At 43.2% G+C, this 70,840-nt stretch overlaps 7 protein-coding genes and 1 pseudogene across 8 annotated transcripts; 7 read left to right on the top strand and 1 right to left on the bottom strand.

The window, feature by feature from the left end:
* LOC136353641 (proline-rich protein 4-like) overlaps positions 1–637 on the top strand; it is a 949-nt pseudogene extending 312 nt beyond the window's left edge.
* A 7,146-nt stretch (positions 638–7,783) lies between these two features.
* LOC4348114 (proline-rich protein 4) lies at positions 7,784–8,953 on the top strand. Its single transcript, XM_015758040.3, has 2 exons — positions 7,784–8,003; positions 8,106–8,953. The coding sequence occupies exons 1-2, from the start codon at positions 7,853–7,855 to the stop codon at positions 8,612–8,614; spliced, it is 660 nt and encodes a 219-aa protein (XP_015613526.1). The 5' UTR covers positions 7,784–7,852; the 3' UTR covers positions 8,615–8,953.
* A 7,674-nt stretch (positions 8,954–16,627) lies between these two features.
* Positions 16,628–25,394, top strand: LOC4348113 (F-box/LRR-repeat protein 4). Its single transcript, XM_015757250.3, has 8 exons — positions 16,628–16,995; positions 17,254–17,511; positions 17,878–18,287; positions 20,782–20,967; positions 22,373–22,562; positions 24,165–24,241; positions 24,530–24,680; positions 24,863–25,394. The coding sequence occupies exons 1-8, from the start codon at positions 16,693–16,695 to the stop codon at positions 25,160–25,162; spliced, it is 1,875 nt and encodes a 624-aa protein (XP_015612736.1). The 5' UTR covers positions 16,628–16,692; the 3' UTR covers positions 25,163–25,394.
* Positions 25,395–27,060: 1,666 nt separating this feature from the next.
* On the top strand, positions 27,061–28,872 carry LOC4348112 (proline-rich protein 4). The gene is made up of 2 exons (XM_015758431.3): positions 27,061–27,288; positions 27,985–28,872. Exons 1-2 carry the CDS (start codon positions 27,129–27,131, stop codon positions 28,728–28,730), a joined length of 906 nt encoding a protein of 301 aa, XP_015613917.1. The 5' UTR covers positions 27,061–27,128; the 3' UTR covers positions 28,731–28,872.
* Positions 28,873–35,993: 7,121 nt separating this feature from the next.
* On the top strand, positions 35,994–37,955 carry LOC4348111 (protein NRT1/ PTR FAMILY 5.10). The gene is made up of 2 exons (XM_015757845.3): positions 35,994–36,209; positions 36,304–37,955. The coding sequence occupies exons 1-2, from the start codon at positions 36,098–36,100 to the stop codon at positions 37,851–37,853; spliced, it is 1,662 nt and encodes a 553-aa protein (XP_015613331.1). The 5' UTR covers positions 35,994–36,097; the 3' UTR covers positions 37,854–37,955.
* A 13,739-nt stretch (positions 37,956–51,694) lies between these two features.
* LOC4348110 (proline-rich protein 2) lies at positions 51,695–53,068 on the top strand. Its single transcript, XM_015759110.3, has 2 exons — positions 51,695–51,925; positions 52,216–53,068. Exons 1-2 carry the CDS (start codon positions 51,751–51,753, stop codon positions 52,854–52,856), a joined length of 816 nt encoding a protein of 271 aa, XP_015614596.1. The 5' UTR covers positions 51,695–51,750; the 3' UTR covers positions 52,857–53,068.
* A 7,886-nt stretch (positions 53,069–60,954) lies between these two features.
* LOC4348108 (uncharacterized) lies at positions 60,955–65,179 on the top strand. Its single transcript, XM_015759109.3, has 2 exons — positions 60,955–63,167; positions 64,854–65,179. The coding sequence occupies exon 1, from the start codon at positions 61,158–61,160 to the stop codon at positions 63,138–63,140; it is 1,983 nt and encodes a 660-aa protein (XP_015614595.1). The 5' UTR covers positions 60,955–61,157; the 3' UTR covers positions 63,141–63,167; positions 64,854–65,179.
* On the bottom strand, positions 64,270–65,239 carry LOC4348109 (probable non-specific lipid-transfer protein AKCS9). 2 transcript variants are annotated; one of them, XR_010736969.1, is made up of 2 exons: positions 64,809–65,239; positions 64,270–64,483 (listed from the first exon to the last, which is right to left on the bottom strand). XR_010736969.1 is itself a non-coding variant. In XM_015759111.3 (2 exons), exons 1-2 carry the CDS (start codon positions 65,237–65,239, stop codon positions 64,470–64,472), a joined length of 330 nt encoding a protein of 109 aa, XP_015614597.1. In that variant the 3' UTR covers positions 64,270–64,469. The 2 variants fall into 2 exon arrangements, 1 of the variants encoding a protein (XP_015614597.1); XM_015759111.3 differs by having other exon boundaries at positions 64,924–65,239.
* Between the last annotated feature and the right edge of the window lie 5,601 nt (positions 65,240–70,840).

The raw sequence follows: 70,840 nt of genomic DNA, 5'->3' as shown, positions 1-70,840 counted from the left end.
TTGTTTGGTGATGTTCAGGTCTCCAGGTGGCGATCAAGTGCAGGAACGGCGACGGCGAGTACGAGAGCTAGGCCGTCGGCGACCTCGACGGCGACGGCGCCTTCAGCGTGCCCCTCGCCGCCGACGACCTCCACGGCGCCGCCGACTGCTTCGCGCAGCTGCACAGCGCGACGAGCAGCACGCCGTGCCCCGGGCAGGAGCCGTCCAAGATCGTGCCGCTGTCGTCAACAACGGACAACGGCGTCGATAAGGCTAACACCTTCGTGGCCGTCGCCGGCAAGAGGATGTACTCCTCCACGTCGCCAGCGGAGTGCACGTCGGCGTTCCTGTACGACTACTTCCACAAGCACCCCTTCTTCGACTATTTCCACAAGAAACCCCAAGGCCCCGAACCCAAGCCGGATCCCAAGCCAACGCCATTGCCGGCGAACGGTGGTGGTGGCGGTGCGGGAAACGGTGGTGGCGGCGCCCAGGGGAACAGTGGCGGAGCTGCGCCGTCTCCCAGCTCTCCGCCGGTCTACCACTGAATCGATCGATCATCCATTCCATCAATCCACACTTGGTTGCGTGATTAATTAATTTGCAGGTCAGCTTGTTCGTGAAGAATAAATAAAAGTTGTGAGATGTGAGAGGAGTGTGACTGTGTGTGAGATCGATCGGTCGATATATGTGTTGGAGACTTGGAGTCAGTGCATAAGCATTGCCTTTCAGGTGAAAAATAATTTCAGAGTGCTCATGTGTGTGTCGTGTCTGTATTTATTCGCACATGTAATGCGGTATGTGCTCTACATAATGTAATTTATATATTTATAAGATTTTTCATGTTGACGACTTGACAGAATCGCAACGCCACATCTTGAGCACGTTATGTGCAACTCGCGGTTGGACCAGGAGACGCGTCGCCGTAGCTAGGGAGTGGGTAGATACAGCCCAACGAACACCCACGAGGGACCTTGTCAGGGTGAACGTGCGCCAGTTTAGATGAGAGATGACAAGCAATTGAGAATTTGAGTATAATAGAATTTGGGATAGGTAGCAAAAAGGAGGGAGATATAGAATATAGAGGGTTTGGATAAATAAATTGATTTTGACGATTGACTGCTTGTTGTTTCAATCGTCCTTGGCCCCCTTATATTTATAGGAGGGGTGGACTTGCTTCCTGGGGTTTTTCCATATTCAATTAGGCATAGAAATCAACTAGGACTTGAAATTTTTGGTCTAAAACAAGAAAACACGAGAAATACCAAAATTGGACTCGGACTCTGTGGTTAAGGTCTAACCGCCTGGATGCCTATGGTCTGATCATAGTGCATTATCTGGTCTGACCGGTCACATAATGACGGTCAGACCAGTCTTCGCGGGAAAGCTCTGTTATTTTTTTTAATTTGGCTCAAACTTGCTATAACTCGACCCTACTACCAAATTTGGTTATCAACATATCCCCGCCCCCCCCCCCCAATCTTTTTGGCAAACTTGTGCTCCGAAAAATACTACGCATGAGATCATCTAAGGGTGATATCCACCAATACCGGCCATGAATGCCTCTAAGGCTTAAATGTTTAATGGTGATGTAAGAAAGATACGAGAGGCCCCCTCTTGTTCAGATTGTATTTTGTTTTTCTTTGGCCTCCACTCTTGCCTCACCACTTTCTTGTGTGGATTCTTTTGTGACTGATTCTTTTCCCTCAACTGGCTATGAGATGAGTGTGGTTGATTATTTAAAATGGGTCTTTGTGGCAACCAGCAATGCCCACAATGGATAATAATATGGTATATAAATAGGCATCATCCACGTACCATTCAAACTCCATGATGCATACCAAGCGTAATACCATGAAGAAGGAGAAGTAAGTTGTTGGTGGTCCGTACTCGCTTGGTAGATGAACTTGTTATCCTTGGTCGCTTGCCATATTTTGGTATCTCCATATTGTCATCTTGCCCCCTAAGTATTGAAGTCTTCAATGTGGTCTTCTCCTTGCCATCGGGAATCTCCTTCTCTTGCAATTCAACGGTGTGTATAGGAAAAGGTAGCTCATCCACCTGCATCTTTGTAAAAGTCAATCGGCATTCGTCATTTGCCGATTGAATTTGTCGATGGAATATATTGCAATCATTTGTGGCATAAGAATAGGAGTTGTGCCACTTATAATATGCTCACCACTTTACTCTTGAAGTGAAGGTATGACGTGGTCTTGTTACAATTTAATTTTCTTCTTTTCAACTCCCTCTATCCCAAAATATAAAAACCTAAGACTAGATGGGATGTTTCCTAGTACAACGTATTTGGACAAACTTCGTATCAAGATACATTGTACTAAGAAATATCCATCTAGTCCTATGTTCTTATACTCTGGGACAAAGGTAGTAATAAGTAGTCAAAAATCCTATTGCATTTGGCCACATCAAACGTGAGCTTTATTTCCTCTTGTCGATTCTTATGACTAACCAGCTTAAGAGCTGAGCAAACGAATGGTTTAGAGTTGGAGTTCCAAGCCCATTCGTCTGTGTATATATCAACTGTCTCATCATTCAAAGATTCTTGTTGATCAACTATATTAACATGGGGATAATCAAACTTTAACTTTCTGTGAGATTTTGGCCTCTCTAACTCGGCTTTCTTGAGCCAAAGCCTTTTGAAGTAATTGGCTTACATCTAAGAAAGTATGACCATCTAGCTTTTCTTTTAAACTAGGAAGGTAGCCCGCACGTTGCGCGGGCATTTCTATCTTTCCGAATATTAAAATTATGTATGGTGGCTCTTTGTATGTATTTTGGATACGAATACTACTTGCTCTGCTCTTGAATAGTATGATAATACTTCAAAATCAGTAACCCGCTATATCTCTTTTTTTAAAAAAAAAAACATTTAGCTTGCAAATTGGACAATATTCACTTAACTGTTTGAACCATTCACTCTATCTCCCCCTTTCCAACGATTAAAATTTAATAACAAAATTAAAGATAGAAATTTGTTACCTGCTTGAGTTCTTGCTAAGTATTATTATTTCTAAGATGGGTTAATTGAATGTTCTAACATGTAGCCTTCTAGATATATCATGTTATCAAATTATGCATGCTTCAAGCTAATGCGACTTAAATAATATTACATAGATACTTGAGTTAAGAGAAGATTTACTCATAAAAAATATTTGTACTGGGGTTCCCTTGTTGCCTTCTCTTGATGGTCGCTCGATCAACAAAACACAATACCTCCTATGGGCTCTTTTTGTGATGCATTGGATGGCTGGCAACCTAGTAAAACTCAACGCTAGTCATCCTGACAACAACCCTCTAAACCATGCAATACAACCTCACCTGACATCTCAAATAATTTTATGTTAGACAACATGTTTGGATGAATGTTTTTTTATTAAATAATGTATGTATACACATACCCATTGAAATAACCCAATGGCTAAAATTAATGGGAGCATTAAATTAACGAGGATTAAGTTTTAGATGCTTTATCTGTTACAGAAGAAATTTAAAGTTTCCTCTTATTTGTTAAAGGCTTTAATAGATGCTCTAGGAGGGTTCTTTAGGGCGTTTAATAAACCGATGAAATAATACTTTATAATTTTATATATCATAGGGATTAGCCATTGATAATTTTTATTTACTTTTAGGGTATTATTAGGATATATGCTCTTGAGTTTTTCTGTCTTTTAAATTTCTATGATTCTTATTACCGTAGACATTTTTTTAGATAGATTAAAGTAAATCACACGTGTCTTTGGCTATGTATGTTTATAAAATGAAACAAAATGATATAATCTATATTATAAAATGGAGCAATTGCACATTTGACCCTATTTGAATGTCTAACTACCGATTTGACCCTGTTTTGGTCACTTTGCTCATTTGACCCTTCTTTTCAAAACCGAAGCTACACTCTGACCCTCTTCTCTTAAGAGCATTAATCGGTGTTAACAAAAGCCCCAAATACCACTTCCACCCATACTTATTTGACCTTATTTTTCCAAAGTTAGGCCCAATTTTGTGCGGAAGAAAATGCAAGTAGCAAGCTAATGGCGAAGATGTGCGTGGGCGCCAGTGGTCCTCCTTGTCACCGTGCCGCCGCCCCTCCACCATCACCGCCTATCCTCCTCGTCATCGAGCCGACACCATCCCTCTTCCTCCTCTCCTCCTACCATATCCGTGGTTGCCGCCACCCCTCCGCAGCCGCCGCCTCCATTCGCCACCGCCGGCAATCCTCCTCGTCGCTGAGCCGACGCCACCCTCCTACCCTTCATGGAGCTGCTGCTTCCCCTCTGCCGAGTTGTCACCGCCTCTTCCACCACCGCCAGCGGTCCTCCTTGTCGGCGACTCAATGTTGCCTCTTTGCCATCGCTCCTACCCTCCGCGAAGCAGCCGAGGGCCCTCCACAGCTGTTGCCATGTGGCCGCCACCGCTCCTCCTGCCCATCGCGCTTTGGACAGAGAGAGGAGAGAGAGCGGGATAAAGAATGAGCAAATGAGTGGTTGAGGATAAGGTTGATGTATTCAGTGTCATTTTAGTCATTTGGGCTTGTAAATACATGTTTTTCTTTTTTTTCTAAATGAAAAACTCACGATGTAGTGAAAGTAGGGTCAGACGACAACTTCGATTTTGAAAAACATGGACAAATGAGCAAACTTTTTTTAAAAAAGGATCAAATTGATAGTTAAGCTTTACAAAGGGGTTAAATGAGCAAATGTCCCTTATAAAATGTCCTTTATCTGTATTATGCGTCTAATGGTACACATGTTCATCATATCTTAGATATTCGATATGATGCACAAATACCTTGTTAGCAATTGTAGCTCGATGAACTTTTGGTATATAATTTTTAAATTTTAAAGATAGAACGTTTAAAGAGTGTTGAAAGAATATTTTGTATTTATTTTGTAGAAAATATATTTTAATTGTGTATGTTTGCGCAAAAATATAGAGTGATATTTTAAATAGTATAATATAAAATCCTATTTTTAATACCATCGTTTTCTTTCAATGGCACCATGTACGTATTTTTTTCTATTTTACCGCTTTTATCGTAATTAAGTTCGTACACGAGTTTCTTTTTTCCATGTGATACTTCATTGTTTATTAAGTGTATACCACAGTTATACAAAGTTATATGTATCTATGTACGTTCTTTTTTTTTTTGGCCCACAGCATAGGAAGGTATTTTTATTAAATAGTAGATCTAATCTAATGGTCCAAAATACCAGGTCCACCAATTTAACTGAAAATCGACTGTGAGATTAGATAATGCCATGTAGTTGTCTAGGAGTGTTTGTATGAGTGACACGTGGCGTCTTAGGAGTATTTGTAGGAAGTTTCATGGACTTTTAGTATAGATATTCAAGTAAACCAGAATAAGCCAAATCTACTAAGTCCTTATCAGAAAGTGTTAAACTATAACATCTGTTTCTTGTATATCTAAATCTTCTAATGTATTCAAAAGCAGGCTCATTATACTTTTGTTTAACCAATGTTAAGTATGACAAATTTAATTCGGTCTCACCACTAAAGAAGTAATCACGAAATTTTTATTCTAACTTAGACCAATCATGAATAGAGTGGTGCAAGTGAAATAAACCAAGTAAATGCATCACCAAATAAAGACAATGCGAAAAGGCTAAGTTTCAAAATACTAGCACTAGCTTCTTCGCATTGAATAATAAATTGGTCAATATCCTCTATAGTAGACTGGCCATCTTCTCCAATGAACTTACACATTGAGGCAATCTAAACCCTTGATGATATGGAACATTATCATAGTGGTCAGAATAGAGTTTTTGATATATATGCTTTTTAACCCTAAGTATCTATGCCGAAAGCGTTTTTGAAAGATTTGGCAATCTCATCGCTAAGACTCTTGGGTTATGCTCGTGTGCCATTGACTACAGGATCCGACAAGACTCTTACCTGCTCGTATCCCATATTAACTCCTCGAATTCAACTTAACAAGAAATTGATTGTCCGCATAAATATATAGCCCCTAGGAGAGAAGAGCATCGAATCATAAGCCATAGCCACAAGTCACATCGAATATCAATCAAGAGGAAGTCAATAGCTAGCCAATGATTCTAAGTCGTCGGATTTATTCTCGGTGAATGCTAGTTGGTAAGCTATATTAGCTAGCTCGCTCTCCTATTGTAATCAGTTTGATACATCCTAGAGATGTTCATATAAATTGGATTATGGCTAGTACCCACACCGGGGCCTGAATCAATATAAAAATCCTTGTCTCTCGTCTACTTTACCAAAATCTCGCGTATACTTTGATACCAACGTCTTCTATACTTTAAAACAAACACTGTTATCGGATATATACTATCAACAAGTATATTCTCTACCATTTTACGGACAACATGCATGTAGTCACCACTAAATACAGACACCACACTTATACACTCATGACTGCGTTCCAAACATATGTTAATAGCGCAGATATGTTGATCGAACTATCACAAAACTACAGATTAATTTAGCATCAAATTTATCAGAAACCTAAAGAATTAAGGTCAAGTATGACATAACTATATATTTAATATTGGAGTTATCACGAAACTACAAAATTTGGAGGTCAAATTTTTAGCACTACCATTATGTTTGAGCTATAAAAGTTGCATTTTTGTGATTAAATTGGCACTAAACCTGTAGTTTTATGATAAACTTAACATTAAATTTGTAGTTTTATGATATAACACCTTAAATCAATAGTTTTGCAATAGTTTGAATAAAGTATATGTAGTTTTGTGAAATTTACGCATTTACTTAAAAATAGTATCAATCATGCAATTTGGTTGGAGCTGTCCTAAATTATAGAACTATTCTCCATTTTTATAAAACAGACTAGTAGTACTGTGCGCTAGCTGTAGGAGTACCAGTCGATTAAAGCTTAACTTTGCTTGTTAAACACCACCAATCGGTGGCAAGAGCATCAACAGTTAACACTGCATGCAGTGTGCACGTTCACAGTGCCTCCATGATTTGCTACTCTTAATCTATCGGTGTCTGATCTAATCAAATAAAATGCACGTACGGCGTTAATGATTTTAAACCTGCAAAATCGGCGCAAATTGCTAATCATAATGTAATATACTCCCTCCATCTACTTTTGATAGTTATATTTCTAAATCTAAAAAATTTATTTTCGATAGGCATATTTCAATCCAATAACTTATCCTCTTAATAACTTTCTCGGATTTAATGTGTGACTCACCATTCTTCCATATAAGATTGGCTGCATAGGCATCGAGAAATGTAAATATTAATAAATCGTTTGTTTACGAGGAATGACTAGTACTCCCTCCATTCCAAATTGATCTACATATTTCATAGGTACACCAAGACCAAGAAAAACTAATAACTCTCTTATACTATCTTTACTCTAGCAACAAACTCAATGCAGGCACCATCCCCACTATTTCCTAGCCAATAGCAAATCAAGATATTGCATGTGGGTTATAAATACTTGTGTGCATAGATGCATGCATCAATGTCCATTTACTCCAATGTACAAGCAACGAATAAACCTAATGAATGAACACAAATATGTAGATCATTTAGAAATAACCTCAAAAATACTATATGTAGATCAATTTGGAATGGAGGGAGTAGCATGTTTGAATGGATGATAAGTAGAATTACTTATCCTTGATCTGTGTGCCAAGATGAAAATATAACTATCAAAAGTAGATGGATGGAGTAATTAGCTGACCTCAGATCACTCCCAGCTAGTAGCCTTTATCGATCTATATAAACCACATTCCTGGCCTGCTTTTTCTTCACTCATCCACACACAGCTCTCTAGCCTCTTGCCACATAGTCCAAATAACAACAGAGTTTGAGGATTGATTCAGCAATGGCAGATGTAGCACGAGCGCTACTCTTCGCCGCCCTCGTGATGGCTGTCACCGCCGCTGCGGACGGCGAGGCGGCGGCGATCGTCGTCGGCCAGGCCAAGTGCGGCGAGTGCACCAGGAAGAACATGAAGGCGCAGGATGCTTTCAAGGGTATATATATCATGATATATATGTTCGTCGCTAATTAATTGCGTGGTCAGTTCGATCGAACGATATATCACCGTCGTTGATTAATTTTTTGGTGATGTTCAGGTCTCCAGGTGGCGATCAAGTGCAAGAACAGCGACGGTGTGTACGAGAGCAAGGCCATCGGCGACCTCGACGGCGACGGCGCCTTCAGCGTGCCCCTCGCCGCTGACGACCTCCACGGCGCCGCCGACTGCTTCGCGCAGCTGCACAGCGCGGCGAGCAGCACGCCGTGCCCCGGGCAGGAGCCGTCCAAGATCGTGCCGCTGTCGTCAACAACGGACAACGGCGTCGATAAGGCTAACACCTTCGTGGCCGTCGCCGGCAAGAGGATGTACTCCTCCACGTCGCCAGCGGAGTGCACGTCGGCGTTCCTGTACGACTACTTCCACAAGCACCCCTTCTTCGACTATTTCCACAAGAAACCCCAAGGACCTGAACCCAAGCCGGACCCCAAGCCGACGCCATTGCCGGCGAACGGTGGTGGTGGCGGTGCAGGAAACGGTGATGGCGGCGCCGAGGGGAACAGTGGCGGAGCTGCGCCGTCTCCCAGCTCTCCGCCTGTCTACCACTGAAAAATTCATCCATTCCATCAACCCACACATGGTCTGTTTGATTGCATGCATGGTTAATTTTATCGTTCGGTTCTTGCGTGATTAATTAATTTCCAGGTCAGCTTGTTCGTGCAGAATTAATAAAAGTTGTGATGTGAGGAGTGTGAGTGTGTGAGAACGATCGATTTATGTGTTGGAGACTTCAGTGCACAAGCGTGTTGGTTTTCAGGAGAAATAATACGTGTTCCAGAGCGCTCTATATATGTGTGTCGTGTCTCTATTTATTTGCATATATATGTAATTCGGTAATGTAATTTATATATTTATAAGAAATGGAAAATTGTTCCTATTGCCACAGAATTTTCTCTCAAAATTTACTTATACATGTAGTTAATTAAAAAATAGTTGGACGGAGATGTTGACCTCTTGCTGCTGCTGCTGCTGCGTGGACGCGGACGTGGATCACACGGGCGGTGGCGGCGGGCCCTGGAGGAGGTGGAGCAGCAGGCGGCCGCGGTGATGGAGAAGCAGGAGTCGGAGGCGGGCGAGGAGAGGCATGGTTGGTGCGGATTTGTGGTTGGTAGCCGAGACCGTGGGAGGCCTCCTTCGCCACTCGCCAGCCTCCCTCCCCGCCCAGTTCGCTGAACTCCCCAACTCGTCCCTCTCTACGCGCTCGTTTGCGGAGAGAGGAGAGATATAGGTAGTATAGATGGTCATATGGCCTAGGGCCCGCGACCCGGTCCAAGGCATACCAATTTGGCCTGGCCCAAACACGGCACAGTCCGATTGGGTGACAGCCACCCTGTGCTTGGGTCGCTCCCTCGGCATGGTGGGCCGATCCAGCCCTCACGGCACGATCGAAAAAAAATAGTAGAAGAACGTAAAATAGACTTAATTAACCATATAAGGCAAGGCCGAAGACAAGAGGAATACAAAATAGACTTATTTTCCAGCCATATGGACACAGCCCACAGAGGTTTAGGAAGAACAAATAGACTTATTCTATGAAGAAACACGATAGGCTGTCGTGCCTTCGGGCTAGCTCAACACGACCCGAGTCTTACTGGGCCTGGGTTGTGTGTGCAGCCCATGGGCTGGCATGGCATGCCCCGGCGTATAAGTCGGGCCGTGTCGGCCTGACTGACTTCGGCCCAGGCCCGGCCGTGGCGGGCGGCCCATTTAGCCATCTATAATAGGTAGCGAGGGTGAGGTGGAGAAAGTGGGACCCACATGTAGGTCCCACTATTTTTTATTTTCTTGTTTGACTAACATGTGGGTCCCACATATTTTGTTTTAATATTTTAGTTTTCAGTTTTGCTCTTTTTATTTTTATTTTGAATCACACTGACACGTAACTCGTAAACGTCAACATCAATGCCATGTAAGACAAAAACCTAGTTAAAGAAGCTACGTAGGTGTCATGTTAGCTAACGTGAAAACTAGGAATAATACTGTCGAGGAATCTCGTTTGCATTGGTTTTATGTATATTGGGGGATACACTGAATCTGTTTTGTGGTTTAGAGACGAATTTCTGACTCGACGACAAGGTAAGGGACCAAAAGTGAACTTGTTCCTCAGCAGTTTAGCACACGCATCGACACAGCACAGGCACAGGCATGCATCATGCCATTTGCAGGCCCGTGCCGTGTTGGGTCGTCACTGACGGGTGGGTCCGAGAGCGGTGGGCCACACGTCAGCCACCACACGGTTCCTTTGATTTTACGTCAGAGTATCTCAATCCTCCATTTGGACAGCTATAAGTAAAAACAGAAATTTATATTTATTTATTTTCACTTTTAGCAGCAAAAGTTGGGGATTTTGGACTATTTGCCATCCTCTTGAATGACGTATTCCCAAATGCCATCTTCCCAAATAACTTTGATGTTTTACCATCCGAGTCCACTGATTTGTCTCTATTTTACCACTTTTTACTACCAACTCAGCAAATTGAGTAGAAAATGACTTGACTGCCCCTCATATCTATCATTTTCCTTCTTGTTTCTTCTTCCTTCCATACACAACGCACGCATGTTCAGCTGACTAGCTTTCTCGTGGCATTCTATGCATTGCCAATTCCCTCATTCCAAGGCATTCGACCTCGTCGCTCATTACCTCTGAGGAATGGAGCCGCCACAGCCATCAAAAGGACAATGACGCCGACGTCAGCGTAGGAAAGCAGCCTCGTCGACGTCCTGTTCATGTGCTACCTTGGGGTGATCATGCTCACCGGCTTCAATTAACGTCATGTTCAATTAATGCACCACCAACCATCTAGCTTGTCAAGTCGCTTCATAGTCGGCTCTGCTTCTTTGGCTCGACTTGTGGTGGACGGGGATGAGCATCCGGTCAGCAAAAAATGGCCGCTGTGTTTCAAAATTTTCTCTGGCTGTCTGTCCATGCGCGCTGGTGCCACTCCACCGGCGAGAGTGATCATCGCCACAAGGCGTGTGGCGTCAGGCTCAAATTGTGTAATGTGTGTGCTGTTGAGCCTCTTGTAGGGGAGCAGCAGAATGAGCAATGCCACCACCGTAGAAGACGCGCAAGACTACTCTGCCACATCATTGATGCCTGAGAGCAAGAAGGAAGAAGGAAAATGAGAGATGGGAGGGACAATAAGGTTATTTTCTACTCAATTTGCTAAGTTGATGGTGAAAAGTGGTAACATAAAAACAAATCAGTGGATCTGGATGGCAAACCATTAAAGTTATTTGGGAAGAATATGCCACTCAAGAGGATGGCAAATAGTCCAAAATCCCCAAAAGTTGTAGGGTTAATTAGACACATGCCATTACTAATTTGAAGGTTTGGAAAAATGCCATTACTATTTGACAAATTGTAAAGATGCCATTACAAATCGCACGATACTGGAAACATGCCACGTTCTACGCCTGATCCGCGATTGTTGACCACGTGTGACTAAAATTTGTTCTTAATGACCAAAATGCCCCCGTTTGACCGGCTATACTGACTGGAGTCGGGTTAGCAGGAGCAGCACACATTTTATCCCCTTTCTCGTTCTCTTAGACCTAACCCTAGCAGGAGCAGCGACGACGGCGGCGACGTCATCTACGGCGGCCGCGGCGACGACAACGTCTACGGCGGCGGCGGTGGTGGCGACGGCGCGGGCTACGACGGCTGCGGTGGCGTCTTCGACGGCGGTGGCGACGGCGTCTACGGCGGCAGCGGCGGCGTATTCGGCGGCGGCGGCGACGGCGTCTACGGCGTCAGCGGCGACGACTCTTTCTTTCCATGGAGGGGTTGGAAACGTACTGCAAGGGATGGAGCCCAAATCAAGGTAAGGTAGTCGATTCCTTCGATTCGATGTGCCGTGAGCTGAATGTGTAGGTTTTTTTTCTGTGCATTCCATGTGTGGTTGACTTGATTTCATTCCAATGTCAGTACACTATTGTTCTCGATAGAGTTAAAGGTTCATGGTTTTACCACCATAGATTCGGATGGTAGACGGAGGTATACTAAGGGTTGTGTGCTGAAATGGGATGTTGAGTATGGTAGCTTCTCTTTGGATTTGTTGATGCTAAGCTTAAGCTCAGAGGTTAGATGGGGTGAGCAGCAGACTGCAACAGTGTGGTTTTTGACAAGGGCAGTAATGAGGACGTTAGAATTGTCCATGAATCTCAACTGGTTGACATGTTTGAAATGTACCAAGTCAGAAATGCATGCTGAATTAATGGTCTTAGTTGTTGAGAGTGTACTCTGCGATGCTAGTGCTAATAACATGGAGCCAACATCAATGCCATTGTGTGTTCTTCGACTTACTCAGACAGGGCAGGGAGCATCTGCATCTAAAGTGGCAGTTTCAGGTGAACCTGCAACTCAAGAAGCGGATGAAACATTGCCTAATGTGTTTGACATGGAGAAGTATGTGGGTGTTGATGATGAGGGAATTTATATTCAACCTATTCACACCATTCCACCTACAGATCATGCTGAAACCTCTGGTCAACCTAGTGCTGAAAATGCTAAACCATGTGTTGAAAATGCTGAACCTGGTGGACCTTCTGGGACTGCTCAACCTCATGGTGAGGTTGAGGTCACTGATGATGACCCAGCAGAGTTTAATGTTCTTCATAACCTTGAGATGCCAGTGATTAAGGAGGAAGCTGTTTTTCCTGACATGATAACATTCAGAAAAGCTATTAGGCACTTTGCGGTTGTTACAGGATTTGAACTCTCTAATTTGCAAACAGATCCAACAAGATTCATTGCCCACTGCAAGCATGAGGGGTGTAAATGGCGCATTCATGCATCAAGGTTGTCTAATGGCAAAACTATTCAGGTTTCTATGTCAATTTGCACATTTGTATCCATTTTGCTTGAAAGTTGTGACTTATAGCACTATTTAAAATGTGTGTGCAGATAAAGAAGCTACCATTTGCACATGAGTGTCCCACAACCAAGCTCATGGAAGGGAAGATGGCCACTCAAGACTGGATTGCAGATAGACTGAAGGATTGGTTAAAGAAAAACCCTAACAAGGGAGCTAAGGCAGCAAAAGAGAAACTTGAAGAGCGATATGAGATCAAGCTGAAGTATTCAAAGGCTTGGGCAGGAAGGAGGCTTGCTGAGAACCAGATTCATGGCACTTATGAAGATAGTTTTCAGCTGTTGTTCGACTGGAAGGCAGAGATTGAGAAGAGGTCTCCAGGTACAATTGTTACAATTGATTTGCAGAAGTTAGGGAAAAATATGTGTTTCAAAAGGATGTTTATTGCTTTCAAAGCATGTGTAGATGGATTTGTTAATGGTTGTAGGCCATATATAGGTGTAGATTCAACTAGACTAACTGGTAAATACACTGGTCAGCTAGCCTCAGCCACATCTGTTGATGGACACAATTGGTTGTTTTATGTTGCATTTGCAATTTTTGACTCAGAGACAGATGACAACTGGTTGTGGTTTATGAAACAGTTGCATGGAGCTATAGGTGCTCCTGAAGGGTTAGTCATATCAACAGATGCATGCAAAGGGCTAGAGAAAGCTGTAGGTGCTGTATTTGAGAAAGCTGAACATAGGGAGTGCATGAGACACCTTTATGGTAATTTTATGAAGAAGTTTAGGGGTCCTATTTTCACACTGCACTTGTATCCTGCTGCAAGATGCTTCACAGAGGATGGTTTTAGAGATCATATGCAGCAGATTTATAATTTATTTCCTGAAGCCATTGATTACCTAGACAAACATCATTCAAGGATATGGTATAGGTCTGGTTTCAAGGAAACTTGCAAGTGTGATTACTTGACCAACAATGCATCTGAAAGTTTCAATAATCAGATTAAATCTCTGAAGGGTCTACATCTCCATGAGCTAGTTGATTCTCCTAGAGAGTTATTCATGGAGAAGATGTATTTGAGGAGACAAGTTGGTGAGAAGTTGACTGATGGAATCCTGCCCAGTGTGATTAAACAGCTCAATGCAGCAACAACCAACCTGAAAGTTGTAAAGGTTGCTAGGAGTGATGATGACATGGCTGAGATCACATTGGTTGAGAGTGACAACAATACCAGAAGGCACACTGTGCATTTGATCAACCAAACATGTTCATGCAGAAAGAGGCAGGTTTCAGGAAAACCTTGCAATCATGCCTTGGCATGGATATGTTCCAACAGAGGAGTTGAGATTAAAGATTTGTTTTAGAGTACTTTTCTGTTGGCATGTTCAGAGCAGCTTATGCAGGGAGAGTGCCAACTATGCCAGACAAATCACAATGGCCTGTGGTGAATTTAGGCTTCAAAGTCTGTCCACCTAGACTCAAGAGGGGTGCAGGGAGGCCTAGAGTCACTAGGATCAGGGGTGCACTTGAACCAGGGGCAAGAAGGGTGCGATGCAGGAGATGCCATGGTTTTGGGCACTTTGCCAAGACTTGCAAAGAGGCTGAAGCACCAGAAGACACTGATGAAGTGCCTACTGCTTTCCCCAAGAAGAGGTAATATGCTGCATGGTTGACTATTTATTTTGAATTCTTTTACATATGTTGCATTTGCTAACTAACATATCCATATCACTGTTTGCAGGAAGAAAACTCAAGATGAAAGTTCATCAAGGCCTGCTAAGAAGAAGAAGACACCCAAGAAAAAGAAGACGCCCAAGAAAAAGAAGACACCCCAGAAGAAGAAGGATGCTCGAGCTGCCTCAGAAGGCCCAGCTAAAGTTGTTAGAAGCCTGTCACAATATTTACAATCCTGAAGTTTGTGTGTTTTGAGGCCTTGCTAACATGCCACTGTGATATGCACTATATATTGTATTTTGAGGCCTTCCTGACTTGCTGTAGTGATATGCACTCTATATTGTATTTTGAGGCCTTCATGTTACCTGCCACTGTCTTGAACCTGTATTTTGAGGCCTATGTTGCCTGGCACTGTGATATGCACTGTGTGCAACATGTGAACATGCAGTATGCTGAAATTAGTCCAAACCTGTGAACATGCAGTCCATATTGTGAAATATTGCTGATCATTTGAACACATGCCATGTGAAATATTTGTTGCTGATCATCTCAACTTATACCATGTGAAATATTTGTTGCTGATCATCTCAACTAATACCATCTGAATGCACAAATTTCCTGTGAACTCATTTTCCTGTACTTCTTTTTCATTTGTCTCAATGATGGGCAGTCTTTTCAAAGAGGAAATAAAAACACAGAACTTTCAGTTCTTTATATACTTCACACCAAAAGATATTTCAATGTCCTATACCTTCCTTTTTTTTTTACACCAAGTGAACATATATTAGCATAGTTTTAGTGCAGGAGTCAGCAGTTAGCTCTTGCTGCAAACACACAATATCAGCTTGTACCTTGAGCTGCCAGACTTATCCTTAACAGAGCACCCAGAGTGGGAAATTAAATCCATATAATTAACACACCTATGTCATTACTCAGAAATTGAATCCACATAATTTATAGACAGTGATTAACATTACACAAAATGGCACTGATTTACCTACTTGTACCAAATATGGCCACAAAATTTACAGAACATACATAGAAATACATAATTATGGCCAACAAGAACAACATCACATAAAGTTGTCTACTACGACTACACTTCTCTTCTTTCAACATCTTCTTTAGCTGCTCACACTTTTTCTTAGAATCATTCAGCTGCTGATATATGGATTGCATCTGCCTATGGTTTGCCTCAACCAAACCCTGCATCCTCGACCTCTCTTCCTTATGCTCTTCTGCAAGCTGTCGCAACATGTCTCTTTGACCATCGTCCTCACCAGCATGGGAATAAGCAACCATTTCCTCCACATATTCGTTCAACAGATCCTCCCATATTCACAACGAGCAACACTTTGGCTGCACAACACATCTCAAATCAATGGCATCAATCAAGAAAACGAAACAAAAAAGAAAGGAATTTCAACAAAAGAAAATGAAAAACAATGGGGTTTACCTCTTTCCCACACTGAATCCACCGCCGCCCTAGATTCCTCGAGGTGTTGGATTTGTTCACTGCAGCGGCTTTGCCGCAAGCACATCTCAACCATGGTGCCGACGACGCTGCGGCCCGTGTGCGCTGAAAGCTACAACCGCTCGAGCCCGTCGAACGAATCGGGCTGCCTCTCCCCGCCATTGCCGCCAAAGCCCGCCGCTGCCGCCGACACTGCCGCCAAAGCCCGATGCCATCGCTGACGCCGCCGACGCCGCCTCCAAATCCCGCCGCCGCCGGAGAAGCCTAGTGTTAGGTTTACGGTTCACTGTGAATGCACTTGGTCAAACTGATTCCACTCGGTCCCTACATACTCATACACAAGGGCATTATGGTCCATACGTAAATACGGTACGCATAAAAACGAGTACAATCGCGGATCAGGCGTAGAACGTGGCATGTTTCCAGTATCGTGGGATTTGTAATGGCATCTTTACAATTTGTCAAATAGTAATGATATTTTTCTAAACCTTCAAATTAGTAATGGCATGTGTCTAATTAACCCAAAGTTGTAACGGCAGTTGCAAAGGCTTGGGCTCTAAAACCCCCCTCTTCCTTCCGCTTCAATTCCATTTCATTCCAATCTTAGGGATTCCATGGAACCCTACCTCCGGTGATAGCCGCCGCCGCCGCCTCGGGCGATGGCCTCCGCTTCCGGCCTCGTCAACGCCGCCCTCCCGGACGACCTGCTCGCGGAGGTGTTCCGCCGCGTCGCCGCCGCGGGGGGCAAGGCCGACCTTGACAGCTGCGCGCTCGTGTGCCGCCGCTGGCGCGGCGTCGAGCGCGCGTCCCGCCGCGCCGCCAGGGTCCCCGTCGACGGGCCCGACGGCGACGCCGTCGTCCGCTGCGTCGCCGACCGGTTCCCGGGCCTCGCCGATGTCTTCCTCGACCACGGCCTCTACATTGCCGCCGGCGCCTCCGCCGCCGCCGCGGAGCGGAGCAGGGTGAGTCCTTCTCTGGCTGCAGTTCGGGAATCGCGCGAAATTCTCGCATCTCTTGTGTTCCCCTGTGGAATTGAATGAATGATCCGATGTTTTATTGGTTCAACAACTAAATCCGTGGTTAAGATTTTGTTTTCTTGGTCTCCCTGAGAAATTAGCATTTTGCCAGAGCTGCATATAATTTAGATCTCTGGAAACTATTTTCTTGATGTGGTTTGTCTATCAATTTTGCAAGTCACTAATGCACTATTTTTGTCACAGGCACAGGGTTGGGATAACGAAAACCCCAAGTTAGATGAGCAACATATGCAGTGTTCCACACTAAGCGAAGATACGCAAAAAGAAAATGGCAGTGATGGTGTCAACCCAACCTCATTTACTGATGCTGGGCTACTTCATCTCATTGAGGGTTGCAAAGGGCTTGAAAAGCTGACTCTAAACTGGTTTTTGCACATTTCTGAAAAGGGGCTGGTGGGAATTGCAAATCGTTGCCGGAATCTGCAATCGTTAGCGCTTTCGGTAATTTCTTGTTAGTTGTACTTGTTCTGTTTTCTTTCGTGCATTCAATATTGTTTCACACGTAGCATGATCTGCTTTCATTTCCAATGCGGGCAAATCTTTGGAACTATGAAGAAGTTAATGCTTCCTTATGGTGAATGGTGATCATAGATGCCTCTTTTATTTTAACTATTTTGTCGAATGAAACTTGAGGATCATATTGTAGCAATAGTGAGTTCCGTTGTGGTAATGGTCTCCTTTTTGAGGTTTATCATTGTCCAAGTCAGCAGTTCACGTTGTAAACTTCGCATTGAGGTTTCATTTCATGCTGATATTTAGTGTTGTATTCCCCTGAGTTTCATTTTTTATTGACAACATTTCTTACAGGGTGGCTATGTTCAAAACCATGGGTTGATTACTCTGGCAGAGGGATGCAATCTTAGTGAATTAAAGCTGTGTGGTGTTCAAGAGTTGACGGACGAAGGACTGGTTGAATTTGTAAAGATACGTAGTAAATCATTGGTCTCTCTTGATATTTCTTTCTGCAATGGTTGCATAACATACAGATCCCTGTATGCAATTGGTACCTACTGCCATAACTTGGAAGTCCTATCCGTGGAGTCCAAGCATGTTAATGAAAACAAAGGAATGATCTCTGTTGCAAAAGGATGCCAATATTTGAAATCCTTAAAGATGGTATGGCTTGGTGTCGGCGATGAAGCTTTAGAAGCTATTGGTTCATCTTGCTCTGCTTTAGAAAATTTGTCACTTGACAACCTTAATAAGTGCTCAGACAGGTAATAGGTCCAATTATTAAATCTACTGTTGCATTTTTACAGGGATGGAAGTATCGGTGTCTCATTTCTCTTAGAAATTTGATATAGCTTATACTGATACTGCATTGTGATGCTTATAGAATTGAAGAGTAGAAATGCTGAACCATTTGTTAACAATTGTTTTATAATTTTTTTATATTGATTTGAACACATGCTCTTTTCTTAATTTCAGTAGTGAACCACCTGAGTATAAGTTTGCATGTTAAGTAGTAAATAAAGAATTATGTTTTCTCTAAGTACTGCACCTTGAGAACTTTGGCACCATAGGATATTTAAAGCAGACTACAGGAAAGTTAATTTTTTGTGCGATTAGAATTCTTAGGCCAAGATAATGGTACAAGGTTAACATCAATAAATGTTTTACATAAAAATGAAATCAGCGTAAATATGAAATTGATAAATTGAGGGTGCAATTTATGCCTTTTTTTAGGACCTTCCCAAACTTTCAGAGAAATATGCACTTCTTTTTTGTAAAAAAAGAAGTTCAATAATGCACCTGTAGATTTCTCACTTTTAGGAGTAATTGTATATATTATTGTAGTTGGGTTGTGAATAATATACTGAAAATATGGGAAAAATCACTTGTGGGGCATATTTGCCCTGTTTGGTTTCAAATTTTCATGATCATCGTGGATATTATTTATGACAAAAAAAAAGAGTAAACTTCATAAGTAACTTTTCCTGGTTTGACAGCATTTGTCCCCATAATTTTGCGGGCGTACATGTGTTCAGCAAATGCTCCAATATCCACTTTTTTGGAGAGTTTTTGGAACACTTTCAATGTCCAACCAGCATAAAGGTGGTTACTAGTATAAGTACCAATCCAATTGTTCCTTCTGTTTCAAAATATTTGTAATGCCCACAGTTCGCACAAGCCAGCTAGAAGCACAAAATCTAAGAAAAAGTTGGTAAGAGAGTAAGAAACCATGGCTGCTCCCTAATAAATTCATAATACGGCCACCTAACTTTCAAAAACTTTGATTAAGGACGGTGGAAGGCAGGTGGTAGGGAATGAGGGTAATCTTGCAGGTAGAAGCCACCTACAATATTTGTGCATTGCTTAAGAAGGTATTTCTCCATTGAGGAGATCAAGATGTAGCTATTGAAAATTTTTCCACCTGCGACAGTCTTGCAGGTGGTAGGGAATGAGGGTAATCTTTGGTGTCTAGTGGGAGCATCTGCCCCGCCAAAAGTTTTTTAGTGGTTCGGCAAACCTAGGCAGCTAGATAGCCGGGGTTGACCGGGGTGTGGGTGTGTTTTTTGCGGTAGGAGGGCATTGGTCTCTTCTACTTTGTATTTTTCTTTTATTTTCTTCCCCTTAATGAAATGAAACTCAATTCTCTTGCGTTTTCGAGAAAAAAACATATATTGTGAAATAGTGGAATTACTCCTATAATTGTGCTGAACAAACTATCAGCACATGGGTCTTACTTGTAAGACACCGTTAGAACAACAACTACTTTGGTGAACTACTGTATCATTTATAGTTTATCCTTTCCTATATATGGAAAGTCAAGCAATCCCCATCAAAACATCAAGAAATCTGCTATATGCGAAGTTTCTTTTCTATAGTTTTCTCATGTCCACTTACTTTAAGATTTATACCTACATGAACATGGCACACAATATGTTGTTAAATTTTTTAATTGGTATGTATATTTGCAAGTTAGTTCTCTCTAAAAATCAGCATATTAAGAGTAATCTCCTGAAACGGTCCATTCAAAGTGGATATATTGGTCAAGACATTTTATGTATGCATCTTCTAATGCATGACTGTGCTGTAGTAGTACTGTGTTACTTGACACCGTTTATCCCGCCACAGTGCAATGTTAGTTGGGAAGAACCATAGACGGGACTAGAATAATTTGTTTCTTTCTAAGTTGTGTTTATTTCCTTATATGCGTGTTCCTTTTATTTGTGACAAGTTTCTCTAGATTTAGATACTATTTCTTAAAGGTTAAGCAAATTGTGAAATAGTTGCTTAAAATTATTATGTTTTTCAACTGTAATTCTCTATGAAATATCAAAAAACCATAAACCAAATTTTAGATTTGCCAATATAGAAACCCAAAATGTAATTATACTGCTTATAAGGCTAAGTACAAGCCTGATTCAAGTATGCTTTGCTACAAGGTAATCAAACAAGGAGTACTGGTTACTGAGGTTTAAAACCTTATAGCAAATTTGAATGGTTGGCATCTACTGATCTGTAAATGATGAAAGTTATACATGTGAAATATTTATCAATGACTAGTTGCCTACTGCTTGCACTTCTTACCTTGTTGTAGTATATTTTCTAGGAATATATGGCTACTTATTTTCACTTCAGTTCCCTTTTTCTCTTATTGCAAGCATTGACCATTCTTTGACTTCTGTTGTTCTTTTCAGTAATGCCCCTTATCTTTGGAGCGATGTCCTAGGGCTTTATTCAACTGCTAATCATTTGCTACTGCAGGAGCCTTTTTTCCATAGCAAATGGATGCAAGCAGCTGAAAAGTCTAATTATCAAATCGTCGGTCAAATTCACAGATAGAAGTATTGAACGTGTTTCCCAGAACTGTAAAATGCTACAACACATGGAAATTAACATGTGCCATATTATGGAAAGTGCTGCATTGGAGCATATTGGACAGCGATGCATGTATGTTTCTTCTTGATTACTTAACATATTGCAACTCGCGCAATTTTTATTTTGACATGGTACAAAGTTTGTTTTTGTTAACATACTTCCTACCTTGTACTTTTCAATTTATACATATATAAACAGGATTTCTTTTATTATTTGCTAGTCCGTTGAGGTTTGGACTAAATGTATTCCTTTTGACAAAATATGCACGTTGTTTTGTGATAAATTAAATTGGAGATTAGGAAAACTGAAGGTGTGCTAATATGCGGTAACAAATAATTAATAAGCCTGAAAGTTTCAACATTTCCTATTCAATCCACTTGTTATTTTGATGTTTGTACAACAGCTGTAATCTAAGTTGCATATCAAATGTTTGCTCAAAATGGAAGGTTAATGTTAGTCCAATTGTTCGTATTCTCTTGAATCCAGCTATGATTAGAGAAATAAAAAGTTGGAACAAAATCAACAATTCCCAGACATGTATTGGACTTGTTTCCCCTGTTAAGTGTTCCACAAATGTTTCCCAATGAGTAAATTTTACATAACTACATATTTTATGGTCCAAGTTGCAGAAAACTACACATACTTTGACATTTGGCACTTAACTACATATATTTTGGTATTAAAGTTTCACAAAACTACACTATCAACGAAATGGGCCATTCGCGAGATGGCGCGGTTGTTCCACCTAGGATGCAGACTTGGGAACTTCATCCTAGGTGGAACAACAACAATGCCACGTTCGCGGCCTAAATATGTATAGATAAACATCCATGTCATCTCACAGGTAGGCCCATTTGTTAATAGTATAGTTTTGTGAGACTTCAATATCAAAATATATGTAGTTAAGTGCCAAGTGTCAAAAGGTGTGTGGTTTTGTGAAATTCACTCTTTCCCAAATTATCAACATGTCTAACAAATGTCAGTGTGTGCAATATACTGGTATAATGATTGAAGTGCTGTCGAAACCTAAACTTATTAGTCTCGTGGTTAAGGAACAGACAGTTTTTTAGTAAAAACAATTTTATGAAGTAGTGTAATTTTACCTTGTTTAACTTAGATAGCAACGGAGTAGTCTAAAAACGATTTTTTTTTACCTGGTTTGGTGTGACGAGATTAGCACATCAGGCCTAATTCCCATAGCATGCACATGACACGTATTCTCTAAACTAGAACCTTCACTCTTTTTGAATATATTAGTAATTTATAATATCATAATACTATGCCTCTGTTATTTTCTTATGGGCAAATTTTGAAGAACTGGGTTCTCAGCTGCTTTTGTCATTCTAAATTATATAGGTTTTGGGCGATACATGCTACTACTCTAAGCAATTACTTTTGCCTTTGTCCTACTGTCAAGCTAGACTTCACAATATACTGTTGATTTTTTTTCTTTTGTGTTTGTACATGTTAAACGCAGAAATCTTCTAGGGCTCACTCTAAACAGTCTGTGGATTGACAATAATGCATTTCTCGGATTTGGTCGATGTTGCTTCCTTCTCAAGTCTGTCTGTTTGGCCAACTGTTGTAAAATAAGCGATGAGGCCATATCTCACATAGCTCAAGGCTGCAAGAACTTGAGAGAGCTTTCTATCATCTCTTGTCCTCAGGTACATTTCTAGTTTGTATTAATCTACATTTATGAAGATTGATTTTACATTTAAGAAAAAAATGATCTATACCATCAAAATTTACCTTCAGATTTATAACACTAAAAGTTTGTGGTACATTTTAATACCACCAAAATTTTACTTCCATCTCCCCGCCCAATTTTCCTTTTCTTTTGGTGCGATGTTCAAGACTTTGTCTCCAATCACTTCAAGGTGATGGATTTGTACCAGTATAGGGAAATGGGCATGGCTAGCGAGGAATAATGCATGCTTTCTCCAGTCACTTGTTTTGATCATACGAATGATGATACGTTATCACTAAGTCATACAGATCACTATGATAGTTTGTCTTAGGGTGATCTTGCAGAGCACCTTGTGTCTTCACATAGTGATTCTGCATATCACAGCTTTTGTACGATCACTATATTTATCTGAATAGTGATCATCAACGACTTGTCCCAGTATTATAATTTACATTGTTAATCAATACTTCCTCCGTCCCAAAATATAGCTACCTAGTACAGGATGGGACATTATCTAGTACTATGAATCTGGAGAGCCTGTCCAGATTCATAGTACTAGGTAATGTCCCATTCTATACTAGGTAGCTACATTTTGGATCGGAGGAAGTATATAATAAGAATAAAAATCCTTATTTTTGTTGTTATTATTATACAAAATAATAATACAGTACATGTGGAATACGGGTTCAATCTCAAGAGACATGCCCATTGAACAAAAGATGCATGTTGATGAAAGGTGCCTATTTGTCCCTTTAGAGGCTATACATATGGAAGCCATAAACACCTCCAAGGGGAGGATCCTGAAGTCCTTTTTTTTACATAAATTTCCTGTAACAAAGTTTCATTGTAGTCTCAACATTTCCAAGGGAGTAACTGAAGTCAGTCTCCCTTTATTTGAAATTTTGAATTTCTCAGTATTGGATTGTTGGCACCATCTGTTGTGAGAATAGACCCTGCCATTGTCGTGGGGATGACCCTGCCATTGTGTCCATGGAGCCACCATCAAAAGTCATTGCTGGGTAGGGCCCTTGATGTCATAGACTATGCCACCGATCTCATGGACGAGGATTTTTGTCATCCTTGCTGATGAATCAAAGAATCCCTTTGGCGAGGCAAAACTGTCACATGCCGACTCCACATTCCCTGGCAGTTTGTAGCAAGTAGCAACTTTTCTGTCCACAAGCACAAGTATTTCCTGAGCCCCCCTCCTGTTGAAGGGAGAGATCCAAAGAGCGATGAAGGAATGCTGAGTCATCATGGTCTCATAACGGCTTTGTTGATGAGGATTTAGCACATGACTCTGAGTAGAATCTTTTCCTGAGTCTTAACCACATCCCTTCTCCCTCATTCGATGTGGTAATGTTCTCCTGCTTTGTCAACTCTGGCATTTGCCAGGTTACAGTTGTCTTTCATATTTGCCAATTAGGCTAATGTTTATCCCAAGACCAACATGTGGCAAGCCGACACCAGAGTTTGCTGCTCGGCTGCTCCCAAACCGGAATACGGAATGAGAAAATGTTTTTATTTTATTTCATTGTAACTTTGCTTGTATATATTAAGTTGAAGTTTTACTCTGCAGATCGGGGATGAAGCATTACTATCTGTAGGTGAGAATTGTAAAGAACTTAGAGAGTTGACCCTCCATGGTCTTGGGAGGTAAGTACTTGAATCCATGATTCACTTTTTTACATGTTCTAATCAAAGATAACTTTAATTCGTTAGCCTTTCTTAGATGATAGTTCCAATCAAAAGTTAAATTGACTTCCTGAGTTCAAAGTGAAAGGTATACAGTTGAGTTGCATGTCATTAATTTTTCCATTTTATAACATTTTCTTCAAAGCATTCTGACATCATTCTGTTCTAAACATTTTTTTTGTTGAGTATAAAAACTTTTGTTCTATCTATTATGACAAAGATCTGCTAACATTTGGCTTTCATTTACAGGTTAAATGATACCGGGCTTGCTACGGTTGATCAATGTCGTTTCCTTGAGAGGTTAGATATATGTGGGTGCAATCAAATTACTGATTATGGGCTTACTACCATTATAAGAGAGTGCCATGATCTAGTCCATCTGAATATAAGTGATACCAAGGTCTCCCCTCTCTCTCTCAACATCATAAGATAGAAGATATTGATTTTCTTGTTCTAAAATGACCTCTAGTCTTAGTTAATTTCAGAAATTGTTTATAGAATTCGTCATGTTTGTTTTCCTACCTTCATGCATAGCAATTAAAGCATTGATTTTTCCCCTCATGGTCCTGCACTGTTCTTCAGAAAATTGGTGACACCACACTAGCAAAGGTTGGTGAAGGATTCCGAAAATTGAAACATCTCATGATGCTTCGCTGTGATGCGATTAGCGACGTTGGCCTAGAAGATATTGCAAGAGGATGCTTGCAGCTGGAGGCGTGTGGGGTGTTCCGCTGCTCTCAGGTAACTCCAGCAGGCGTGGCAGCCCTAGCTGGAGGCAGCTCCAGATTGCAGAGGATCATTGTTGAGAAGTGTAAGGTGCCAGAGGAGGCCACAGGGAAGTGCAGGATGATCAATGATCCCATCCTTATTTCTTATTATTAAGACGTGAAATTGATGTCTTCCGGGCATAGCTGTGAAGGAAATCCTTTGCTCGTTTGAGCTTACATACATTTAAAATGTGAGAATATTTTAAACAATGATTTCCTGGATGATGGTTGAACTGGTGGGTTTTTATTGTTGGAATGTTTTAAGGAAACTCTTTGCTCGTTGTAGTTTACATACATTTAAAATTCCAGAATGTTTTTAAACAATGATTTGCTGGATGATGGTTGAATTGGTGGGGTTTTTTTTGTTGTTGGGACGCTTTATGGAATGTGCAAGGTCGGGACATACTAATGTTGTGATTTCCTAAACTTTATGATCTAGCAATAATCAAAGGAAACATTTTGATATGATTCTTAATATAAACTTCCTTGCCTCACAAAAGTTTATTTGGAAGTTCTTTAAATTGCAAAAAAGGAGTTTTCTTTTCTAAAGGTTGAGTTGGCTTTGAGCCTTGATTATTATCACTGTATGAAGATTGGTCATTCTTTAATTTGAACTGTGGTTTCATTTGAGACGACATTGTCTAATTAATTAAGGCTAGTACGTTTTACCTACTAGGAATAGTTATTAATATAGGCATAGTACTTCAATTCAATCTTATAGGTATCGGTCGTACTTAAATTCAATCTTTTTCCCTTTGGGAACATGTACTTCTGGACCTGAAGCTTAAAGGGAATTATGGATTAGAAGGGTTTAAATAAATGTAGGCTGTGTTTAGATCTAAAGTTTGGATCCAAACTTCAGTCCTTTTCCATCACATCAACCTGTCATACACACATAACTTTTCAGTCACATCATCTCTAATTTCAATCAAAATCCAAACTTTGCGCTGAACTAAACACAGCCGTAGATCTGTATTATTGGAGATCAAGACTGTACAATGCGTACATTTACACCAACTTGGTTGAATGCACACACATGAACATATTGAAGATGACAGTCAACCCCACGACGTCGTCGATCATCGTTGCATGTGCTTCGATCATGCATCCAACATAACTACATCCTCTACTCTCCTATGTGTGGTCATGCAAGATTCTCTGCAGGATCTTGCTATCTCGGGCCCTCTTGAGATTTTTCTGGTCCAAGGAAAAAAAAATAAGCACTCCTATTGTTCATCCTTTAGCTTATAAACCAAAATTTAAACTTCAAAATTTAATTTTGGGACAGATTTTTGGGTTAACGGTAGTTTATTTTACAACATTTGTATTTAAACAGCTAAGAATGTATATCTATATATATATATATATATATATATATATATAAGTTTTATTTATAAATTATTTTTGTTTGTTGGTAAACCGTTACAGCTTATAATCAACAATGTAGTGACAACTAAAATTTCTTGGAACTATTAAAGCTCTTTTGAACTGCTTCAATTTCGGGAAATATTTTTTAACAATTTGAATTTCTCCCGATGAGATTTTTATATGTATAGTGGGTACTGCTGGATTTTCCCCCGAAACTGAGATGAACACAAACTAGAACTAGAGTTCTACTTATTACATAGAAGCGTAGCTCACGATATAAGAGATCATGACAACGGCGACAACATATTGAATTGAGCCGGCATTTAATTATACATAGCCAAAGTACATACTACTAGTATGCATACGTATATTTATACTCTATACTCTATACTATCTACCATTTCATCACTGCCAGTGAGATTTAATTCGCTGGTAAATTAACTAAACAAAATGTAGCTTACTGTAGCACTCCTACGCTATACGTACGTTTGACATTAACTCTTTTCGTGGCACATCTTAACTCCATGGATCATCATATCGATCGAGCTGTAAATAAATAGATAAAATAAATAATCAGTGCTGAATTATTAACATCCAGTAATGCAATTATATATGCAATGATCGCCTATATAAGCAGTTCATTGGACGCCCTTGCTCTTCACCTGCAAACAGTGCAACTACTATTGAGAGCCACACACAACTGTAGCTTCGCCATGGGAGCAAGCTGGCTGCTCCTCCATGGCGCGGCGCTGATGATACTGATGGCGGCGGCGGCCGCCGGTGAGACGACGGCGACGGCGTCGGTCGTCGTCGGCGCGGCCAAGTGCGCCGGCTGCGGCAGGAAGAACATGGACGCCGAGACCGCTTTCAAGGGTAAGTACGAATGCAAGCAACTACTCGCTCCGTTTCGAAATGTTTGACACCGTTGACTTTTTAGCACATGTACACCGTTGACTTTTTAGCACATGTTTAACCGTTCGTCTTATTCAAAAACTTTTGTGAGATATGTAAAATTATATGAGAATCAAATGATAGGAAAAGAATTAATAATTACTTAATTTTTTGAATAAGACGAATAGTCAAACATGTGATAAAAAGTCAACGGCGTCAAACATTTCGAAACGGAGGGAGTATATACGGAGTACACTCTTGATGATGGGACAGTGGTATTTGACAAAGATTACAATTGACACCTCTCATAAATTAAAAGTAGAATATACGCGATATTTGGGTACAAAATAACCATCGAGTCGATTATATAAACATTGTTATGTTTAGATCTAAAAGTGCGCACATCCTCTACCATAACGACAGATGTTGTAACAGACACCTATTGACATGTGTGGGCCTGTTATCACAGATGATATTGCTTGGGCCAAAAACTTACTAGCAGGCCATAGGATTATGCTTTACCTAGGCTCAAGAAAATTCTTGGATCAGTCACTGTAACCGATTCGCTTTGATTAAAAGAAACTGTGTCATCTAACTGTGCATTTGCATGATCACCAATCAAAGCAACTATTAAATGCACAAAAATGTTGTGTTTATTTTTGTTCATTTTGTTGACAGGACTTAAGGTGGCGATCAAGTGCAAGAACGGCAGCAGCGAGGAGTACGAGAGCAAGGCCGTCGGCGAGCTCGACGGCGCGGGCGCGTTCGCCGTGCCGCTCGCCGCCGACCTCCGCGGCGCCGACTGCGTCGCGCAGCTGCACAGCGCGGCGACCGACGCGCCGTGCCCCGGCCAGGAGCCATCCAAGATCGAGCCGCTGTCGTCGGAGGGCGAGACGGGCACCTTCGTCGCCGTCGCCGGCAAGACGCACCTCCCGTCGTCGACGTCGTCCTCGCCGGAGTGCTCGTCGGTGGCCATCTGCTTCCCCTGCCACAGGCGCCATCGCATGTTCCACAGGAAGCCCATGCCGGAGTACCAGCCGCCTCCCTCGCCGGTGTACGGCACGCCGGCGCCGGGATGCTCATGCTCCCCTCCCAGCACGCCGCCGGGATACGGCCAGCCGGCGCCGGAATGCCCCCCTGCCGACCCGGGTTACGGCCAGCCAGCGCCGGAGTGCCCTCCTCCTCCCACGCCGGCACCGGAATGCGGCCAGCCGGCGCCGGAATATCCTCCTTCCACGCCGGCATACGGAACGCCGGCGCCGGAGTGCCCACCATCCACGCCGGAATACGGAACGCCGGCGACGGCATGCCCACCTCCCACGGCGCCGGGATACGGATCGCCGTCGCCTTTCTGGCCCCCTGTCTCGCCGGCGTACGGCACGCCATCGCCGACTCCGATCTACCGTCCCCCGGGGAGCCACTGATCGATCGATCGAGTTCACTGCTCGATCTCCATTTCCACCAAATAAGTTGATGATGTAGCTACTGTATCTCGCAACTACTGGCGTGCATTTCATTTATCGGAGAAATTAATGGATGCAAAGCCACGCGTGCGTGTTCATGGCTTCTTGCGTGTTTACGGCATTTGGGAATGTGCTTTGCATGCGCTGAATTGATGTTGATTTTAACAATGCAGTACGTGATAATAATTAACATTCAAGTATGCAAGTCTAATTACTGGCAAATATCTCTTGTTGTATAATGTCCTGTGTATTGATCTGGATCAGGGGTCGACAGGGTCATGCTGGGCGAGAGTCCCTCTAATAAACTAGAAAAAACTACTATAAATTTTGACGAAACAAATCTAACCATCGATTTCAACCAATAAATCTTTCTTCTAAGTCAATAGCTCAAACTAATATGTGCAAAATTTGCTACATGATATAAAAAAAATGTAACTATCTAGGGGACACCGCAAGAACACGTTTCTGTGCTAGGGCACTGCAAAAAAGTAGTAATTATTTACTAGACACCCGTAATATTATTTTATTATATCCGAATAAATTTAAGAGTGAAACAGTTATGAAAGTACGATACTACCCTTCAAACCCGATCAAGCCTCACTCACATGTTGGGACCCACCTATCGTCCCCCTCCCTTGCGTGGCACCACAAGCGAGTGCACGGTCATCTTTCTGCCCTATACGTAGATGTGTATATATAAAATTTATACATATATTATATAAAGAAGGTGAAAGTTCAAGTTGCCTCTCTAAACTTATGTCGTACGATTTACCCCCTAAACTAATTAAAATACCAATATTTCACACCCTGAACTCTTAACTCTAAACGAATTATCTCCTAACTCATTCGAGAGTGGTTTTCGACCTACGTGTACAAGTTGCAATCTAGTCAGTAAATACAAATAAAAAATCGGTGAGGCCCAATTGTCAGTGATGCGTGTTTATCCTCAGCCTCAACGGACGATAATTGGGGCCGCGAGTGCGGGCGGGAGTAGAAGCTAGAGGAGCAGGACGATTCCACCTCACCAAGGCTTCAGCAATAACGAAGGCAGTGCTCCCGTTGCGGCGGCGAGGTAGCTGCCACCTCTCTCTATGCCGGGACAGAGGAGGCTAGATATCTGACCGTTACTTCCTCCGTTTCTAAATATTCGATGCCATTGACTTTTTTAAATATGTTTAACCATTCATCTTATTAAAAAAAATTTAAGTAATTATTAATTCTTTTCCTATCATTTGATTCATTGTTAAATATACTTATATGGATACATATAGTTTTACATATTTCACAAAAGTTTTTGAATAAGATGAACGATCCACTATGTGTTAAAAAATCAACGGTGTAAAATATTTAGAACAGAGGGAGTAATTTGCAAGCCACAGCTGCCAGTACAGGAACCCAGGATGGGAAGACGAGGCAGCGGTGACTACGCGATATATAGCCGACAAGGAGGTAATCCCCAGGCGACGGCTGGCCACGATGGCGTCTCCGGCGTCGCATGCCTCAATCACACGGGGAGCATGCACGAGACGGATTCGGACAGAGACAGTCGTCGTGAAGAAAAAAGCACAAGACGGACATAGCAGCTAATTAAATCAACTACTTGCATGCATGCTAGTCATCATCATAAATCTTCTTCTTCTTCATTGGTAAAGCTCGTTGCAATGCTACGTGCCAGTGGCGGATCCAGAAAATCGATTCGTTGGTGTCATATAACATATCTATCGATGTCTTAATATGCTAATTATGCTTAGATCATAATGTTATAACATATGGATAAAGAGTTTCACTATAGGTTTTACCAAAAGTGTTGGGTTTAGTCCCACATCCACTGGTGGAAAACTGGGACTACGAATCCGGGACTAAAGATCGCTATCTTTAGTCCCGGGTGAAATAACCAGGAGTAAAGATCGATATAAAGAGAGGGATCTTTAGTCCCGGTTAATGCTACCAACCGGGACTAAAGAGAGGATAGGGGCAGTCCCGGTTGGTCTATTTTCTTTTTATTTTCTCCCAAGTGGGATGTATATACCCAGATCAAACAACAAATCCCCAAATCGAGTGTCATGCATATACCTAAATCAAACCCCAAATCTCCAAATTCAAAGTAACATCACAAATCATTCACATCACAAATACAAATCCTAAGTTACTTACACACAAATCAAATACATCACAAATCTTAAAAAAATTACACACAAATCAAATGCATCACAGATCGATTATACATCTCAGATCCATGCAATGAATCACAAATTCTAAAAAAGAAATTATACATCTCTCAATCACAAATTATAAAAAAAAAAAGAAAGGAGAGCCGGCGCGTCCCCGCCGCGCGCGCCGCGCGCTACCCCACCGCCCGCCGCGCGCTGTGCCTCGCCGCCCGGCCACTGCGTGAGGGCACGCGAGGCCACCTCCGTCGCCGCCTGGCCGCTGCGTGAGGGCGCCTCCGCGCTTCCCGGCCGCGCGAGGCCGCCTCCGCGGCCGCCCGGCCGCCGCCGCCTGAGAAGTGGGGAAGAGACGGGAGGGGGCGGATCCAGAGGAGGTTGAGAAGTGGGGAGGAGAGGGAAGGAGGCGGATCCAGAGGAGGTAGAGGAAGAGATGGGAGGAGAAAGAGGAAGAGGAAGAGATGGGAGGAGGAGGAAGAGGAAGAGATGGGGTGAGTGAGGAGAGAAGGAGATAAATGTCAGAACTTATTAACTGATCCTCCCGTGCGCCTTGGTCCTCTCGATCTCGCACGGTGCATGTCGATTGGTGTTAGGTTGGTGTAAAATAAGTTAATAACTTATTTTATTTAAATAAGTTATTTTAAATAACTTATTTTGTTTTATAAGTTATTTTATTTTATCTTATTTTATTAATAAGTTATTTTATTTACACACACCTCCCGGTTGGTGTCACCAACCGTGACTAAAGATAAAGAGGGGTCTGACACCACCTGCCGTCTTTTAAACCGGGACTAAAAATAATCTTTAGTCCCGGTTGATGTTACCAACCGGGACTAAAGATCAAAAAGTAGCTCTAACCTTTTGAACCGGGACTAAAGATCATCTTTTGAACCGGTTTTTAGTGGAACCGAGACTATTGTGGATTTCGGCCGACCGACCAAAGATGGTTTCTCCACCAGTGATCGGTAATTGATGATGGGGAGTATGACTTAAAAGGTGGGAGCAATCCTCACCCAAGAGACTAGTCTGTTGGGTTGTGTAGGTCCAGGACCTAAAATTGTGGCTCCGGTTGAATCTGGGGTGGAGCAAGCCCAATGTGATCTGGGTGGTCCACGGTTGGTGGGCCGAGCTGCGAACTCTAACATAAAGTCATCGGTATTACTTAACACCGGTCTTTTTACTGTAGATCCACCCCTACTACGTACTAGCATAGCTAGAGCCCTTTAACTGTAGATCCGCTCCTACTACGTACTAGCATAGCTAGAGTGCGACGACGCCGATGAAGACGACTGGGCTACGAAAGGGTAAATTGTACTACTGCATAATGTAGAGGGTGATTTGAACTTTACATTAATATACAATATAAACTTTGTATATACACTTATAAAAATCTTTGCATATGTATAAACTTTATATAAGTATGTATACACTTTAAATGTAAAAAAGATTTATATGTATGTGTACAGAGCGAATTTTCTAGGATTTATCCGTCGACAGCGAGGCGCCTGTGGTAACTTGGTAACTTCGTCAATCTTAAGGATTTGCCGGCCCAGTATTCAAAGATGCTCATAGGGGTAGGGTTTACGTGCGTGCGTTCATAGGGGTGAGTGTGCGTGTGCTGTGAGTGACTACGTTGTTAAAAAAAACTCGGTAAGTATACATACAAACCTCGTATATATGTATAAAAATAAAAAATTCCATGGACCCATAAACTTAAGGCAACAACATGTGATTTTTTTTGTTTCCGTTGTTATTCTATTTGTAATTAACTAAACAATTTAAGATCATATCACCCATATTTTAAAAATATGTATGATTAGCAAAGATCGTTAGTGCGGAAATTATAGCAAAGAAGCCGCATCTGTTTATTATTATTTTTTTGTGAGGTGCTTAATTAGTCAAGGCAATTAGTAGCATTAGAGCCGTATATATATATATATATATATATACTGGTTTATTATTTTTTGATGTGTTGCATGTCGATCGGTGGTTGGAATTGATATGACTTGCATAATTGGTCTAGCCCTTACCTAATAAATTAGTTCACAGTTCGTTTTGTGCTTTTCGATTTTGTCGAGTGGGTAATGAGTTGCCCTCAGGCGATATTAATTCATAATTAATTATTAATAGGATATGTCAGGTTTGAGTTCGTCGTGTCCCCGTATCTTTTGTGCGGGTTCGTATCCTCTAACATCAAGCAGTAATGACAGAGAGTGAGCAGTGATGTGATATAATAGTATATGTATTCCCGAAACCACGTGTTACTACTCTTAGGCTGCATTCGAGCGCAGGAGAAAGAGAGAAAGATTGTTTCGTTTTTCACGTGCACGCTTCTTAAACTACTAAACGGTATGTTTTTTTCAAAAAATTTATGTAGGAAAGTTGCTTTAAAAAATCATATTAATCCATTTTTGAAGTTTAAAATAGCTAATACTTAATTAATTATGTGCTAAGGCTCACCTCGTTTTACGTATCTTTCCAATCTTCTCGATCCCCTCCTTTTCAAACACACCCTTATTCTGGTCGTGATCTCTTGTGATACAGGTCGAAGAGCTCATCTCAAATCATTGAGCGTGTTTATTATAGAACAATCTTTACCAGTTATATTTAATAAATTGTGAGAATTTTTTTTCATGTTACTTCCTCCGTTTTATAATGTAAGTTATTCTAGCATTTCTGACATTTATATTGATGTTAATGAATCTATACAGATATACGGATGTCTAGATTCATTAACATCAATATAAATATGGAAAATATAAGAATAATTTAGATGGTAAAACGGAGGAAGTATCTGGTACGTGAAAGAGAAGTAATCGATCGTCCGCTGCTCACCACCCTCTCGATCGTGTCACCGGGAGCACAACTTTTTAAATTTGCCTTGTGGAGAGATGGTGTGAGTTTTTACGGTCCTTTGGTTGAGTTTTTGATTTAAACTATATCTATGCAACTATTCATGGTCGGTTTGGTTTGGTTATAATTATTGAACAGTGAACAGTAAATGAAATGATCAGAAAACAGATGGGATATGTCAGTCACGTGTCAATTATACGGGATGATTCTAAACTTTTCAGACCACATCATTCATTGTTTATATATCATCCAAATAATAATAAAACAATTTAAATTAATATCTGATAAATCACTACCGATATGTAAATTTAAATTTAACTGTAAGACAAATTTGACTAAGCTATACTTTAATGTGTTATTTATTTAATGTAATATGTAGAAGTCAAATTTAACTTGTATGTTTGTGAAATAATATATCAAATATTTGTCTATCCTGCTAACATTTAAAAAAAATATTTAACAATATCCCATTGGGAGTTTAAAATTCATTTCCTAGTTTAATAAAGTGAGGGTACGGTCTCAGCTCCAATGAAGCACAGCCAAACGGTTTCAGCTCCGTCAAAAAGGGAGTGAAATAGGCTGGAGTACTCTAGAAAATGAACTAGAGAGCTGGAGCTGAGTTTATGCTCCACAACTTCACTCTAGACATAAATCCTGAAGAAAAATTTAGAAGTTGAAGCCTTATCAAATACTCGGTCCGTCCAGATCCTAGTCCTATGTATCTAGACAGTAAGACAGTTAGGGATGGCAATTTCCCCCGCGGGGCCGGGTCCCCTGCGGGGAGTTGGGGCCGGGCCCTGTATTTGGGCGGGGAGGGGACGGGAGAGACATTTCACCCGCAGGGCCCCGGGGGATGTATATTAAACTCTTAAAATGTAGCGCATAAAAGGCCCAATAGAACCCAATACAACAAAATAGTGACATATATAAACAAAACCCTAGCTCTCTCTCTAGTCTCTCCCCAACCCCATCTCCCCTCCCGTCTCACACATAGGCGACGGCGGCGGCGCTTCACAATGCAGGTCGCCAGGGCACGGCGGTCGCCCTCTCGGCCTCTCCCATCCCCAGCTCCCCTCCTCTTTCCTCCCCTCCTCTCCCCTCTCCGGTTACCCTCTCCCGCTCTCCCTCCGGTCTACCGAGTGCCGACGACGCACGTCGCACGGGCGGTGCGCAGGGCACGGTGGCCGACGAGCCGCGCGGCGGTCGGCGCAACGCACAGGCGCTGTGGTCGGCGAGCCGCGAGGGGAAGCGCTGTGGCCGGCGAGCCGCGAGGGGACAGGCACGGCGGCCGGCGAGCCGCACGGCGCACAGGCGCGGCCACCGTTCGGAGAGTCAATTATGTACAATTATGCTATTTTTGATGGTGTGTGAATTTTGTACCATTTTTGTTCTTGCCGAATTGATAGCTGTCTTGTATTTCTTATGCTGATGGGATGGAGATTTTATTCAATGCGGGCCCCAGTCAGGGTGCGGGGCCACGGAGGGGTCGGGGACGGGGCTAGATTTAGCCCCGCATCTCCAGTCGGGACCGGGGGCGGGGGCAGGGGGTGAAGTCGGGGGTCGGGAGCGGGGCCGTTCCAGCCCAACCCGGCCCCGCCCTGCCCCGTTGCCATCCCTACAGACAGTCCAGATTTATAGTAGTAAAATGTACTCCATTTAACCAAAACTTCTTATATTTTGAGACGGAAGGAGTAGACCCTTGGTGGCGGGCCCAACTAATTTCAGTACAAAGACAGCCACTCCAGATATTAGGTGGTGGTAGTACTTGTCAGTACTGATAGCTAAATACAGTGACATATATTAACTATTTCTTTATGTCTTATTCACTCGGCTCTAGGCATCATTGGTATTCTGATCTAGACATATTGTAAAAGGAAAAAAGGAAAAAGAAGCATTGCTAAGGCCTAGTTCGCGAAAAGAAAATATTTGAGTGTCACATCGGACGTTTGACCGAATGTCAGAAGGTAATACACGAATGAAAAAAAATAATTTCATAACTCGTCTGAAAACCGCGAGACGAATCTGTTAAGCCTAATTTAGTGCAGCACTTATAGCTAATCATGGACTAATTATGCTCAAAAGATTTGTCTCGCAATTTTCATGCAAACTGTACAATTAATTAATTAGATTTTGTTTTTATCTATATTTAATGCTTCATGTATATATCTAAAGATTGGATGTAATGTTTTTTTTGTTAACCAGGCCTAATACTGATATTCTGGCCTTGAAATGTACTAGCCCATGCTGCACAGTGCACAGCTAGCACGATAAAATATAATCTTGACACAGCTGCACGTTGCGCCATTAGCCATGGAGTCCGGCGGCTTCCTTGCACGTCGTCCCGAGCCATGCGCCGCCGCCGCCGACCCCGACGACGGCGACGCCCGCCGCGGCGGTTGGCGCGCCGCCTTCTTCCTCGTCGGTAAGTGGCGGCTTCTCAGGCTTTAGTGATGACATCATCTCTCTCAGCCAGGCTTAATTTGTTGCTGACGTGTGCATGCATGGCCATGGCGCAGTCGTCGGGTTCTTGGAGCGGATTGGGTTCTTCGGCGTGCAAGGCAACCTGATGCTGTACCTCACCGGCCCGATGGCCATGTCCACGGCGGCGGCGGCCACCGCGGCGAACGCCTGGGGCGGGACGGTGCTGGTGCTCACGCTCGCCGGCGGCCTCGCCGCCGACTCCTCCGGCCTCGGCCGGTACCGCGCCGTCATCGTCGCCAGCGCGCTCTACCTGCTCAGCTTGGGGATGCTCACGGCGTCGTCGTCGTCCATGGCGGCGCAGCGAGCCACGTCGCCGCCGTCGTCGTCCGCCGGCGGCGCCGTCGTCGTCGTCTTCTACGCCGCGCTCTACCTGCTAGCTCTGGCGCAGGGCTTCCACACGCCGTGCGCCGAGGCGTTCGGCGCCGACCAGTTCGAGAGAGAGGGTGACGACGATGGCGGCGGCGGCGGCGGCGCGCGGCGGCCTGCGTCGCGGAGCTCATACTTCAACTGGTACCACTTCTCCATATCCTGGGGCTACGTCATCTCCACCACCTTGCTCAGCTACGTCGACGAGAACGTCGGCTGGACCGTCGGGTTCGCCGCGTGCTGGGCCACCATGGTGCTCTACCTCGCCGTCTTCTTGCTCGGCACGGGGACGTACCGCCGCGCCGAGCGACCTGCCATCGACGGCGCCGCCGCGGCGCGTCGTGCGTGGACGGCGAGGTTCTTCTTCTTCTTCTCCCGAAACCGAAAGGATGCCGCCGAACAGCTTCTAGAACCACAAGAGGAGGTGGTGGTGGTGGTGGATGGCCATGGCGATGGCGGCAGGGGATTCTTCCTTGTGAAGCTTCTTCCGATCTGGCTGAGCAGCATAGTGTTCGCCGTCGTCGTCTCGCAGGTGTCCACCCTGTTCACCAAGCAGAGCAGCACAATGGATCGGCGCGTCGGCAGCGGCGGCGGCGGCGGCCTCGTCTTGCCGTCGGCGGGGCTGCAGTGCCTCGTCAGCTTCACCTACATCGCGGTGCTGCCGGTGTACGACCGCATGGTGGTGCCGCTCGCGAGGCGCCTCACCGGCGGCGGCGGCGGCATCACAATGCTCCAGCGCATCGGCGCCGGCATGGCGACGGGCTGCCTCGCCATGGCCGTGGCGGCGCTCGTCGAGGCGAGGCGGCTCCGCGTGGCCCGCGACGCCGGCCTGGTCAACCGGCCGGGCGCGACGGTGCCGATGGGGGTGTGGTGGCTGGTGCCGCAGCACGTGCTGATCGGCGTCGCGGAGGTGCTCGCCGTGATCGGGCTGGAGGAGTTCTTCTACGACCAGGTGGCCGGCGAGCTCCACAGCGTGGGGCTCGCCGTGTCCCAGGGCGTGATGGGCGTCGGGAGCTACGCCAGCGGCGCGCTCGTGGCGGCGATCGACTGGGCGACGGCGGCGAGGAGCGGCGGCGGAGAGAGCTGGTTCGCCGACGACCTCAACCGCGCGCACCTGGACTACTTCTACTGGTTGCTCGCCGCGCTCGCCGCTCTGGAGGTGGCCGTGTTCGTCTACCTTGCGCAGCGATACGACTACAAGAACAAATCCAAGCCATGATCGATCGTATTCTTTTCTGATTTTGTATCTTCTTATTTTAGATATGAACAATGGCGTGACGTTATCATTTAGAAAAAATATCAAACATATTCTTTTAATTGTATATCCCTACTATTATAAAAAGAGTAAAGTGCACAGGTAGTCCTTAAACTAATAATGGTGTGTCATCTAGATCCTTAAACTCTTAAAATGTATATCCAAATTCTAGAACTTGTCATAGTGTGTCATATAAGTCCCAATTCACCACAGCCCCTTTCTACATGGCGCTGATGTGGCATGCCACACGGACATAACGTGACAAACGGAACCCATTTAAAAATTTTCCTTTTTCCTTTTTCTTCTGTTCTTCTATTTTTCTTCTCCTTTTTTTTTCTTTCTTCTCCTTTCTCTGCGACCGGAGCATAAGAAAGGAAAGAAAAACCGAAGAATGACAAGAAAACAAAAAGGAAAAAGAAAAAGAAAAAGAAAAGAAGAAGAAAAAAGAGAAAATGACACGTCACGTTCATGTGGTGTGACACATCAGCGCCGCGTAGGATCCTAAAGGGGCTATATCGATTTGGGACCTAAATGATACACTTTGACAAGTTCTGGGACCTGAATCTGTATTTTGAGACTTTGGAGACCTAGATGACACAACCTTACGAGTTTAAGGACCACATATGCACTTTACTTTTACAAAAATTAAAGATATTTTTGCCGGTGTTTTGGTACGTCATTCGTGTTTGAGTCGGTTTTTAAATCACTCGCTTTTGGAAATACAGATCTGTGTTTGAGTCGTTTTTTTAAGTTCGTTCGCTTTTGAAAATACAAAAAGAGTCGTATAAGAAATCTCTTTAAAAAAACATACATGATAATTACTTGAGATAATCAAACTTCTAATTACAGCTCATAATTTTGTAAAAGAAACAAATCCAAGTGAATTCCCATAGTAAATTTCACCTTAACTAAACCGTATAATAATAAGATGATTAACTTATCTAAAAAATAATAATATGATTAAAATAACCTTTCCGTTGCAACGCACGGATATTTTTTCTAGTGTAGATAAGAGAGAGAGAGAGAAGAGTAAATGATGCCTTCTGTTTATTAGCATACATTCTAATAGGAGGAGACTATATCAAATGGTGTGCGCTGAATTGTCCTAATCAGCGACCTTGTTACTAAAAATAGCAGGCATGTCGATGGGTACGTGCCAAATAAGCGATTGCATAGGGCCTCCAATTTTTTTCCCATATAAACATGAGGCCCACTTCCAATTGCCCAGCTATAGCTTGCAACTGCCAATAGCCCAATTAGGCAGATCGATCAGCAAGGTCATGCTAGATTGCCAGGGGTGGGGCACTATTGGACTGTGCGATGGCCTAACTTGGCCCTGCTGCTAGCTGGCTGCTCTGCGATTCTGATTCCGCGCCGTGACAACTGCTGAGACGTCCATCCCAATTCCATGCACAGTGACTGGCGAGGCGGCGACACAACTTGCTGCTTGTGATTCCGAGGCTCCGAGCGGCAACGGTGACGGCAAAACAGCTGCCTCGCCTCGGCTCCTGCCTTCCCCCTCCTCGTCCGCTCATCATCCTCGACTCGACTCTTGACAGCTTGACCTCGGACCGGTAAGATTAGACAGTGATTGAGTACATATATGATAGATTGTAAATTCATAATATGCATCAAATTACCATGAGTTCATGATTGTAGTTTATAATTTGAATGATCCATTAAATCAAATTACAATGTTTGAATAAAATTACTTGTATTGTACATTACAACACATATTACATCTATATAATTGAGCGAAAATATGTTTTATTTATATTAGACATAACTTTTTAAATTATAGGGCATTTGCATTTCACCCTAGGGCCCCAAATTTCTAGAGACGGCCCTAAAAAATAGTACCACTGCACCTTTCACTCTCTAAAAATAATACCGCTCATGAACAGATCATGCTTTTGAAGTTTTCCAACCTACCAATTTCATGTGTTGCCTTGGCCAAAGAGCCCACCTACTTCCTAACACCTAAACTTCAAATAAAATTTTCTCTTAAATTACTAATCTGATATACAATCAGATTGTATCATTATGTTCATTGCAACTTAATTTTTATAACAAGATCTCACATAATTATATTTTAATGGAAGAAGAATATGTGTAGTAAATTACTTTTGTGTATCTATAAATTACTTTTAGATTGGATTAGATTACTTCTTAGACATTCTCATAATATTGTGAATATGTTACTTTTATTGTTGTTTTTAGTTAGTTCTATAATTTATGTTGATTCAATTTAATTTCTAGATAGACACATGTTTTTACCACCACAACTGATTTACTTTAAATTTTAATACCATGATAACTTACTTTTATTTTGTGTTAAGTTACTTTTATAATTTGTGTGAATTATTTTCAGGCTTTATTGAATTTACTTTCATAAATATCTAAGAAGTAATTTATTCAAATCTAAAAGTAATTATAAGTAGTTATATTTAGAATCATGCAAAATTATCCCACATCCTTTAAACATGTGCCAAATAATGCAAAAGACATATAAACAAAACAAACTGTACCATAAAACTGTCAAATCGACATAAATTTTATCATTATTTTTAACTCCTCTAAGAACATAGTTACTTCTAATACTGCGAAGAGTTACCTTTCTCTAGTAGTATAGCTACTTCTAATAATGTGAAGAGTTACTTCTATTTTTTAGTTACTTCCCTCTAGCATCAAGTGGTACTTAAGTTACTTCTAATACCATGAAAAGTTACTTCTATTTTTTGAGTTATTTCTCTCTAGCAGTCTAGTTGCTTCTAGTATCATGAAGAGTTACTTCTGTTTTTCATAATTTCTTCCCTCTAACAATGTATTACTTCTAATACCTTGAAGAGTTACCTTCCATATGTTGCAAAATTACATTTTTTGAAAAAAAAATATAGTGGTTACTTCAAATAAAGAAAATATTTGTATTTACTTAAAAATCTTCGTACATTTTACTTGTGAATTTACTTCACATAGTTATTACAACTGACCTGCTACGTAATTAGTTCTATTACTATGGAGAGTTATTTCTATTGAATAACTAAGTTACTTCTAAAATTTAAGTAAATTACTTTTAAATATTTGAATATATTCGATATTTTGAGTGTAGTAGGATGGTTCAAACGAATTTTAAAAGTAATGTGTGGTTTAAAAGATATAAATCATCAAAAGTTCTATAAGAAAGATAGACTAGTATAACTAATCTTGTTGGTTGGTGGTGGCCTCAATACGTAGCAGGTGAAAGGGCGCACGCCGTGACAGTACTTAATGTCAACCTTAAATGCATCCGTCGCTGGATAAAGACAAAATAGTGTGCACATTACTTGTTGACTCGCACGGATGGATGGCTGGTAGACGCGTCGCGCTATAAGACGAAACGAGAGCACGCACGATTTAGATTTTGCAATTCTAAAAGATATCTTGATAGCTTATATATATCCTATAATATGCCTATATAAAAATAACATTCATTATACTATGTCATCTAGATATAACATGAAAATATTTCAAAAAAAATATCCATGGATATCTAAGTTATATATGTATTATTCCTATCACTTATAATAAAATCTATTTTGGGTGAATCAGTGAAAAAATTCATTGAAAATGCTTTAGTGAAAAAAATGCACAATACAAACATCGCATGAAAAATGCATGGGTTGATAAAATTAATCAAATCTACCAGGTTTTAGCAGAGTAACGACATTGCTTTGTGAAGACTCTACTTCCTCCTTTCAGACTAAATTTGTGCATGTGGTGCTTGCAGTTGGTCGGGTGACTCGTCACCTCTGTACGTGCATCTATCTCGCCTACTTGTCGCAGTACCCACTCAGTAGTCAGGAGAAGCTATTGTGGCGCCTCCGCGTGAGAAATCCATGTTGCTAAAGCATAAAAAGCCCATCCTGCAGGCGTGAACAAGCTATATATTCCTGATGCATACGACGATGCTGCATGTGTTGCGGGTAATAGAACTGTGCCGCTCTATTAATGCAGGTACAGCAAGGATTGTTACTCCTCTATATACATATCCGATGTATAGAGGCAACCAATGTTATAAAACCAGCACCGAAATCGACATCGGTAGCTAAATGTGGAAGAAAACACCGTAGTAGATCCAAACACGATGACGACACCAAGGCACTATATTTGATAACGGAGTTCAGCCGAGGCTTACATCTCCGAAGCACTGATTACGGGCGCTCCTCCCCGATCCAGCATATTACAACGTATCAGAGTGACAACGACTCACGACCGGTCACCGCCGGCAGCCGCTCCCTCTCGCTATGCTATGTCGCCATGCGGTTACAACAGGCACGCCCTTCTATTTATGAGAGATCCTAGAATAGAGTCCGACTCATACTCTAGTCCTACACCTAATACAACTCCAAGTCCTAAACTCTAACCGACTACGTACACATATTCGACACAAACTCTAACAAACTCCACCTTGGCGAATATGCCACGCCAATCCAAATTCGTTACTTGCTCGAATTTCAGTGTACCAGGACTTGAGTTGATCCTTTTTCGCCGCTCACACCGAGCCGCCCTGACAAGCCTCCACCAGGCTCATCGTAACAAGATACTCCAGTATCCCTGTAATTTCTTCCTTCTGACTCCACCCGCAACAATGCTCCACCTTCTCTCATATCACCACAGTCATCTTGCCAAGCGAATTGAATTCTTCCTAGCTGTCACATCATAGACTTCTCGAAGACCATGTTCACCTCTATCTACCGTCTTAAGTATGACTTGATATAATCCATGGCTAGATAACCGATGTCATAACCAAATAGATAAATCAAACTCACCAGACATGGAGAAAACCCTTTCTTCCTTATCATCTTATGAACCGAGCTAATAAATCCAACATCCACACTTTTTCGCATCCGTAGACTGAATTCCTGATAATTTGAGAAAATCACCGTTGCTTTGAATCATTCGAAGAAATTACCACCATAGCGCTTGCTCTTCTCCTTCAGTGACGCAGATTCTATATATCCCCATCATGCAAACCCTGCAGATTATGGATATATTCTGTACTGCCAAACGATTTTCACCCGCTGTTGCCCGGGACGTTCTTCACGCACGCTTGTTGTCACACACCTACACCCGAGCTGCACCTTTTGCACTGATAGCTTGGCCACAATTGATCGAAGGGCTCCCCGAAGTGCTAATGTCTAGGTGTTGTTGCTTTTCCACGGCCTCGGCATCCATCACAGACACTGACTCGGCTGGCAAAAATCATGGACTCGGGTTCGGAGTCCCTCCTACCAGTCTCCGTGTTCATCTCGCTCCAACATCTATCCGCACCATCAGCCTCTTCTCTTGGCCCACTCCTGATCTTAGCACCTTGCACCACCACGTCTGCCCACCACGCCCGCGACATGCACTAATCCGAGTGCTAATGCACTAGTGCCGCTCTGTCGCCTGTAGATTAGTCCGTAGCCCTGCACACCATGCAAAAACTTCTTTTATCTGTACGTCTCATGCATCCTTCCCATCATAGCCACCGTAAGATTACCAAGCCAACAAGCTCCTGCATCATAATTGATACCTTGCATATACATGCAATTAATTTAACCAATGCACTTTGGATTTGCTCCTGTACATGACTGGCTATGACTCATTGCACGAGTTCCAGACAACTTCTGCTCGTTCTATATTGTGTGATGTTCCTGCGCGTGCCGCTGCCGCCTCCTCCGACCGGAGCTGGCCCGACGAACTTCGCCGGCACCTGCACGACGACTACACCAAGCCGTGCTCCTACCACTCGACGCTCGTCGTCCCAAATCACCGCCGCCAAGAGGTCCCAATCCGATCTCCTTTTGCCTTGGTGATTTGTTCGATTGCAAAGCAATCCCATGGAACTCCTTTGCTGACTTCATGAGGCCAATTGCATCCGATTTCTTCAAATCAGAGTCCGCATCGCCGCCTCTTCTCGTGTTCGACTTGGCTTCGTCTTCTACAATTGTGCCGCACGCGCTGTGACCGGACTCCGAGTCCGCATCCGCTACTGCGCCGCGAACCCCATCAGAAAAGATACCGCGTAATCACCGCTCAAACCGAGCCTGCTACCAATGACGCCGCTTTGGTCTACGCCGCCGGCTTGACCACAACGCGAGGATCGCTCACACCGCCGCGGCCCTGACCATCTCCAAGCTTCATGTACGCCTCCACGACTTCCTACACCGCCACCAAACACTTCGGGTCAATTCCATTGACAGCGAATGCCGCCGATCAATAACCAGTGCCTGCCACAATGCAATGCTTGTCGTGCGTACGTCGTCACTGTAGCAATCCATCACGCACTGCCTCGTTATCAACACCTCCACATCAGCACCAAGGATCCATCTGCTCCGACTTCCAATTGACCACCCCTCAATCCAGTCGCGAGCCGAAGCCGACAAATCACATGCCGTCTTCCCAGTCGCCGAACAACCCGAGTGCTATGTCTAGCCATCTCCCTGTCGAACGCAACTCATCGAAAGGCCCCGGCCACCCCACCAAGAGTGTTCGATTCCACCGACCGAGAACGCCGATCGCCTCCAGTTTCAATCAACCCCGAGCGTGTGGCCACACGTCTCCCTGTTGAGAGTAGCTCACCGGAAAGTTCGAGCCACCCGCTTGAAGTGTCCGACCCACCGATTGGATTGCCAATCGCTTCCGCCGCCATCAACCCGAGCACCACGTCTGGTCATCTCCTTGTTGATTGCAGCCATCAAACGGTTCAAACCGCCGCCTGAAGTGTCCGATTCCACCGATCAAATTCCGTTGATCGCCGCCGTGCTCCACCTTGCATCCATGTCCGTCCCTGGACACCCTGTGTAGTCGTCGCGGCGTGGAGCACCTCCCTCGTACCTCTACCATGGATCTCCCGTAGGCTCTGATACCACTTGTTATAAAACCAGCCCCGAAATCGACATCGGTAGCTAAACGCGAAAGAAAACACCGTAGGAGATCTAAACACGATGACGACACCAAGGCACGATATTTGATAACGGAGTTCAGCCGAGGCCTACATCTCTAGGGCACTGATTACGGACGCTCCTCCCCGATCCAGCATATTACAGCGTATCATAGTTACAACGACTCACGACCGGTCGTCGCCGGCAGCCGCTCCCTCTCGCTATGCTATGTCGCCATGCGGTTACAACAGGCACGCCCCTCTATTCATGAGAGATCCTAGGATAGAGTCCGACTCATACTCTAGTCATACACCTAATACAACTCTAAGTCTTAAACTGTAACCGACTACGTATATATATTCGATACAAACTCTAACAACCAAGTGAGGATCGCGTACGCATAGCACGGCCGGCAGCATCTAAGAGTGACTGAGCGAGTGCATGCGTGCATGGGCCGCTCGGTGCGCCGCTCACCTCGGTGACATACAAAAATCAGACAACAGATAAAGTACTATTAGCCGAAACAATATCTACAATCATAATCATGAATCATTTTAATCATTGTTCATGTACTACAACTGATATTGTGTATTTGTCATCTTCTAAACTGTAATTGCCATCTGTCATAAAGAAAGCTGATTGAGAACTTATATCTAGAAAGTACTTATTGGCCCATATGCCAAAGAGCCCCTATTTGATGAACATCCATGTGCAAACAGAAATAGCAAACACCTTATTTTCTCTCTATCTGTCAAGTACATTAGTTCATCACTTCCTTACTTGCTTCGCATGGCTTGACACCACCTCGTGCCTTTACACAAGCCATCACGTCACATGTTCCTGTTCCTCACCATAGCAAGACACCATAGCTACCCTTCCTCCTCCTCCCTAGTGACACGGCGTATTACAAGAAAAATATTTTGTAGAGACATTTTTCTAATACTATAGAGACACTTTTCAAAAAATACCTTTACATAGGCATTCAAAAAAATGTCTAATAAGTGTCTTATGGTGAATTATCTCTATAAACGAAGAGACATTTTACAAAATGTCTATAAGATGGTAGAGATATTTTCTAGAGACATTAGATTGTACCACAATCATATGAAACCAATGAAAAAAACAATAAAATATTTTCCCTTGTTTTTGCCAATCCTCGAAACTTATGATCAATTGCACAAATCATTCTTATCTTCAAGGTACTAACCAACTCAACCCCAAGTCATTACTTATATGTTGTTGCCTTGAGTTACTTATATTTAGTCATTTAGTATATATTTTTATTGTAAGAAGTGTCTTTACAGAGTTTAAAATGTCTCAAGAAAATGTCTTTATATATCAGGCACAGTTTAAAGTACCGAAAGAATGCCTCTACAAGATAAAATCTAATAAAATGTGCTGAAAATATTTCTAAAGTGTTCATAGAGTAAAAGTTTTCTAGGAAATTTTTAAAGTGCCTCTATAAAATGTCTCTACACTATAAAACTCCCGATCTAAGAGGCAATTTGCAAAATGCCTCTACAAAAGTGTCTTTATATAAAACTTTTGTTGTAGTTGCGGCAAGTGCGAGGCCCTTCTTTCTTCCCCAAGTTGTGCTAGTAGCAATCTTGGGGTCCTTTTCCTAGCGAGACGACCATTGCCTTCTTTCTCTGCACCCCCTTACTTTATATCTTCTCCGGTGATGAGCTCTGCAACCGGTTGAAAGTTCAAGATTTGAGCAAAAACTCAGAGATTCAATTGGAAGAAGTTAAAGATTTTGAATATAAAGATGTTTTAGATTTTGGTATAATGTTTGTGATCTCAGTTGAAAGTTTGAGGAGTTAAAAAGTTTTATATGTTTCACTTAAATTATTTGAAATCTAGGTATGAAAAGCAATTGTGAACTGAAGATTTGTACAAAGGAGAAAAACGTATGGCATATAGGTAGAGTGGAAGGGAACCAGTCGCGTATCAGCATATATGCTTAAAACAACAGAATATATGAGTAAAGTTGGCAAATGCGTCTTTATCGTCCAATATTCTGTTTAGATGCTTCCTTTTTTTAGAAACGTTTAGATCCTTCTTTGAGCTGTAAAGTGACTTCAAACTGTCATAGGTCTAACATCTCATATTATGCACACTACTAAAAAAATGATTTTTCTGGACAAGAGCCCCCCGTAGGTTGCAGGCGGATCATCGTAACTAGTTGTGCCTGCAAAACCCGGCATGCATTTTTTTCGTACGGCTCCTTAAAAGACCCACATGCAAAAATATATTTCGCGGGTGGATCTGTTAACCAATCCATCCCTATAAAAAGAGCAGCATCTTTGCATCCAACAACAACCAATCAACCAATAATAGACATATATCGGCGAGAAATTTTAACCAATAATCAACTAATCCATCCCTAGAAACACCAACCAATATATCCCAAAAACATGAACCAATCAAGATCGGGAGAAATTTGGGATGCCTTACACACAAATCGGGAGAACATGCGGCGCCGCTGACCGCTATGCTCCGCCCCCGCTACTGTACGTCACACCTACCATCGTGCCCCGCCTTCTCACACTTGTCCCGCTTGGCATGCCTGAGCTCGCCGGACACGTTGGCACACTTCTTGACCGTCTTCCCCTCGGGCCCCGTGGTCGTGGTCGTGATCGACGCCACCTCCGACTTCTCACCAGTGGCATGCTCCGCCCGACCGCTCAACACGCCCTCACCCTACCATAAACACCACCACCATTCACCCTAGGCACCTTCTCCCCTCCTCCTCACTCCACCGATGGGCAACTCATCTCTGACGCGGCCTCGCCCTAGCGTTGGGTGCAGAGGTACCTCCTTTGACCTATTTCTCCTCCGTTGGCAGCCTCCCGGCCAGGTGGGGGAAGAAGAGGGAGGGAGCGAGGGACGAAGGGGGAGGGGTAGGGTTGTGCGAGAGAGAGAGAGAGAGAGAGATGACAAGGAGGAGGGGATGTGCGACTACAGACGGGGAGGAGCGGTTGCGAGAGAGAGGAGAGGATGGCGGTACCTATGAGTTGATACCTATGAGGAGTTTTGTAGCAGTGACACTACCAAAAAGCGATTTTTATGACAATTGAGTTTTATTTCCAGTGGTGGATCTAAAAAGCTTTGCCCCTGAAAATGGAAGAGTGGTCTAAAAACCTAGCCCTGCCAGTAAAAATAATTTTTGCAGGTGGGATTTTAATAAGAGCACCGCTTGTAAAAATACCTCTATCTTTGTGAGTGGTGCTCTTAACACCCTGCCATTAAGAATTGATTTTTTAATGGCGGAGTAATGAACACCACCTGCAAAACCTACTACTGAACCAACAGTTGCATCGTATTATCCTCTCCTCTCCCTTCTCTCTCTTGATGTTTGTTGCAGCACGGGGAAGGGGTGGCTAGGAGGCCCAGGACTGCGCGAACTCCTCGCCGTCCTACGGTGCACACCTCGCGAAGAATAAGTGGCGGGGAAGGGGTGGCGGCCGGTTTGCAGCAAAGGGTGGGGGCGATGGCTACTCGGTGAAGGGGAGAGGCGGTGGCAAAGCGTAGGGGACACGACTGCTTCAGGTTGAGGATGGCCCTGATGACCATGACGGCTCGAGTTGGCAAGGCCGGGACGACAATGGCTACCACGGCGATGGTTCGTCTTCTCTGCCTACTCTGCCACGCAGAACCTCAAGAGCTCCATCAACATCATGCATGTGCATCTTGGACAACGAAGACAACGGTAATCGAGACCGGACCACCAGATCTAGCGGTGGCGGTGCTTGGGACCGCCAGATGTCTAGCTATATCTGGTGGCGGTGGTAGTCCAAGGAGATGGCTGCCCTCGGCGACGACGGCTCCACGTGTAAGCTCGGTGACGGTGGCCCTCGGTGGCGATGGCTCCACGCGTAGTTCGGCAATGGTTACCCTCGGTGGCTAGGGTTGCGGCCAGCTCGGTGATGGTGGCGACGACGACAACTTCAGCTTGGGTTCCTGCTTCCTACTGCTCGGCAATAACAAATTTGGGAAGCTTGTGTTGATGCATGTGAATTTGGGATAAGGATTTGGGACATTAATTGTGGATCCTGATTTTAATTTTTTTTCCATTTTAATTTTTTTCCTCCTATAAGAATATTTTCGTTGGCGGGTCTCTTTACCTATTGTACAGTGAAACTAGTTTTTTTCGCTAGCGGCCTTCTTAGCTTGGCCACCTGCGAAAGTCAATTTTTGCTGGCGGTCGGCAAGGCCAATGAAAACCAGCAAAAACCTGATTTGGACGCTAGCAAAAACCTGATTTGTACGTAGTAGTGTTAGTACTTCATAAAAATATTACTATCCATTATTCTTGCCAATCTCATTTGATAAGTTAGTAACTAAATTACTACGAGATCTGGTCGATAAAAAGATTACTTCCATTATATGCACTACAATTACAATATGATCCACTAGTAATGTTGTACTCAAGTCCTCGTAGGACTCTGGTATTTTTACTCACGTACGGTTTAATTGAATCACAAAAGATCGAGCATATGCTTTCTCTTTTGCAGGGGCAAAATGATAGTAGGAGTATATTGTTTACTTAGTACTCCCTCCGTTTCAAAATATTTGACACCATTGACTTTTTATAACGTGCTTGACCATTCGTCTTATTTAAAAAATTTAAGTAATTATTTATTTTTTTTATATCATTTGATTCATTGTTAAATATACTTTCATATACACATATAGTTTTACATATTTCACAAATATTTTTGAATAAGATGAACGGTCAAATATGTGCTAAAAAGTCAATGGTGTCAACTATTTTAAAACGGAGGGAATACTATATATAATTATATATTGTTTCATTGAATCACATCACATGAGTAAAATAATTAGGAGTACCATGTGTACACGCACAGTTACACACGTCCAGTGCGGTGCGGACAATAAAATTACAAGGTACGGTGCGGTTGCGATGGGCCCTGGCCGGCGACTTTGCCGGCGATGACCAACGCAACTGCCGTGGGATATCATCAACCGGGTCGGCGGGGCCGCCGTACGTCCTCCTCCGCACGGAGCACGTACGGTGCATTGTCCAAGCGGCGTCACACGAGCCGCAAGCCCACCATCCCCTGAACAGGGTTCACTCTATCGGTTGAGCCGTTTATATCGGGGGTCACCGAAATTCCGAAATTTCGGAAATTTTAAAAATTTCGGTCTAAAATTTCCGAAATTTTGAGTAAAATTTAGTTGAATTTAAACAAATATTACCTAAATTTATGAAAAAAATTTAAAAAATAAAAAATTTCAGCCAAAATAATATCGTATCGGAAGTGACCGAAATTTCGGTCCGAAATTTCCAACCCTGCCCTGAACACACTGTCAGATGGGCTAGGCTGGGTTCGGTTCTAGAGGATGGACCGTTAAACGAGCCATGGTAGAAAAAAATCTAGGTAAAATAACCCAACAAATGGACAGGCAGTTCCATCGGCCAGCTCAACTGGTGGGTAGACTATTGCTGCAAAAGACTTGTAAATTAACTTCTTATTGCAGATCATTTTCTTTATGAAATGTTATTTGAAATTTTATATTTGACTTTAATTCCTTTTTAAACTATTTTGGCAATGGCACAACAGGAACAGGAAAAGAAAACCCAATAAATACCAGCATGATAAAATTTTGAAAAAAGATTTTAGCTGTTTCAAATTTTGTTACACGTTACCATCTAAACTCCTTGGGAAAAGAAACTGTTGATTTGGATATATATTAGTATATATGGTCTTCAAGATAAAAGTTTCACCGTCAATTTCTATTGCAAGGTATTTAAAAATGCTGATAAAATTATACTAACAGTATTTTTTTTAATTCATTCTAAATATTTAAAAGGACATTAATATCGAAAACTTTTAAAGTTTGCCATTAAACACATCTAAACTGCAATGAGATTCCATTAAAGTCAACAGTATAGTTGTTCCTTCAACATATATAGCAGATTGTTAAAGTAGGAAAACACTTTCCAGAAATTCAGTAAACCACTGAGAAGTTCATTTGGAATATCTGAATTAATATAATTGAATTAAACTGAAATGTTACAATAACCCTCTTTTTGACAGCGACACAATAAATAAAGGTTAGTTTTAAAATATTAACAGCAAGAGGACCAACAGGGCAACAGGACAGAGGGCCCAAAACCAAGCAGGATCAATTGATAACATTTTGGTTAAATTTTCATTATAAACTGTTGGATCTAGCAGTCAAATTTGAGGTTAAAAAACAATATATACATGAATACCCAGAATCCACCACATCTCTTTAATAGTACCTACATATACTGCTGAACTGAAGACATGAATACCTTTCTTTCTCTATGGTGACCTACAGAATGTGGCACAGATGTAGCAGTGCCACAGATGTAACAGTTATTCAACTTGAACAATTCAAGTTAAACCTGGGACCAAATTAAAATCTCCGGCCATGCTGCAAATACACCCCTTGTACTTCCAACACAATCTCAACAATAACTGTTCTTTCAATGCAGCCAATTGTTGTTGCAAACTTGCAGTTAATTGTTCATGCATCTCTGCATGCATTGCCCTAAAGGAAAGATAATTAAGTTGCCCAGTGCCAGATGCACAATGGCAAGAATTGCAGATCTGAGAAAACAGAGAGAACAATCATCAACTTTTAACGGCACATTTACTAACAATCTGCAAAGCCGGTGCCTGATTGAACTGGTAGCTCAGCTGATCACTACTATCTACTACCTAGCTAGTCGCAGTTTAATTTAACACACCATCTACCTAGTTGCAATTTAATTTACTCTCTCCTGCATATGCCAAATGCTTCTGTTGCACTTGCATGGATATGAACATAATATTGCATGTAGCTTTGCATGCATATGCTCTTCTTGATCACTATATAAACCCATCACTGCCTCTCTTCTTGCTCATCTCCCAATCCACTACTTCTTGCTGATCATCATATATCTCTTGTGAGCTTCAGCAATGGGGGCTCTGCCAAGGGCTCTAGTCCTCGGCGTTTGCGCCGCCGTCTTGCTGGTGAACGTGCTCGCCGTTGCCGCCGACGGCGACGCCGCGGCGGCGGCGTCCATGGTCGTCGGATTGGCCAAGTGCGCCGACTGCACCAGGAAGAACATGAAAGCTGAGGCCGTTTTCAAGGGTATGTTGATATCATAAATAATCACGCAATATGGTCCAATTAATCATTGTCATTTATTTAAACTACTACCTGAAAAATGCTTGTTCTAAGTTCTCATAAATGCAAGACGTTTTTGGTTGTCCTAAGTCAATTTTTTTTAAATTAAACCAAATTTATATTAAAAATATATATCGCAATATTTATGACACCAAATTAATTTCATTAAATCTATCATTGAATATATTCTTTTATATTGTGTATATATTTTGTGTTGAAAATGCTGCTGCATTTTTATTCTTGATTTTGTTCAGGTGTTCGCGTGGCGATCAAGTGCAAGAACAGCAACGGCGAGTACGAGACGAAGGCCACCGGCGAGGTCGGCAAGTCTGGCGCGTTCGCCGTGCCCCTCGCGGCGGACCTCCTCGGCGACGACGGCGAGCTGAGGCAGCAATGCTTCGCGCAGCTGCACAGCGCGGCGTCGAACCAGCCATGCCCCGGGCAGGAGCCGTCGTGGATCGTCAACGCCGCCGCCGACAAGAAGAAGACCTTCGTCGCCGTCGCCGGCGACACCCACTTCCCGTCGTCGGAGTGCGCGTCGGCGTTCCTCTGCGACCCGTTCCACAAGAAGGACTTCTTCTTCCACTACAAGAACCCGTCGCCGCCAGCGCCGGCGGCGTACCACAAGCCGCCGCCGTCGTACACGCACCCGGCGCCGCCGGTGTACTCCTACCCGACGCCGGCGTACTCTCACCCGACGCCGGTGTACAAGCAGCCGCTGCCGACGCCGTCGCCGCCGATCTACCACCCGCCGGCGGAGGAGAAGAAGGTGGCGATGCAGGACGACGCGGAGGCTGACCCCGAGCTGTTCAAGAAGCTGCTGCCATTGATCAAGAAGAATCCATTCCTCAAGTTCCCCAAGCTCCCGCCTGTGGAGGTGGAGGCAAAGCCATAGATGGTCGCCGGCTTCGCCGCGGCGCCATGATCGATCGATCGAAGCGAGGAAACATGAGTACTAGCTGGTTTAATTGCTTCGTTTCTTTGTGTGTTTTTCACACCGGCTACTCGAGCTAGTTAATTACTGCCCTTCTAGCGTTGTTGAAGCTTGGTCTGTTGCCTGCCTGCTAGCTTAACTATTCAGATATAAATAAAAGCTTCTGTTCTCTATGATGTGATTACATGTTTGCCGGATTGAATGGATACCTAGCTACTAGCTTAGCTAGCTTAATTAATTTTATTGGATGCATACTAAAATCTTGCATTTTTTCCATACAAATATTTACTTCCTCGTTTCATATTATAAGACGCTTTGATTTTCTTTATTTTTAAGTAAAGTGTACGACCGGTCACTTAGCTTGTATCACGTGTCATCTAGAACTTGTGTCACTGTGTCATCTAGATCCCCGAACTCTAAAAATGCTAATTCAGGTCCCATAACTTGCTAAAGTGTGTCATTCTGGTCCAAGATGGCTACGGACCATTATAGCATGCTATGTGACACTGGTGTGGCATACCACACGGATGCTGATGTGGCATGCCACTTCTGCTTGTCCAACTAAAGAAGAGGGAAAAAAAGAGAGAGAAGAAAGGGAAAGAAGAGAGGAAAATGGAAAAAAGAAAAAGGAGAAAAGGAAAGAAAACTTTTCCAAGTGGGCCCCAGTTGTCAGTCAATATAGAGATATTGCTGGTGCCACGTCAGCATTTGTGGGGATTTTGGATTATTTATCACTCTCTTCGATGGTGCATTCTCAAATGCCATCATTCCCATTAACTTTGATTATTTGCCATTGTGACCTACCAAGTTGTTTCTATTTTACCATTTTTTAACTAACAACTCAGCAAAACGATGAGAAAATGACCACATTGCCCCTCTCATTCATCTTCCTTCTACCATCTTCCTCTCCGACATGGCATGAACCAGTCTCCAACATGGGACAAGCCAAGCAGTAGGGACAACTATTGCCATGAATGAGCTGGGGCAGCAGGACGAGCAATGGATGTGACGATGCTTGATGGTTCGCCGTTGGGTCGTCGGGGCGAAGGCAATACATCTCGGTTGCAGGCCCTCTACCTCGCATAAATCTTGTGAACTTGAGAGAAGCAACGCAAATGGAGGTGGGGCACCCGGGGGGGAGGTGTCAGGGTTATGGATACCACATACCTAATAGTAGTTGACTAAATCTCGGCATGACCCACCACTTACCATGTCCTATACGGAAACAACCTGCGGATATAGGAGGAGTTCCGGATAAGAAAAGACAACCAGAGTTCTACATGGAAACGATAAGGACTACTCGGATTGTATCCATATTGGTTTCCCTAGTTCTACTTGGACAAGGGGACACCTATGGGTATAAATACAAGGCCCCCTAAAAGGAGAGGGGATACAGACGATCAACACACACCCACCATAGAAGACACAAAACAATATATCAAGACACAAGATCAACATACAAGCCAACATACGCCAAGACAAGATGCCGGATATCGATTTCAGGGATAAGCACGGCTAGTCCCCTACGGTGTCTCCAGATACTGTCAGGAGAGACGAAAGCGCTATCTTTGATCTCGCCGGGCACGAACTCGAGGAGGAAGGCTACCCTGTTGTCAACTACGAGTCAGACCTTCAGACCGCCATATCGACAACAGTTAGATAGACTACCCCAAATATTGTACTAGTGTGATTATGATGAATAAGAGCAATGACCGGCATCAGCCAACAGGATGTAGGGTTATTACCTGACAATTCAGGGGCCCGAACCTGTATAAAAATCCCTATCTCCATCTCTTTTACCTCAGTCTCGTGTATATCCTAGTACCAATGATCCCCATACCATGCGAATACCGGAATCGCGACATCAAACGTCGACAGGAGGGCAGGAGCCAGCGTGGGTCAAGCTGTCAAGTTGTATGCTCTCTCACCAGCACGAGTATCTCGCTTGTGGTCAAGGTGGCCTCGACATATCCTCGCTCATCAACGACCTCACCGTCAAAAATACCGGAGGCTTGTGTCATCCATCCAACTGCAACTGTACCTGGGATTCCCACGCCGGAGAGGAAGAAGAGAAGATATGAGAGGGGCAGTGAGGTCATTTTCTGTTTCTTTTAGTATGTTGGCCGTCAAAAGTGATAAAATAGAAACAATTTGGTGAATCACGATGACAAACAATCAAATTTACTGGGAAAGATGGATAGCATTTGAGAATGTGCCATTCAATAGAGTGGCAAATAGTCCAAAATCTCGCATTTGTATGGCATGTCACATCAACGCCACGTAGCAAGCTAAAATGGTCCATAGCTATCTTGGACCAGAATGACACACTTTTGCTGGAATGGTCCGAACAGAGTAGAAAATTGGAGAGCAAATCGAATCAAAAAAATAATATATGACAAAATGATCTTGAATGGCTCTCTTGGCACTTAAAGAGAAATGTTCAGACTTAATTTTCACTCTTAAGCAAACGGCCGGCGAGCAGGTGCCTGCCTTTCACTGGATATTTCGGATTGTTGGGCCGGGCATTACCGGGCCAGGATTTGGCTAGCTTCATTCGATGGGCTATAGCCCAGTCTAAAATGCCTCTCGTTGAGCACTGAGCCCATTGGGTTTGTACATCGCTGGCACTTTCGAAGCGCGCGCACCTGCGCCAAGAGAGGATCGATGGTGTGCACCGCCAACGCGGCATCTCCGACGCGTGTAACGTTAATCGCCTCCCAGCATGCTTAATGCTAATGGCAATTAGCGATAGACATATTTTTAATAATTAAAAATATTTGAGTTGAAAATTTTAAATCATGAATTGAAAGTTAAAATTTAAATATCAGTTGAAAATTTTTGTAATTTGAGTTGAAAGTTTTCAAATTTGACTTGAATATTTTCATATTCGAGTTGAAAATGTCGTAATTTGAAAGTTTTCAAGTTTAAGCTGAAAGTTTTCAAAATCGGATATAGTATATTTAAAAAGAATAGGCAAGCTTTGCCTTTCGTTCGAAATTTTCTTTTTACAGGTAAGGAAAAAAATATTTACAGCATCACGGTCGGGAATCTCTGCTAGGTGTTTGGCTCCAGCCATAGCCCAAGATTTCGCCTCTTCCTTTATCTTCGCGATTAGGGCCACCGTGGTTAGCTCCTTGTTTTGGAAAATTCGTTGGTTTCGCTCCTTCCAAACTTCCCAAGAGATTATGAGGATTAAGAATCGAGTCCCATGCTTGGGTGCTTCTTGACGTGTTTCAAGTGATTCCCACCAGTGATGTGTTGTGGTCAATTGCGCTCAGTTTATCAGCATGATGGGTTCACAGGCAACCCAAGTAGCAATGGCATCCCAGATTTTCCTTGTATATCTGCAATCCGCCAGCAGATGTAGGGATGTCTCATCTGTGCACCGGCAAAGGGGACAAACGCCGTTGTTTTGCCAGCCCCTGATCGCCAGCCGGTCCGAGGTCCAGACCCAATTTTAGATTATTAGCCATGCGAAGGTTTTATACTTGCGTGGGCCCAAGCTTTCCAAATTAAGGTGTCAAAGTTTGTTTTTAGCGACCCCAAGAACTGCACCTTGTAGGCTAAGGATGCCGAGTATTCTCCATGACTCGTGAACTTCCAGGTAATTTCATCATTCTCGTGTTGAGAGTTTTATATGTAAAGTTAAAAGTTTAGGATTTGAGTTGGAAGTTTGAAAAGTTGAACAGAAAATTTTAATTTTTTAGTTAAAAGTATTTAGAGATTAAAAATCAAGACTCCACATCTTCGTTTGGTACACTTTTAGCCTCACAAAAGCCTAGCGGGCCACGTGAGAAACCAGCCTATGCTTGTGGGCTCATGCGCGAGCGACTTCTTTAAGTTGCATGTCTGTGCGAAAACGACTCCTCTCGCCACTATTTTATACGTAAAATCTAATTCGAGAGCCCCTCTCGTTTTAGCGCTATTGCGCGATGCTGGCAGAGCCGTCCGATCTCCAACCACACGCACACGCAATTCCTGCTTCAAAGAGAGTCACAGAGAGAAAGGCTACAGTTTTCTCTCCCATGTCATTTTTCTCTTCAAACAAAGTTTTCTCTCAAATTATTTATCCGATCTACAATTTGATTACACCATTGTGTTTGTTATAATTAAATCTTCACAACAAGATCTTACATGATTATATTACGATGAAAAAATATTTATATTTGTAAATTACTTTTATTATATACGTAAGTTACTTTTATCATATATATAAGTTACTTATAGATTTCACTAAATTACTTCTTAGACATATAAAAGTAAATTCAATAAAGTCTGCAAGTAATTTACATATATTATAAAAGTAACTTAAAACAAAACGTAAGTAACTTTGTCACGACATTAGAAGTAAATTCGTTGTAGGGATAAAAATATACTTTATCTAGAAATTAAATTTAATCAGCACAGATCAACACACGTAAGTTTAACAATTTTTAAAAGTAACTTCAATGTTAATTGGAAGTAACTTTTGCATGGTTCAAGTTGAAAGGAGATGCTAGATAGAGTACAAACTAGCTACCACTAGCTGTGTAGTCACGTCCAATGAAAAAAATGTATTAATTAGAGTTACTTTCTTTTTGTTATAAGTTACTTCTATAATATATGTAAATTACTTTTAGGCTTTATTGAATTACTTTTATATGTCTAAGAAGTAATTTAGTAAAATCTAAAAGTAATTTAGATATATTATAAAAGTAAATTATTATTTTTCATCAAAATATAATCATGTGAGATCTTGTTATAAAGATTTAATTGTTATGAATACAACGGTGTAATCGGATCGTAGATCGGATAAGTAGTTTAAGAGAAAATTGTATTTGAAGTATAGGTGGATAGTGCCTCTTATAGATTGAGTGGTAGCTGGTTTAGACAAACCAGCTACCACTTGCTGTGTAGTCACGTCCTATTTTATACTCCCTCCGTATTTTAATGTATGACGCTGTTGACTTTTTGACAAACGTTTGACCTTTCGTCTTATTAAAAAAATTATATAATTATTATTTATTTTATTGTCACTTGATTTATCATCAAGATGACATAAGTATTTTTATATTTGCATAAAAAATTTGAATAAAACGAATGGTCAAACGTTGATTAAAAAGTCAACGGCGTCATGAATTAAATTACGGAGGGAGTACTACCTTGAAAAGCAATATGCGTTTTTGAGATTAATAACGCCTTCTAAGAAAAACATCATATTCAATTCATGGAATATTGATATGAAATATTGCGCATATTATTATTTGATACTAACTAAATCGAGGTAAAATACACTGCTTAACCAAAAACTACTCTATCGGATTGCAAAACACATTTTGGGATATACTTCGTATATTTTTTTAAGGAAACTTTGAACACAAAATGTATTTTTAAATACTTGGTTTGGCTGCTTGAATATCATGTGTAGATGTCTCAAAAGGTACTTTCAATTTCATAATTTTATTTTTAGTTTTTTTCAAATATTAGAATAAAAATGCACAAATGTGTAAAGTGAATATATACATAATGTTAGTGCTATGAAACACATTTATAGTCATTATGATGTATTTACTACGACTCCATGGTAACACAATTACAGTGACAGAATGACGATATTAACGCTCAGGTGACCACTAGTCCATTATTCCTGTGGTATTAAATTCTATTATTCCTGCAAGTGCGATGCACAAAAAGCTGAGGACAAGAATTGGTGGCCTGGGAATTTTTCCCTCCTTTTTTTCCACACCAGCTGGCCCTCGGAGATTATTATCACTTTTTCCAGCTGGCTCTCCAAAGTAAAGCGGATTTTTTGCTGTGTTTAACCAATTTGTTATTGGCTTAATGCTAGGCTTCACTTCTACTTTGTGTGTTGGCAAATTGGTACTGGCAGATTCTTTTTTTAGTCACCACGTGCAATGTACTAGTACTATATACTGAGTGAAACTCTATGCGTTGCAACGGCAATTTAATCATTTATTATGATAATTTATTATGATAACAGTAAGTATATATTGATGGTATTAATTTCCAAGGTATGATATGATCGATTGCCCTGAAAATAACAGAAAAATAATCTATACTTTATATAAAGTTATAATCTACTAAGCCTAAAACTCGACATACAATCTTATCACATCATCAACTACTAGCTGGTAATAGTTACATAGTTAACCTCATGCAAGCATACAACATTATCTACAATTTATTTAATTCTACAAATCAACATGCAAGCATATCCCATCATCACCCCTCACACCATTTGCACAATATTTTAACAAATCAATATATTATTTTTATAATATTTAATATATTTATTAATATGTTAAGAAAATATATTAAGAATTAGTAATTCCCGCGTTAAAACGTGAGAAGCGTAGAGTTCAGCACCTGGTATGCATGCAGCATGGTTGGATTGGCGTGTTTGTGTGACTCACGTCTCTCTTCTGACATAACTATACATTGATAAAGACTAGGGAATCATTAGTTATAAATGATTGCGATATGGCCTCTGTCAGATTGTGTACGTGAGCCTCTCGATCTTGGATGGAAGATCAAATGCATGCGGGGTGTTATTTATTGACATATAAGAAACGTGCAAGTTAATTAATTGGATTAGTGGTTTCTCCAAGCTTAATGATGCATCGAAAATAGTTTCTTTTCAGAACTAAAAATTTGTTTGTTCAACTCCTCTTTAGTTGAGATGATAACATCAGTAGTAGTAGATGAGAACAGGACATGGCAGCTGACAAATCGGATCAAACTAGATCAGACTATTAAGAATTGGTCACATTTAAAAAATATAGATTTGGCCAGTTCATTTTGTTGATTCTATCAATTCTGAGGCTCCGTTCATTTATTATGAGATTCAGATTCTACATCAATTTTCGTTAGCACGTTTTTAAAACAGCTAAATGGTGCTAAACAACTAAACTTCCTATATAGAAAAATTACTTCGACAAGTAAATCCATTTTTCAAGTTTATACTAATTAAAACTTAATTAATCATAAGCTAATTTTTTTCGTGTGCACTTACTTCATCATAACCATCATCCATCTCAAACGGGACCTATAATATATATTGATCAAATATATGGTAAAAAAAGAATCATCTCCTATTCAGAATAAGGTAAAAATAATGGGCATATTCCTTGTGCCATAAGACCATATAGAGCTAGTCAAATGTAATATAGTGACATGCATGTTTGGCCATTTTTAGGGAGATATCCGGTTGATGCTCTTATGCTCCTACTAGGGGACAACTTTGTGCTCCCCACCATGAGGAACTATAGGCTCTATATATTATGCATCAATCCAAAACCGCGAAAGAAAATTTTTGCCAAAACAGAAAGCCCCTGGCTCTTGCAACCGATAATTTTTTTCTCCAAAGCCATGAAATTCCTTAGCATGGATAAATGTGTCCCCTTTTAGTTATCTCGTGGTGTAACTCGTTTTAAGACCGCTATATTTGATACATATCGTACTATAAAGGCTATGTTTGGAAGGAGTTTTTACTATCTACTGTTTTTTTTCAAAATCTTTAGCTCCTTAAACGATGTTTAAGATTTTTACTCAAATTATGAGAATATATGGTTGTATCACACTAAAAAGCCATAACCATGGAAACCCATAATTTCCAAAATCTCATTGGCCACACCCCAGTTATTCCTTGTTACTAGAATTTATCAGTTTCCAGAACAGGACCAAATACAGTTGTACATTCCCCCTGGATAACTACAATCCAAACCCAAAAAGAAAAAAAAAACAAACAACTGTCACCAGAAATATTAAAAAAATAAAAAAGTACTAGCTCATATTCATGGTCAACGAGTCAACGGTCGTAATCCCCCTCGCCGAAGAAAACAATATAATAATAAAGAAATAAAAAAAAAGAAGGATCATACTCCAAAGAAGGGGTACTTTGCAACCGGCCCGAATCGGACGGCCAGGATAACGCCCACCCTATCTTCCGGGAATCTCCAGAGAAACCACGGCGAAAACAAGAACAGCAAACACACGCGGCCGACGACACGGTCACCGCCCGTGGGCCCCACCTCCCCTCTCCCCTCTCTCTTCTCCACTCGACTCGACTCGACGACCCACCTCTCCACCAACTCGCAACTCCACCAAGCAAACCAAAAACCCCAAATCCCCCACCCCGAATTCGGAATTCCCCCCCAAATCCCTCGCCGCCCGCCGATTCAGCCCCGCGGAGACGCGATTCTCGAAGGAATTCTGGTTCCCGGAGGCGGAGCAGGCGGAGAATCGTTTGGTTTTTCTTTTGGGATGGGGGAGGGGGTGAAGGCGATGCTGGCGCGGCCGATCCAGCTGGCCGACGAGGTCGCCAAGCAGTGCGGCGCGGCGCGGTGCTTCCGCGCGGAGTGCGGCGAGCTCAAGGCGCGGGCGGACAAGCTCGCGGCGTTGCTCCGACAGGCGGCGCGCGCCGACCTGTACGACCGCCCCGCCGCGCGCATCATGGCCGGGGCGCAGCAGGCGCTCCTCAAGGCCTCCTCCCTCGCCGCGCGCTGCGCCAGCGGCCACCCGCGCCTCAGGCGGCTCTTCACGCTCAGCCCCGCCGCGGGGTTCCCCCGCACCGTCGCCCTCCTCGACACCGCGCTCGAGGACGTCGCGTGGCTGCTGCGCATCTCCTCGCCTCGCTCCGGTGGTGGTGGTGGTGGTGGTGGTGGCGGCGGCGACGACGACGGGGACGGCGACGACGGCGACCTGAGGGGGCTCCCCAACATCGCGCAGAACGAGCCCATACTGTTCCTCATCTGGGACCACGTCGCGCGCCTCCACACCGGCGGGCTCGCCGCGCGCGCCGACTCCGCCGCCAACCTCGCCTCCCTCGCCCGCGACAGCCAGCACTTCGCCAAGCTCATCATCGAGGAGGACGGCGTGCCGCCGCTGCTTAGGCTGCTCAAGGAAGGCACCGACGACGGCCAGGAGGCCGCCGCCCGCGCGCTCGGCTTGCTCGGCTGCGACGACGAGAGCATCGATAAGCTCGTCCAGGCCGGGGTGTGCTCCGTCTTCGCCGCGGCGCTCAAGGATCCACCCATGCGCGTGCAGGCTGCCGTTGCCGATGCCATTGGTACTCTCGCTGACCGGAGCGCTACGTGCCAGGAGCTCTTTGCGCAGAACAACGCCGTCCGCTATCTCGTCGGTCACCTCGCCTCAGGGACCATCCAGGAGCACAGCAGGTACTCCGTCGGCTCCAGCAGCTCCAAGAACAGCGCTGCTGCACCTCAGCACATGACGTCGCTGCACTCTGTCGTGCTTGCCAAGACGCTCAGCATGCGCCACGGTGGTGACCGTGGCACCTCCTCCTCCACCGATGAGCCCCCAAGGGTGTCCAATGAGCAAGACACGAAAAGGAATCAGATGCAGTCGGTCGTGCAATCCGCGATGGCTGCTAAGACTAAGACGAATGGGTCGTTGGTTCCACCCTTCAGGCCACAGCTGGGCACGAGTGGTTCTAGTGGCCGTGGTGCTGTCCGGGAGGTGGAGGATCCGGAGACCAAGGCACGGCTAAAGGCCATGGCAGCGAGAGCTCTGTGGAAGCTTGCCCGCGGTCATCTAGGTGTCTGCAAGAGCATTACTGATTCGCGTGCACTGCTCTGCTTCGCGGTGCTTCTTGAGAAGGGTGATGGTGGCATGGGTACTAGCGTACAGTACTTCTCAGCAATGGCAATCATGGAAATTTCCCGTGTCGCTGAGCACAGCCTTGCCCTGCGACAGTCGGCTTTCAAGCCTAGCTCTCCAGCAGCCAAGGCTGTCGTCGACCAGCTGCTTCACATTGTCAGCAAGGGAGACTACGATGATCTCTTGCTCCCTTGCATTACTGCTCTTGGCTGCCTTGCACGCACTTTCACAGCGAGTGAGAACCGCGTCATCGCTCCCCTTGTGGAGCTGCTCGATGAGCGTGAGCCACCAGTCATTAAGGAGGCCGTGCTTGCGCTCACCAAGTTCGCATGCAATGAAAACCACCTGCATGTAAACCACTGCAAGGCCATCGTGGACAGCGGTGGTGCTCGCCACCTTGTCCAGCTGGTGTATCTCGGTGATGAGGTGCAGATAGAGGCACTGATACTGCTCTGTTTCATTGCATTGCACGTGCCAGAAAGTGAGGAGCTGGCTCAAGCTGGTGTGCTTGCTGTGCTTCTCTGGGCATCAAAACAGGCTCACATGATACAGGACATGCGTGTCGATGCACTACTTCCAGATGCCAAGGGAAGGCTGGAACTCTTCCAGTCCAGAGCCTCCAGGTGATTTTGGCAGCAAGACCAGCAGACATGGGTTAGTAATTTCTTTGCTGCAATGTGTAATTAGAGTAGATTTTTTTTTTCTGTTGTTCATGATTGTTCTATCGGAGTTTTGTTCTCCGTAGGTTGTACAAATCTCTAGCAATCAATCTGTCAGTAAAATTGGTTGGGATTATTGAATTGTAATTCAAGAGGCATTTTAAACAGATTATATGTGTACCTGTAAAGTTGGCCAAAAATTTAGCTGATTGTTTTTCTTGTTACTTCTGTCTAGTTGGATTGCAAGAGTGGGATTCTGAAGCTTTGGTTCCTGACCAGGCTATTTATAACTTTTAAGCAATTTCACATTATTCAGCTTCAAAAACAAAAGAAAACTACACATTTAATACCAAATTTATCACAAAACTACACATTTAAAATGAAGTGTCACAAAACTACATGTTTAGTAACTAAATTATCATAAAACTATAGGCTTAGAACCAATTTAGGAACAAAATAATAATGTGTATAGCTCCAACATAACAACGGTTCTAGGGATTTAAACTCTAAAAGCTGTAGTTTTGTGATAACTTCAATATTAAATATTCAGTTTTGTGATGTTAACCTTAAATCTGTAGTTTTGTGATAAATTTTGTGCTAAATATGTAGTTTTGTGACAGAACACCTTAAATCTATAGTTTCGCGATAGTTTGGTCAAAATACCTGTAGTTCTGGGAAATTTACTCAAAATCAAAACACTAGCATATAAGTCAACTGCTCATCTACAATTTTTAGAAGCATGGGAACTCCAAGAAAATTGTTTTAAGAAGGATCTTGCATATCATGGTGCCCTACATATTGCGTATGAAAATTAATTTTGATTGTTTTGTATTGGCAGATGCAGATTGCTGAATATGTGATTGATTTTAATGTTGCAGAGCATCCCTAGATTGTTTTTATATATTGCTACTTTGTTATTTTTCAAACTTATCCTACTCATATTTGGAGTTTGGACATTTCTTCATCGTTCACCCTGTCCAATATGTCTAGATATTTATTTATGCTTTTAGCAATGTGCTATATTAGCATTTATCAGACTAAGGAACAGGGCACATCAACAAACAGTTGATAGCTGGGTCAATACTCAATACAACATGTGATTTAAAAATACTCTTGCATTTTCAGTGTATATAGACAACCATCATTGATACATATTTTGTTATCACAACATGCTGAAGGTTGACGTACAATCCGTGTACTCTAAAAGTTGACCAACATTATTTACCTATATCAGCCGTGCAACTGCTAGGTGCCTTGCTTTTGTCAGCCAACTTCACCAAGTCAATCAGTTCTTGTTTTAGACCTTGGATCCTGTAATAAATCGTAGGCCTTATAAGTACAATTGTTATTCTTATAAACAAAAGTAATAATAACATCAACAAATGGCATTGACAATAATGTAGTTCTCTTTTGTTTCTTCTTTTATTGGCACTAGTATAGTGGGTTTTTCGTTTTATTTTTGTTTTACATTTTTTGAAAATGACAGCTGTACTTTTGATATTGCTGGATAGAACTTCTCTTCTGCTATTCAAGCGTCATGTTTGTCCTATTCTCTCCTTATCTATATAATGTTGACAAGAGCACCACCACATGTACAAAACATCAAAGTTTCCCATACCAGATGACACCAACTTACCCAGCTGACACCGACACCTGGGCCCCACTGGAAGTCGCAATCCAGAGGAGCCGGCGTGTTATTGTCAGTTCTTACCCAGGTGATCAGTGTGGCCAATCAAGTGAAGCCTGCTCACCTCCGCAGTTCCCGGGGATGGCGATGCCACACTGCTTGGTGACATAGAACACCTTATCCATGTTGATGTTGTCCCTGACGCCTGGGCTGCCCAGGTAGGTGCAGACGCAGGGCACGTTGACGCCCTTCATGGAGGTGCAGCAGTCAGGTGATGGCTGCAGCTTCGGCCCGTCCTTCTCAACGAACTTGTAGCAGGTTGTCTTCAGCACCTCGACATCGTTCTGGCATTCTGTACCTGCCGCTGCTGCTGCAGTGGTGAACACTGCCAGGAGGAAGATCAGCAGTGCAGCCAGGCTAGAAGACTTGAGCTGAGACATCCTGGTATGTGTTGTTCTTTCTGATATCTTGAACTTCTCTGATTAAAACTTGGAAACTTTTGATTTGTGCAATGCAAATATTTATAGAGCTTTTGGTGCCTGAGGTTGTCATGCTCCATTCTTGCTTGGGCTAGTTGAGCATTTCGTCCTGCACTGGTAACCATAGAAATGCAATGCTTGTGACTTGTGAGGTGAATGGTTCATGGCTACGTGTTTGATTTAGCCTGTGCAGCAGATGCAAATGCAATCGGTGTGATAATTTGTTGAAACGAGAGCATGCGGTTTAGATCTTGTTGGGCTATGTGATCTACTGGGCCGGGCCCAGTTCTGCTTTCCTAAAGCCCATCCGTGACTGTTTGATATGAAATTGCATTGGTATAAGTTCACTTTGGGTCCCTCTATTTATCACCTAGTCCGATTTTCGTCCCCGGTCGCAAAACCGGGTACGATGGGTCCCCCAACTTAACAAAACCGTTTAAATAAGGTCCTTCGGCGGTACTGTCTTCGGTTTTGGCTGAGGTGGTGCCTACGTGGCTCCTTTTGACCAGGTTTTCGTCCAACGTGTCGTTGACGTGGCGCTTATGTGGCAATTAGATGAAAAAATAATAAAACACGTGGGACCCACGTATCAGTTTCGCACACAAATAATAAAAAATGGGTGGGCCCATGTGGACCCACACGTCATCCTCACCACCATATCTCTATCCCCCTCTCTCTCTATCCTCTCTATCCATCTCTCTCTCCAACCGACGGAGTGGAGTGGGCGGCGGGCGGAGTGGGCGACGGCAGAGCAGAGGGGCAGAGGCAGAGAGGGGCGGAGACGAGGGGTGAAGCGGCGCGTCGTGGGCGGAGCGGCCGGCCGACGGGGGAGAAGTCGCAGCGCGGCGGTGGCCGGAGGGGCGCGGGGCGCCGACCGTTGGGAGCAGAGGAGCCGCCCGTGGCCTGTGGCCGTCTGCGGGTGCGTGCCGGCGTCCACCTTGATGTTGGTGTTGCCGTTGGCGACGAGGCCATCGACCAGGGTCTTGAGGTTGGCCTGCGCGTCGCCGGCGACGTAAGCGGAGCGGGCAGAGGCGCCGCGCTCGGCTTCGACCTCCATGAGCTTAGAGAAGACGCCAACCATGGCCGCCGTGTTGTACGTGCAGGCCTCCGTCTGTAGGTACGCGCCCCGGTGGTCGGTGAACACGTTGTTGCCGTTGGGCCCGCCGACGACGGTGCCGTCGAGGTCGTGCGACTTCTCCCCCCGCCGCGCTGTGGAATGAAAGCATACTGCTCGGCAACTACTGGACTACCTGGTGAAATAGCTCTTCAAATCTACAAACAAAATTACGGAAAATTACAGACATGTGAATCAATGACAAATTGTTCATTATACTTTTGCAAATTGCAATGTTTTCACTTGTCATTTGTCAAATACTCAACAAATGTTACATTTTTATGATGCCAAAGCCTTTCCTTTCCCCTTTCTATCCATTTGTGCTGAATCGGGCTAGTTGCTTTGCTGCCTTGCCCTTGCTGACTTGTTGGTGTTGCTGCCTGCTCGGCTTAGAGCTGGGCTGCTACACGCAGGCGCACAGCCGTGCAGGCCAGGTGGCACCGCGGCACTAGGAGCGGGCAAGCACCGCCGCGCCGGCCTGCAGTCTGCAGAGGCTCGCCACCTAGCCTGGACGCTGCACCCACACTGTTCATGGCTTCACTCAATTCGACGCGATTGGGATTTTGGAATGGGGAATTTTCGACCAACGGCCGGCGTTGTGGGCCGCGCCACCGGGGGCGGGGAGCAGCGGCGGTGGTGAGGACGGGTGCAGCTTCAAGATCCTGCTCATCAGGGACTTCGGTGTCGGCAAGAGCCGCCCTCCCTGCTTCGCCGGCTGGAGAGAGAAAAGAGGGAGAGAGAGAGGATAGAGAGAGAGGGGATAGAGAGAAGAGGTAGTGAGCATGACGTGTGGATCCACATGGGCCCACAATTTTTTTTGTTATTTGTGTGTGAAACTGACATGTGGGTCCCACGTGTTTTATTATTTTTTCGAATCTAATTGCCACATAAACACCCCATCAACGACACTTTGGATAAAGACCTAGTCAAAAGAAGCCACGTAGGTACCACCTCAGCTAAAACTGGACTAAATACCGCCGAGGGACCTCATTTAAACGGTTTCGTAAGTTGGGGGACCCATCGTATCCGGTTTTGTGACGAGGGGATGAAAATCGGACTAGGCAGGGACCCAAAGTGAACTTATTTCAATTGCATTTGGAGGAATGTAACTGGACTCCTTTGTTATCTAATGCTCAAGTGCAACTACTGGCTGTCCCTCTGCATGTGCATGTTGTGGCTGAATTGAACATTTAGCCTGCAATAAAATTGGATTTTCTTTTTACGCATGTGTTCCTTGATTATATATATATGGGGCGTCAGAATAGCAAATGTATATCTGCTGATAATCTTTCAGTTGTGACCACAGAATGGTTAAAATTGTTGAGAAACCTGTCGATTCTACTGATCAGCACACAAGCAAACCAAACACAGAGTTGTGGAACACAGAAAGTATGAGCGAGTGGAAGCTTTATTTCTTCTGGATTTGAGTACAAGCTACAAGAGGAGAAGCAGGAGACCGAAGATCGATTGTCCTCGCCTTGGACCTTCTGGGCCCTATTTATAGGCGGAGGAGGGTGGAGGCTTACGTCGTAAGCCTTGGACCTTCTGGCTTGCGTCGTAAGCCGGCTTACGCCGTAAGCTGGCTTCTCCTGTAAGCTGGCTTCCTCTGTAAGCTGACTTGTGCCGTAAGCTGGCTTCCTCTTTAAGCTGGCTTCTAGCGTAAGCTTTCTTCTGTAGTAAGCTTCCCACTTATAATTTAATTCGTCCACAATAAGATAGGTTTCATAACACTCCCCCTTGGACGAATTTGAATTATGCGCATGCCTCATAAAAACTCATCCCAAAAACCTAGTGGGAAAAAATGGTAGGAGAAAAGAGTACATGGCACTTTGAATATTGTGTTGCACCTGTTGCCTCGTTAAAAACCTTGCGTGAGAAAAACCCAATGGAAAAAAAACTCACCAAGGGAAAAAGAGTACAACAGTTGATCAAGTCTTCAGGACTTGTTTGTGATTCTTCAGGATCATAATCATGGGCTATTCTCTTAATTGTTTGCTCCCCCTGATTCTTGCAATTCACTAAGTCGTCTCATGCCGATGCCACGAACACATCTATGAAAACTTGATGCTGGCAGAGACTTTGTAAATAAATCTGCGAGATTTTCGCATGACTTAGTTTGCAGGACATTTATTTCCCCGCTCTTCTGGAGCTCATGGGGATAAAAGAATTTGAGAGTAATATGCTTTGTGAAATTGCTTTTCACATAGCCCATATGTATTTGTGCAACACAAGTAGCATTATCCTCATAGATGATGGTGGGGGTGTTATCAATGTTTAGGCCACATGACTTCTGGATGTGACCGATCATCCGCATAAGCCCCACATATTCTCGTGTGGCCTCATATAGAGCAATTATTTCTGAGTGGTTGGTTGACGTTGCAACCAGGGTCTGCTTTACAAACCGCCAGGAAATGGCAGTATTACCACAAAGAAATACAAACCTAGTCTGAGATCTGGCATTACGAGGATTCGACATATAGCCAGCATCCACATATCCCACCATGGATGGATCTTGGTTCTTTGGGAACCATAACCCAAGATCTTGAGTACCTCGAAGGTACTTGAGGATAGTTTTGACACCAACCCAATGTCTTCTGGTTGGGGTTGCACTATATCTAGCTAATAGATTAACTGCAAAAGCAATATTAGGTCTCGTGCAATTGGCTAGATACATTAGTGCTCCAATGGCGCTTAAGTAGGGAACTTCAGGTCCCAACACTTCCTCATCATCTTCCTTGGGTTTAAATGGGTCCTTATCTGCTTCCAGGGATCGGACCACCATGGGGGTTTTCAATGGATGACATTTATCCATATTGAACTTACCAAGGACCCTCTTGGTATAGGTAGACTGGTGCATAAACACTCCTTCAGGGAGGTGCTTGAGCTGCAGGCCCAAGCAGAACTTGGTTTTCCCCAAGTCCTTCATCTCAAACTCGGTCTTAAGATAAGCCATTGCTTCTTTGATGTCCTCTGTGGTGCCAATGATATTAAAATCATCGACATAGACCGAGATGATACAAAATCCATTCAGGGATTTTATAAACACACAGAGACAATGATCATTGTTTAAGTAATCTCTCTTCAGGAGATAGTTACTTAACCGATTGAACCACATCCTTCTGGATTGCTTCAATCCGTATAATGATCGCTGCAGGCGAACACTATACATGTTGCGATTTCCTTTCGGATTCGGAATCTTGAGTCCTTCAGGGACCCTCATATAAATTTCCGAATCTAGTGACCCATACAAGTATGCGGTCACTACATCCATCAACTGCATATCCAAATTCATATTAGTTGCCATTGAGATCAAGTATCGGAACGTGATTCCACTCATCACAGGAGAGTAAGTTTCATCATAGTCAATACCGGGTCTCTGCGTGAACCCTAGTGCCACTAGCCTCGCTTTATACCTCACCACCTAGCCATGTTCATTCCTCTTCCGGAGGAAGACCCATTTGCATCCTACAGGGATGACTTTTGGAGTTGTTGGGACTGCAGGCCCAAAAACCTCTCTTTTATAAAGCGAGCGCAACTCTGCCTCTATTGCTGCTTTCCATTTGTCCCAATCTGAGTGCTTCTGGCACTCAGCCATGGACTTTGGTTCTGGATCCGGATCCATTATATCAGCAATCTTTGAAGCAAAGTGTTTGTCGACAATAGTGGTCTTTCTATGATGTAACTCTCCTGTATCAGCATAGTTAGTGGAAATCTCCTCATTTATTTCCTCCAGCTCGTCGTGATTTCCCATAACAACCGAGTTGGAGTGTTCCGATCTTCTAGTGCCAAGGTACACGCGTAAAACACTGGGTTCTTCATCTTCAGGATGGTGTCCTTCTGGGACCATCTCAACTTCAGGTTGAGTTGCCTCTTCCGGGGCTTTCTCAACTTTAGGTTGAGTTGCCTCTTCTGGGGCTTTCTCAACTTCAGGTTGAGCTTCTTCAATCGATTCTTTGAGTGGAACAAGTGGCTCAGGTTCTTGTCTCTGCGGACGTCTCCACGGAACCTTGTCCCGAGCACCCGGAGGTCTCCCCCTCTTTCTAGGATGGGGGGTAAGAGCAGAGTCAGTAACCTTCTGAGTTACCTCTACTCTTTCCGGCGCATTTACTGCAGGTATATGCGACCTTGTCACTCCCTTGTAATCAGTGAAGGCATCTGGCAACTTATTTGCAATATTTTGCAAATTTATGATTCTCTGAACTTCCAGTTCAACTTCACTAGTGCGTGGATCTAAGGACTGCATCCCAGTTGCATTCCATATTACATCTCGGCATTCTTCTAGATGCCTTACTCCCCCTAATGTTGGGAAATGGTCCTCATCAAAGATACAATCAGCGTACCGAGCCGTATGAAGATCCCCAGTCATAGGCTCAAGATACTTGATTATGGACAGTCTCATAACCAACGTATATCCCCAACTTCCGGTGGGGTCCTATAGAAGTACGCTG

The sequence above is a fragment of the Oryza sativa genome, chromosome 10 (genome assembly GCF_034140825.1).
Source record: "Oryza sativa Japonica Group chromosome 10, ASM3414082v1".
Classification (NCBI taxonomy): Eukaryota; Viridiplantae; Streptophyta; class Magnoliopsida; order Poales; family Poaceae; genus Oryza; species Oryza sativa.
Note: the sequence above shows the minus strand (reverse complement) of the source record. Positions and strands in the feature narration are given on the sequence as shown.

Excerpts from the sequence above, each read along its gene's own strand:
- LOC4348111 (XM_015757845.3), top strand. The coding sequence starts at position 36,098 with ATGGAGTCCGGCGGCTTCCTTGCACGTCGTCCCGAGCCATGCGCCGCC. Across the intron at positions 36,210-36,303 it reads CGCCGCCTTCTTCCTCGTCG|TCGTCGGGTTCTTGGAGCGG; the intron begins GTAAGTGGCGGC and ends GCCATGGCGCAG.
- LOC4348114 (XM_015758040.3), top strand. The coding sequence starts at position 7,853 with ATGGCAGATGTAGCACGAGCGCTACTCTTCGCCGCCCTCGTGATGGCT. Across the intron at positions 8,004-8,105 it reads GGCGCAGGATGCTTTCAAGG|GTCTCCAGGTGGCGATCAAG; the intron begins GTATATATATCA and ends GGTGATGTTCAG.
- LOC4348112 (XM_015758431.3), top strand. The coding sequence starts at position 27,129 with ATGGGAGCAAGCTGGCTGCTCCTCCATGGCGCGGCGCTGATGATACTG. Across the intron at positions 27,289-27,984 it reads CGCCGAGACCGCTTTCAAGG|GACTTAAGGTGGCGATCAAG; the intron begins GTAAGTACGAAT and ends TTTTGTTGACAG.
- LOC4348110 (XM_015759110.3), top strand. The coding sequence starts at position 51,751 with ATGGGGGCTCTGCCAAGGGCTCTAGTCCTCGGCGTTTGCGCCGCCGTC. Across the intron at positions 51,926-52,215 it reads AGCTGAGGCCGTTTTCAAGG|GTGTTCGCGTGGCGATCAAG; the intron begins GTATGTTGATAT and ends GATTTTGTTCAG.
- LOC4348113 (XM_015757250.3), top strand. The coding sequence starts at position 16,693 with ATGGCCTCCGCTTCCGGCCTCGTCAACGCCGCCCTCCCGGACGACCTG. Across the intron at positions 18,288-20,781 it reads CTTAATAAGTGCTCAGACAG|GAGCCTTTTTTCCATAGCAA; the intron begins GTAATAGGTCCA and ends TTGCTACTGCAG. Across the intron at positions 24,242-24,529 it reads ACCCTCCATGGTCTTGGGAG|GTTAAATGATACCGGGCTTG; the intron begins GTAAGTACTTGA and ends TTTCATTTACAG.
- LOC4348109 (XM_015759111.3), bottom strand. The coding sequence starts at position 65,239 with ATGTCTCAGCTCAAGTCTTCTAGCCTGGCTGCACTGCTGATCTTCCTC.
- LOC4348108 (XM_015759109.3), top strand. The coding sequence starts at position 61,158 with ATGGGGGAGGGGGTGAAGGCGATGCTGGCGCGGCCGATCCAGCTGGCC.